Consider the following 70675-nt stretch of genomic DNA (forward strand, 5'->3'; position numbering starts at 1 on the left):
TATTTTGGTCATCAAGGTGCCCACTGTTTACTTGAAGATATAGGACCTTCGCATGTGGATAGATACGTAAATGTCAGCTTTGTGTACCGTGAGATAGGCACATAGAACCTGCACTATAGGAAAACCAGTGCAGTGAGAGTGATGCCATCAGGCAAGACTGTCTTAAAAAAGAACCCTCCTACTGGCCCTGTAGAGGGAACAGACCTGAGGTAGAGGGGGGATGGATCACCGCTGGAGAAGGCAGTGGTGTGATCTACACCTGTTCTGTATCTGGTTTGATGGTGAAGGTGTCCTGGAGCTTAAGGGTGGGGGGGTGGGTAGAAACTTTCCAGGTCCTACTCATCACATCTCTCCAAGGATGGTCCACTTGATCCTTCCACCAGTTGAGGCATCCCCTTAGCTGTGCCTTACACATTCCGTCATCTGGGACAAGCCCGGAATAGGATACAGGGATCCCGCAGAATGAGAGCTGCACTCAGCCCTGGTACTACCCAAGACACACACAGGAAGGCAAAGTCCCTCCCTTATCTGTTCTCCACCTTCTCTGGAGGCAGGACAGGGGCTTTGAGGGGTGATGAGAAGTGTGTTTGGTACATTCAGCAAGAAATCCAGTAATCCGTTACTTAGTGTCCACTCCAGGGCCCCGAGACTGGGATGGAAGAGGCTGGAAGGGGGAGAGGAGGGGCAGGCAGAGAGAGGGGAGCTAGAGCAGCTGCGACAGCATTCCCGATTTGGACGCTGACTCAGGCCCCAGGAATGCCCAGGAAGGGCGGGTGGGCAGCCACCAGAGCCAGGCTGGGATCCTTTGGCACAAGAAGATGTAGGGACAGCACGCACAGAGGCACGTTGGGACCGGGGCTCCCACACACTAGGACCCACCACCAAACCACTGGTAGAAACAGATGTCTCCCACCTGGGCCCTCATGGCCACCGCACAGCTTCATGACTTCTCCCAGTTCCCCACCTTCCCGGCCATCCCACCCCAACTCCTCCAGCAGGGGAAGGGACAGGCTCCTGGGACTCCAATGGGGACATCTGAATACACAATGGCCGCTCTCCTGGGACCTCCCACAAACCCCTTGGCCCCAGCCTCCCAGCCGACTCCAACTTGCCCTTTTTAACTCCAGCATCACCCACGACTGAAGTTTGTCGGAGGAACAACGGTTGAGCTCAACTTGCCTCCATTTTTCCCTCCTTTGCCACCTGACAAAGACGAGAAGGAACCCAGGACTCCCAGAGCCCACCTCCTCCTACCGGTGCCCCGACCCCTACTCCCCACCCAGGGCTCCAAGCACCCCCCCCCCCATAGCAACGTCCTTCAAGCTTGTCCTTGAAGACCCAGGAGGGAGCCTAGGACGAAGCCTCGAGATTCCAGGTGCGCCCCTGCCCTTCCGACCCCGCCACAGGCTCCAGGCAGGAGCCGGGGAGCCTGTGGGGCCCTCCCTTCCGCCGCCTGACACCCAATCAGAGCGAAACTGATCCGGGGAGGGCAAGGCGCCAACGGCGGGGCCCAGAATAGTGCTGTGCGCCCGGTGTTGCGCACTCGCTCCCCACTTGGTCGGGGTTGGCCGCATGGAGCACACACTGTGCCGGGTAGGGGTCCCGGGGGACGGGTGCTGGGGCAGCAGAGGCCAAGGGACGGCGAGCACACCGCTGTGTGTGTGTGTGCACGTGTGCGTGTGTGTGCATGTGGGCGTCTGTATGGGTATTCTTCGTGTTAAGGGACGTCTGTGGTTCTGTGTGCATCTGGGAATGGTTAAGTGTGTGGTTTTCTGGATGTGTAGAAGTGTTTGTGGGGGAGGCTGTGGGGGGTGTACATGTGTGTGCAGGCGTGCACACACACACACACACGTGTTGGGGGAAAAAGCTCTTTTGTTGTTTGGGAATGTGGGACATGTTCCCACCCCTTCAGACCTTCTTCTCCCCACAGAACCCATCCTGGAGCCGCCTTGGGAGACCAGAGCATCAAGGTAAGTGGAGCCTCTTCTCCTACTTCCTTTGTCTCCCACCTTTCTGGGCCCCCAATCTCCTCTGCTCTCATAGCCCGGCTTTTGTCTCGCTCTCCTTTTCCTGCTTTATCCTGTCTCTTTTCCCTTTGTGCCTCACCTCCTCCTTCATCTTTCAGAAGAAGAAGGGGGGCGGACCTAGAGTCTGAAGACTGACCCGGGTTCTGCCTTTATCACTTACTGCTGTGTGAACTGTGGCAAGTTGCCTAACCTCTCTGATCTCAGGTCCCTCTTTAGTAAAATAAGGATGATCATTAATACCTCCTTTATAAGATTGCTTTGAGGTTTGAGTGACAAGTATGTAGGAGAAAAACCCTAGGGGAGCTTGCAAATATTAAATATTATTATTGATAACATTTTAATTGATTTTGTTGTGTTACTCCCTATTAACCAAACAGGCCCCATACCCCTTCCAGAGATGAGCTTCCTAGAACAAGGAGAGAACACTTCATGGCCATCACCGGCCACGAGCACTGGCTCAGAGAGAAGCCATGGGAAACAGGCTGCCAAGGCCTCTCGATGGACAAGGCAGGAGGCTGTGGAGGAAGGGGAGCTGCTGTGTCCGGGGGAAGGTGAGGTCAAAGCCAGTTCTGGGGAGTCGGGAGTGGGAGGCAGTGGGCTGTGCCGGAGCCTGGGGCTGGAGCTCTGCTCTGGATCGTTCCATAGCACAGAGATGGACCGAAGCCTCATCTCGTAGCCTCAGTCTTTCCAAATGGGGAAGGTCAACTGCATTGCAGACCCAGGGGCCCAGCACAGCCTACTCAGGACAGACCCCCTGTCCTGTGGGACTCTGAGACTCAGCTTTCTCACCTGCAAAATGGGACCACAGCTGCCAGGCTTTCCAAGGCTGCTGTGAAGTTGACCTGAGCCAGCACATATGAAAGTGCTCCACAAGACGGACTTACTGTCCTCTGCCCCTCCAACAGATCCAACCGATTCCCAGGCCAGGCCACCTGCTGAGTACGCCGGGCTGGAGGCCACATTCCCCGAGGCGACGCATTTGTCCCAAGCTGCTCCCTTGGCCCGGTTGGGCTCCTCACCCACAGAGTGGGACATCTTCCCCTCCGACGACATAGCCTCAACCTCGGGCTCCAGCACAGATGGTCTGGAGCTGGACCTAGAGTTCCCGGCCACTGGGGCCTGGGGGTACGAGCTGGGCATGGTAGAAGAGAGGCCTGCCTTGTGCCCCTCCCCGCGGGCCCTGCTACCCAAGCCGGGCTGGGACGATGAGCTGCAGAAGCCGGGGGCCCAGGTCTACATGCGTTTCATGCAGGAACACACCTGCTACGATGCCATGGCGACCAGCTCCAAGTTGGTCATCTTCGACACCACACTGGAGGTGAGGCTGTGGCTCTGCCCCGCTGCCCTCCGCTGGGGCTGCAGCCCCCACTCACAACCTCCAGGACACCCTGCCAGGCACCTCCTGAGAGTCCCCTCCCAGGATGCCTTCAGAGCACCCCAGAGGCCAGGGCTGGGGAGGCCTTCCCTAACCTAACTGCCACCCACCATTTAGTATCCGTAGGGTCTTGGGTCAGTCAATTTACCTCTCTCGTCTCTAAAACAGGGATTGATCAGAAGGGCATGCCACTCTCGATCTTGGCATCATGAGTTCGAGCCCCACGTTGGGTGGAGAGAGTACTAAAAATAATAATAGTAAAAAATAAATAATAAAATAAGATGGGGACAGGAATGCCTGCTTTGCCCTACAAGCTTCAGAGGACTCCTGGGACAACCCAGGATAAACAGGAGCACTTGCAAACCCCAGAGTATATGGAAGATACAGCAGGGTGGTCTAGGACAAACAGCAGAGAAATCTTGGTAACAGAAAATTAAGATGCGCTCCAGTCCCTTCTCTTCCACTAGGCTAAGCTCCCGAATGCCTGACTCCATTCTCACCGTCACAGAGCACGGGCCTATGTCTCCAGAAGCATGGCATGAGAACCACTCACAGAACCCTGAGTCTAGTGGTAGACGAACAAATGTGTTTATTTTAGTAGCTTTGCATTTATTTTGATATGCGTTAGAAAAATACACCCAGAATAAATGCCACCAGTGTAGATGGTATTAGTTCAGATGAGGCCACATGAATCAAAATCAGATTTATTTAGAGAAGGGTATTCTGTAAGTATTATGTAATTAAGTATACCTCCAGTGCTTAGATTAGGAAAAACTAGACATATGGCTTCCCACGTATGGCTTCCGAGTGGAAACGCTGGCTTAGGTTACCACATCCAGGGGAGCCAGGGGAAGGGATAACGGCCTCTGGCCACCAGCAGCCTCATCTCTAAGCAAGTGTCTCTGCCCAGGACCACGTCTAGGGGGCGCCGTAGCGTAGGAAAGGCAGTAGAGCTCATGTACTGGACACCCCAGCAGAAGGCCCCCGGGAAGGCCTTGGTTGGGACAGGGGACCACTGAGGGGCAAGGAGAGCCTCACCCCTCACCGTTCTCTCTGGACCTCAGATCAAGAAGGCCTTCTTTGCCCTCGTGGCCAACGGCATCCGGGCGGCACCTCTGTGGGACAGCAAGAAGCAAAGCTTTGTGGGTGAGGAGGGGCAGGGAGGCAGAGGTGGTGGGGAAGGGAAAAAAGATCCTTTGTGGTGATTCTGGGGCTGAGCTCTGACGCGCCATGGGCTTGAGCAGACCCTCGGGTCGAGCCCAGCTGGGGGTTGGCACGGGGAACATCAGATCCCGGTCTTGTGGCCTCTAGGCGGGAGACCCTACATGTGGAGTAGGTGTGACTGGCTGGCCTGTCCAGCTCTACTCCCCCATGGTCCCACATTACAGGTGCTAGATGGGAAGAGAGGAGAGGAAGAGGGAGAAATTAGGAGCATAGAAGGTGAGGGGAGGAGAGAGATGACAGGGGAAGCGTAAAAGGGACAACCTCATTTCTCAGGCATGGGAGGGGGCTGGCCTGCTCCCCTCTTTCCACAGCTCCCACAGCTGTCTCAGTCCTTGGCCTCTGGCAGAGCAGGGAAGGGGGTCTGACCCTTCAGCCTGCCTCTCACCACAAGGCCCCAGGCTGACCCCCGTCCCCCCGCCCCCGCAGGGATGCTGACCATCACGGATTTCATCTTGGTGCTGCACCGCTATTATAGGTCCCCGCTGGTGAGGAGTGGGCTGGGGGTCCCGGGGGCTCCCATTTGGGCTGGGGCAGAGGGTGGCTCAGGGAGCCTGGTGTCCTGAGGGGCCCATGTTCTGACTTCTGGAGTCTGTCAATGTCTCTAGGTCCAGATCCATGAGATTGAAGAACACAAGATTGAGACCTGGAGAGGTGAGCTGGTGGGGGGCCTGGTGGGGGGGACCTGGAAGGGACTGAGGGTGTGTGGGTGAGGGTGGGGCCAAGCACCCGAGGTTGAGGCTGGGCAGTGGGGATTTCCTGGAAGGAGCAAGAAGGGGTGAGAGGGAGCCCAGGGGACCGGAGGGCAGAAGACCCTCTGGGAGTCACCTGGTGACGGGCAAGGCAGCCAGCTCCCAGGGCCTGACTCTGGCTTTGCCTACAGAAATCTACCTTCAAGGCTGTTTCAAGCCTCTGGTCTCCATATCTCCTAACAGCAGGTAAGGATTCTCAGCCACCCACCTGCACCTCCCCACAGTCCCCTTCCCCAGCTCCACGGTTCCGAACTCATGGGCTCATCCTGCCTGGGATGAGGCAGCCTGCACACCCTGTCTTCCTTTTGCACGGGCTGGGGTGGAGGATGTCTCTCCCCCAGACCCACTGCTCCCACCTCTGCAGCCTGTTTGAAGCTGTCTACATCCTCATTAAGAACCGGATCCACCGTCTGCCAGTCCTGGACCCAGTCTCGGGCGCAGTGCTTCACATCCTCACACACAAGCGGCTGCTCAAGTTCCTGCATATCTTTGTGAGCCAGAGCACAGCCTCAGGGGGGCCCTGAGGGGGCCACACAGTCCTTCACCCAACAGACTGGGGAGGGGGCTGCTGGGAGCCCTCAGGGACCTACCCCCCGCCGACACCCACCTGTCCCTGACCCACCTGTCCCTGACCCACCAGGGCGCCCTCCTGCCCCAGCCCTCCTTCCTCTCCCGCACCATCCAAGATCTGGGCATCGGGACATTCCGGGACTTGGCCGTGGTGCTGGACACAGCACCCATCCTGACGGCACTGGACATCTTTGTGGACCGGCCCGTGTCTGCGCTGCCCGTGATCAATGAAGCTGGTACCTGAACCCGGGAGTGGAGCTGGTTGGGCTGGGGTGGCGGCAGGCAGGGGTCTGGCATCGGCTCAGGACCCAGGGTGGAGCTGGGGCTATAGGTCTGCCTGCTTTGTCTTGGACCCATGACTTAGCCTCTCTGTGTCTCAGTTTCCTCGTTGGTGACGTGGGAATCTTAACAACAGCCAGCCTCTGACTTCAGGGGTTGGTTTGAGAGGAATATGTGCGATAAAATGAGCATGGTGAGAGGAAACAAGAGATGAGGCTCTTAGTGTTAATTCATCTCAAAATGGGCCACGGGATCCAGACAGAGCTCACCTTTCCTTGCTCTGAAGAGGGCTTAGAGGGACTACATTTCCGTGGCTAAACCATGGCTGTAAACCATTTCAAAGTTAGAATTGCCAGGAAGTGTTTTATTTTTGATTTTGAAAAATTTCAAATATATGAAAATGATAGGAAAAAAACGTATAATGAAATCCACATATCCATTACCAGGATTAATTTCTGGTAACATACTGCCATAACCAGGTTTTTTCCCCTTTTCTACCCAAAGTGATTTAAACTACAGAGATCATGTCGCTTACCCCCTACCCCTTCAGTCCGTGCCTCTTGAAAATCAGAATATTTCCCATATCACTTAACAAAACTCTAAATAATTTATTAATATTATCTAAGATCTGCTCCTAATTCTCATTTGCTCGCCTTCCCTGAGGGAAATATATATATATATATATATATATATATATATATATATATATATACATATATTTTACATTTGATTTGTCCAAACCAGGGTTTGGATTAAGGTCCATGCTTTGCATTTGCTTCTTTTGTCTTAAGTCTCTTAGTCTGGAATACTTCTTCACTTAATTTCCGTGACATTATCATGGGCCCATTGTCCTGCAGAATGTCCACCTCCAGATCCGTCTCTGCTTTCTACAGGGGGCCTCGGTATTGTTCCTCTATTTCCAGCTTTTCCATAAACTGGAAATTGGATCTAAAGGCTTGGTCAGTTTCAGGCTATCTGTTGGAGGCTAGGCTATTTCGGATGTGACACTATGTACTCGTGTCCAGTCACATCAGGAGGTGTGTCAAGCTGTCTCTCTGTCCGTGATGCTGTGTGATTTGTGGGTTCAGGTGGTGACAGCTCCAGGCGTCATTCTGAAGCCAGTAGCCTGGAGGGGGTGTCCAGTAATTCCTTCTGAAAGCCCGCCCCTGGCCTTTGCACGGTATCCTAGTCCTGAGGTGAAACTCTTCTCTTTCTCCCCCCACCCTCACCCCTGCAGGACAGGTTGTGGGCCTCTACTCCCGCTTTGATGTGATTGTAAGTGTGTGTGGGGATGGAGAACTGAGGGTGCCATGGGGAGAGGCTGTGGGTGTGAGGATTGGTGGAGGGATGTCTGTGGACCAGAAGGACCTTTGCGGGTGTAGAGAGGGCAGCGTCTGGGGGTCTGGGATCTGGCTGAGGGGCTGACTCCCATGGCACTTCCCTCCCTGCCCCAGCACTTGGCCGCCCAGCAAACCTACAACCACCTAGACATTAGTGTGAGAGAAGCATTGAAGCAGAGGACGCTGTGTCTGGAGGGGGTCCTTTCCTGCCAGCCCCACGAGAGCTTGGGGGAAGTCATCGACCGGATCGTCCGGGAGCAGGTACCCCACGCCTCTGCCTACACGCCCCCAAGACATACGGCCCAGTCCGCATGAGTGACTCCAGCTGTCCCTAGACACCGGGCACCTGCCCTGTCCTCCCATTTCATGGCCATTCCGAGCTCTCGGTGTCCACACTGGTCTGCCACTGCTCCTGCTCCTGGGGCCCCCATGAGAAACTTTGCATTGCCCAGAGTGGTCAGAGCCACTCCTAACTGATTTCTAGGAGACACGCTTTTCCTCCCCATTACATTGCATTCATGCCCCTGATTCTTGGTGCCAACCTTGCTGGCTGCTGTCGCTGCACGACAATGCCCGAGCTCTCACTGACCCTCTGTGCACCCACAGGTGCACCGGCTGGTGCTAGTGGACGAGAGCCAGCATCTCCTGGGCATCGTGTCACTCTCCGACATCCTTCAGGCGCTGGTGCTCAGTCCTGCTGGTATCGACGCCCTCGGGGCCTGAGAGTATCTGAGTCCTCCCTCCCAGGCCACCTCTCACACACTGAAGATGACGAAAGGAGCCAGGGGACCTGGCCTCCGTCTTCCCCCACCCCCGTTTGCTGGTTTGGCTCTGGTTCAGGTAGGCTCTACTCTGGGCCAACAGCCTCAGCACCTGTCCATCGATTTTTCGGGGCGCTCTCAGATCTCAAACCTGGGCACCTCAAGGATGGGAGTGGCTCAGCTCATAGCTGAGGAGCCCCGTGACAACTCCAAGGGTCCGGACACCCCATGGGGACCCCATTTTGTCCCATCTCAGCTGAAGTCACAGAGGTCCTCCTAAGAGGGATGGGCAAAGGCTGGGGTAAAGGCAAGGACAGTGCTGTGATTTCAGATGCTCTGGGGAGACTGACTCGCCCTCTCCCAACTCAATTTTCACCTGCTTGGAATTCCACTGGAAGGAAGCAAGTCAGTAAATCTTTGTTGAATGGAATTTCCGTGCTCAGTAGGAACTATGCTGATAGGAGGGAGCTTTTCTCTAAGTACTCATCTCAGTAAATCCTCTCAGACTCTTGGCTGGTAGCATGCTTGCTAGGGACTCACACAGACTCCACGTGCTTGGCCGTGGACGGCGACACGAGGTGCCCCTATTGGAAAGGCGACCTCCCCTCCCACCGTGTACTCACTGTCTTCCCTTCTCTTTTCCCCACAGGCTTCTCCAGCCTTACCGTAATTGCCCCTGCCCTGCCTGTACTCCCAGAAGCCCTCACGAATGCCCAGTGCACCGTGGGACGATGAAAGGAAGGAGAACGGCTGAGTCAAGCCTGGAGATCCATGAGCCAGAAGCACTGGGATTACCCCAGGGCCAGCTGCTCCGGGGCCATCCGTGTCACTTTCCCCCCACCTGGGGCGTGACCGGACCCAGCGGGGCAGCAAGCCCTCAGCTGGTGGGGTTCACTGCGGGGATCTGGCTTCCTCAGCTTCTGGACTGCCTGGGAATCCCAGCTGTTCTCCCACAACCACTAACGTGGTTCCCCATCTCTGTGCCCCTGCCCCCCAGATCCTCCCAGCATTGTCATTTCAGGGCTGTTGGTGGTCCCATGAAACAGCAGCCCGGGGTGGGGGCTCGTCCTCATCCTGAGCACCAGCAAGTGCTGTTCTCAGGCCCCTGCATTTGGATCACTGAGGATGAACCCTTGAGGAAGCATAAATGGAAAAAGAACAGCCCATGAACTTGATTGTAGAAGTTTCCCTCAGAGAATGCCAGTCATTTGACCTGAACCTATGGCCGGACTTCTGTGCTTTCTGAGTTTAAAGACACGAGGGAAGGTCTGTGATGGACAAACACCACAACTGGCATTTCTTTGGCGCATAGGGTGTTGGCCCACTGAAATTCCTTTTTTCATCTTTTATTTATAACAAAACCATGAAGAAGACACGCATTAGTTAATTATGCGGTAAATACAACTCAGTCTACGAACTCTCATCTGCCGGAAACGTAACTTTATTTTTCTAACGCTGAATGGAGTATCTGTGATGAACCCCACTTCACCAGGTGGGAGAAATGAGTCTCAGTCAGTTTGGGGCTCATCCCCCCACCTTTTCCTGGGGTGAATCTGGTGGGGAGGGGAGGGGAAGGCTTTAAGTAGTCTGAGACTTTGTTCCTCCATCATTATCATCCGCACATGGCCACACCAGCTAAAACAATCCTGTTCCCACCTGGTTGTCACTGGGTTGGTCATGGGTCGACCTGGCACCTGCTAGGTGCTCTCTCAGTCCCTGTCACAAAGCCTCCCTGGGCCTGCCTGCTCCTGGGGTGTGAGGACGTTCTAGCTCCCAGACCTGCACTCGTCTGGGCTTCGGGAAGCTCTACAGAGCAGTCCCAAGCCCATCGGCTCAGACCGACAGCAAGTGGTCTGCTTTATTCTACATTTTGCTTTACTTCAGCCTCTACCCTGGAAACATAGGGCACAGGGCTCTTCTACCCTTGTCATCTCCAGACCTCTCTGGGGGTATTTGTCACACTCCCCCCTTCCCTTCAGATACAGCTCCCTTCTCGGGGCCCTCTTCTCAGGGGCCCCTGAAATGTGGACCTCAGAGATCTCCAGTCTCTTCGCTTCCCCAACCCTCATCAACCTAGGGAATCCTTATGAGTGGGGCCTTTTCTCTAACCCACTATGCATTCTTCCAAATCCACTGTATGTGTCTTGCGTTTCTTGCCACCTATCTTGAGGGTCAAATTCCAAAACCAAGACCCGGTTTCTGTTGTTTCATCCCTCCCCTGTGGCAATGGACACTGTAGGTCTGCCTTCCAGTGGGGAGAGGATAGGCTTATATTCCTAAAATACGATCCCATCTCATTCCCCTCACAGAGCAAGAGTGGAGACATTTGTGCCTGATGAGCCGGACAGCAAATGAAGGCCTTTTTTCATAGACGCCCAGCCTCTGTTTCCAATTTTGCCATAACCCATGGGTCAGTGCCAGCTCTGCTCTGGCCCTCCCTGGGAAAGCCCCGGGCCTTGGGCTCAAGCGGGCTGATGGGATGGGGGTGCTTCTCTGGGCCTGTGTCAAGGGACAGTGTCCTCAGAGAGCCTGGGGCAGGCTGCCTCCAGCTGCAGCTGACTGGAGGGTAAGTATAGCGGGTCAGTCTCTGAGCGGTTGGCCCAGGATGGCACCCCATAAGCAGACCTTCAGGAGTCATGGTGCCAACAGAAAGGGCATCCTGAGGAAGTCACTCCTTCCCCTTCCTGCTGCTCCTGAGAGTAGATAGGTCTCCAGCCTCCACCGTGCTGAGGACCCAGCCGTTCCCCCCTGGGCCCTTCTGTGAGGGACCATGCCAGCCCCGCCAGGCCCCTGCTTTAGCCTTCCTTCTCGGATCACAGCCAGCCCTCAGTTCCTGATAGTCTCCAGCACCGTGGTTTCTAGAACAGAGTCTAAGGGTTGCCACAGGGACTAGTCCTGAATACAAGTGTGAAACCCACCCTGCTTGACCCGCTGTTCATACCTCTGAGCCTGGGGCTGGCCACACTCTTCAGGCATCATTGACTCCAACCCCCTGACTCCTGCCCCAACCTCCCAAGCGCCTCCAAGTTTCCGGGGCCTCCAGGCTGGACTCCCCTCGGGTTCTCAGCCCACTCCCTCTCTTCTCTCACATCATCTCCACTGCCATGTCAACCCTGGCAGTGTACCGGGATCCCCCCCCCCACCCCCGGAGCAGGGGGCAGGTGGGGGAGCTTTATAAGATGGAAATTCCAGGGGCACCTGGGTGGCTCAGAGGGTTAAGCTTCTGCCTTCGGCTCAGGTCATGATCTCAGGGTCCTGGGATCAAGCCCCGAATCGGGCTCTCTGCTCAGCGGGGAGCCTGCTTCCCCCTCTCTCCCTGCCTGCTACTCTGCCTACTTGTGATCTCTGTCGAATAAATAAACAAAATCTTAAAAAAAAAAATTAAAAAAAAAAAAGATGGAAATTCCAGGGCCCATGCCTATAGATGCTAATATCCTGACTTGGGGGTGGGACCTGGGCAACTGTATTTATTTTCTGTAGACAGTAGAGATTTATGATGCGTAACACGTGATGAGCACAATGGCTTGCTGAGAGATAAGGATGCCTCGTTTCCATAATTAGGAAAATCATTCATCACGTTATTGCATCTGTATTGTTTGTCAGGACTAAGATCCACAAGAAGAGCTGGCTAAGGGCAGGAACACAGCGTAGGAGAGACACGATTTGCTGGCAATCTTGCTGGTCTTCCAAACATCCACAAATACAGAAGAATTCAGTACGATGTCCTGTATACCCATCCCGTGATGGCAGTTGTCAGAATTTTTATTTGACATGCATCCTAAAACTGGAATCAGAAATAAGGAGCTGGAACCGAACTAATATTAACAAGTCAAACCACATCCAGAGCTAAAACATCTAAGATCAGGAGCAGGTAGACAGCCAGAAAACATCAAGTACTCGATTTATTTTTACTCCTGGGAGTGCTGCCTAAATGTTTTTCAAAAGGACAAGCTGATTTCTTTTCTTTCTTTCTTTTTTTTTTTTTTTAAAGATTTTACTTATTTCTTTGACACACACACAGAGGTGGAGGGCAAGTACAAGTAGAGGGAGCAGCAGGCAGGGGAGAAGCAGGCTCTCCGCTGAGCAGGGAGCCTGATGCAGGGCTCCATCCCAGGATCCTGGGATCATGACCTGAGTCTGTGACTTAGGTGGGCACTCCCTGAGACAGCAGACCCCTGGTGGTCTGGTGGTCGGAAAGAACAGCCCACCGGGAAGGCAGAAGTGGCTCTGGTTGGTAGAAATCCCTGCCCCCCTCTGAGCCAGGCCCCCACGCTCTGCATGTATAAGGCGCTCTCCCAGCTGAATCCTGGCACAGGTGTGGCGGGCGGGAGTGTCAAGAGCTATGCCCTTATCATCAGGAATTCCTCCCAATTCTCTCGTGATTTCTTCCCCATAGTCAGTAGGAAAAGCTCTGCGTCGTCCCCTCTTCTTCCTTCCCCTGCCTACTCCTCCAGCCTCTTCTCATCCGACAAACGTTGATTAACTGCCTCCCAGGTGCCAGACACAGAGTTGGCCACTGGGATCCAAACTTAAAGGAGCGTGGTTTGTGCCCTCCAGGGGGTACACAGGTGGCTGGGGAGACAGTTGGGTTGCCGACAAGGTGAACAGGCTGAGCGCTCAGTTCTGTCACATCTTGCGGGGGGGGGGGCGGGGAGCACAAAGGAAGTGCTTTTGCTCCCCCAGCGAGGTCAGGGGAGGCTTATTCAAAGGCAGTGACATTTGAGCCCTAAGGAAGAGCCCGTTCTCTGGGATGGCATCACCGGTGAAGAGAGTGTTCCAAGGAGAGGGGACATGAAGAACCAAGTATTGAGGCCAGAAAGAGCGGAATGTGCTCAGGGCAATACAAGGAATTGGGGTTAGACTGTGGAAGGGGCGTCTGGGCAGGGTGTTAGAGTTTTCTGAGCTGGAGTAAGGACTTTGCTTTAGGGATGAGAGAAGCCACTGAAGGATTTTAATAAGGACAATGACATATATATATAAAATATATATATTAAATATATATTAAAATAATAAAATATATATATTAAAAATTATATGTATATATAATTTTTAATCTCACCAACATAAGAAATTTGACTTTAGTTTTCTTAAATTTTTTTCTTTATGATAATTTCTTTCTCTTTAAAGCACATTCTCTTCTTTTTTTTTTTAAGATTTTATTTATTTATTTGACTGACAGAGATTACAAGTAGGCAGAGAGGCAGGCAGAGAGAGAGGGGGAAGCAGGCTCCCCGCTGAGGTAAGAGCCCAATGCGGGGCTCGATCCCAGGACCCTGAGATCATGACCCGAGCCGAAGGCAGAGGCTTAACCCTCTAAGCCACCCAGGTGCCCCTGACTTTAGTTTTCTACGACCCAGCAGAAATTTACCCCTGGGGCTGGGACTCTGTGACGCCGGGACTCCTTGCCCTCCTCAAACCTGGGGTACACTCTTCACCACTCCGCTTTCCTTCTGGTTGGCTTCCTGTATTGAAGAGGTTGGAGAGCTAAAAACTACAATCCCCAGACTGCCTTGCAGCTCAGGTTCCACAGCGGCCCCTGGCTTCCACCTTTGGGTTGCATGGGAAATGTGTGGAAGGTGGGCGCAGGACAGAGGCCATGCTTCTGCTGCTCCTGTTCCTCCCTCTGTCGCTGTCGCGATTGCCGTGGGGGAGGGGAGTCACAGGCCAGGAGTCGGGGCAGGGAGGACGTTTTCTCACCCACCGGCAGCACTGCCTAGAGACATGGAGACGCGCTGGGACCAGCAGCTGTGGCGAGAGAGTCCCCACACTCATGCTTCTGAGGGAGGCCAACGGGGTGCTTCCCAGGCTGATCGGCGCCCCCTGGGGAGCCACCCCTGGAGACCCGGCCCAGAATGCCTCCAACCATTTCTGCAGCACTTCGCTACCTCTGTCCGAGCACTTTCTGTTCGAAAGACGGTGCCCCTCTTGGGGCCCGGAGGACTGCTCTGCAAGTCCTGCTCAGGCTGGGCTTCAGCCAGCAACCAGGTGAAGCAAAGCCCTCTCCACGAGGTGCAGGAAAGCACCGATGTTCTCACTGTCTGTGGAGGGAGAGGGCTCTGCCTCCCACAAGATCCCTAAGTGGGGAGAGGCTGTTCCCCCAACACAGCAAGAGGCTCAGACACTGGGTCATCAAGAAGAATGACAAAGGTCTCCAATTACCAATAAAAGTCCCTTTATTCTATATTTTCTCCAGAGAGAGCAATGTGACACTGGGGTGGCTCTTTATCGGAGAGAGAGACATTGATAAAAGTGGCAAAAGCTCAGGGTCCTACAGAAAGTACACTGAGTTCCTTCGACCTCTGGTGCCTGGCAACCACCTTCTCCACCTTCTCCACCTTCTGGTCTGAGACACAGCCGTGGCTAGGAATAAGTGCGCCAGGGAGCGAGAAGGGGGCTGCTCCCAGCTCAGCACTGTCTCTGCCGGAAGCGCAGGCTCACCTTCTTATTGGGAACCAGAACAATGCGCGCCATGCTCCTCACCTCCCCCGTCTCGGGGGCCAGGACCACCTCGTACTGCTGGATCAGCTGGGAGGGAACATGCCTGGGCATTAGAATCTGCGATCTCTAGCCGCTCCCCTCCCTTCCCTGCTCCCTCCCTGTGCCAACCTTCCACTCCTCCCCCTGGTCTCCACCAGCCCTCCCTGGCCCCACATGGCCTTCCAGCCTCTCCCCACTCACCCTTGACAGCAGCAGCTGCATCTCCAGCTCTGCAATCCTGCGGCCCAGGCAGGCCCGGACCCCATAGCCAAAGGGCACAGAGCCAAACGGATGTTGGACTCCAAGGGCAGCAGGCTGGCTTTTCCTCAGCCAGCGGTAAGGCTGGAAGCTCTCCGGCTCAGGGAAGATGTCAGGGTCCCGGGACACCACGTAGTGACAGAACACAAACTGGGTCTGCAGGGCAAGAACGGGCAGCACGTCAGCTTAGGGCTCCAGGGTGGCCCTCGGAATCCCAGTTCTTCAGCTCCACTCACATTCTTGGGGAAGAGGAAGCCATTGACTTCAATTTCCTTTTCTGTGATGACCCGGGAGTTCATGGGGACCACAGGGTAGAGGCTGCAGGGAAAAGAAGGTGCACGTTTGCCTCTGGTCCCCCAAGTCCTTCTTTTCACCTTGCCCCTGGCCCTAGCTTCAGCCCCCAGCCCCCGCTCCCGACTCCTGTCCCTGAGTCCTCCTTCACGCAGACCCTGCACTCCCAGCAACCACCGCCTACCGCAGGGTCTCCTTAAGCACAGCTTTCAGAAGGGGCATGTGGGCGAAGTCCTTGGGCTGGGGCACCTGTCCAGCTGGCACCACGCCCACCACTTCCTTATGCAATGCGGCCTGGATCTCTGGGTTCTTTGAAAGATGGTACAGAGCCCACGTCATCGTGTTGGATGTCTGGAAAGCAGAGGGAGAGAGGAAGTGAGGAGGGATTTCTAGGCAAAAGGCTAGAGAGAAGGGTAGTAGGAGGCTGAGTGGGCATGCACCGTAAAATGAATTTGCCAGAAGCATGGTGGAAATAGACACAGGGGCTCATGAGGATGCTCCCTGCTGAGCGTGACTCCACAGCACGTGAGGACCCATGAGACAGAGAATCAAGATCTAACAAGGAGTTTGGAACAGACAGCGACCCCATGCGACAAAAGGAAAGCAGAGACCAAGGAGATGCTTGTGGTCGAGCTCTCCACTTAAGTTACACCTTAAATAGATGTGAGACGAAACTTCTAGGTGGCCAAGAGAGGCTCCAGGAGGGGATGGGGTCCCTCTTACAAAAGGACCGTTCCCTGCCCACCTCCGCCAGGTTGAATGACCTCCCCACTGTTTTCCATCTAGCTGTATATCTAGCATACAGAAAGAGAAGCAGGTACCTGGAGGGACGAAGGTCAGGCTCAGGTGAGGGTAATGGGGAATTGGTTCAGGATAGGAGCTGGGAGCCCCTGGTCTCCTCGCTGGCCCCCCTCACGCACCGTGTCTACGCCAGCCAGGAGCAGCTCAGGCAGGCTGCCCATGGCGTCATGAGTACTGAGCTGTCCTTTGGTCAGCAGGAAGTGCAGGTAGCCAGATATATGGACCTCATCTGGCCCCCTTGTCTGCAGCTGGGTCTCTATCTCCTTGAGTTTCTCATCAATCAGCTTCTTCCCTGCAGGGACAGTGGAGAACAAAGGCGGTCAAGGTCAACAGTCATGAGCTCCAGGGCCCAAGAGCCACTCTGACAGCTGGTAGCTGGAGGCAGAACGTCCTGGCACAGACCTTGGAACCCACTCCCCTCCCCCTCACCCTTACCCCTACACCTGCCACTTCCTTCCCAGGCCTCCTTACCAAAAGAGAAGATGGTGTTCCAGCCATCCAGATAGCGCTTCCAGAAAGGGAACAGGGAACGGGTCCACTTGGGGAGGAAGGTGACATAGACTGAGTTCCGGAACATGAGCCCGACAGATCTGACGAAAGCCACCGTGTCCTGGGGAATGGGGTGCTCCAGGCAGCCAATACGTTTCTCAAACAGGATGTAGCAAATAGCTGGCGGTGCACAAAGGATGTGAAGGGAGGCGGTGTCATGGCGCCCGGAAGCCGGCGGCCCCGCCCCTGATCCCTGTCTCCTCCTCCTCCCAGGACCCTCTCCCAACATGGGTACCTTCCAAAGCAAAGTAGTAGAAATGGTGAGCCATGTCAGACACCTGGTCACCCGAGGCACTCTCGGCCAACAGCCGGTTCAGGTGGGCCATGAAGTCGTCGATCACCTCATTCACGACACCAGCGTAGAGTGCAGCCTCACTGGGCTTCAGCATCCGCTGGTTCAGAGCGTGGCGCAGCTGGTACCAGTGATGCCCTTCCCTGTGGGGAATGGAAGAAGAGCACACTTGTGAGTAGCTGATGGAGGTTGGATTCAGGGGCGTCTCCCCCCTGCCCTGTGACCCCAACAGAGTCTAGGAAAACCTCTGGCTCCTCGATTTAGAATTATAGAATCACAGAACTTCAAAGACCAGAATCTTCAAATCACAAAACTTCGGAGTCTCACTACAGCATCGAGGAAGTAGTCAAGGTGGGCATCTGGAGTCAGACTACCCGGGGCCAAATGATGAATACAGGTCTGATGACTACTGGCTGAGTGACCTTAGGCAGGTGACTTCTGTGCCTCAGTTTCCCCTTCAGTAAAATGGAAATAATAAACGTGCCTATCTTAGTAGGGTTGTTCGGACAATTACAGGGCTTCGATCAGAGCCTGGCACATGGTGAGTGCTTAATGAATGTTGACTGTGATTATCTTAGGATGATATAATTCCAGAATCTTCTGTATGTGAAATTAAGGAAGAAGTACAATGGTTCCAATCCTTCTACGTGGAGGATGAGGAATAAAGCAGGAGCAAATTAGGGTTCCTGGGAAGCTCAGATTCTGGATCTTCACGCTCTGCTTGGCTCAGTGAGCCAAAGGGACAGAAAGACCCACCTGGGTGATGCCCCAGGTCTTCTTGCTACAGTCATCCAGTAGGGGGTTGGGTCCCCACCCTGATTAGACAGGGATGCTCATCAGGGTGGGAACCTGCCTCCCACAGGGGGGCTTCAGGTCTAGGGGCTGTCTCCACCCACAGCTGTCCCCCAAACCTACTACCTTTCCTAAGCAAGCTGGGCATGGGGCAATTTTTTAAAAGCTTGATGCAGAATGGTAAATACAATATGGCCCAATTTTAGGAGGAAGAAAAGAAACCCTATAGATCCATATGTATATTTGCATGTTTCCACATAAAGTAGGGGAGAATACCCACCAAACTGTCAGGACTACTTAGAAGGATGGGATGGGAGTGGGCGATAGGAAGACAATGTTTTATTATTGGCCTTTTTACAATAAGCACTACTTTTGAATTGTAAAAAACCAATAAGGTATTTCAAAAAGAGAGATATTAGGGGCGCCTGGGTGGCTCAGTGGGTTCAGCATCTGCCTTCAGCTCAGGTCATGATCCCAGGGTCCTGGGTTTGAGCCCCACACCGGGCTCTCTGCTCAGTGGGGAGCCTCCTTCTCTGCCTGCTGTTCCCCCTGCTTCTGCTCTCTCTCCCTCTTTCTTTCTGTTGAATAAATAAATAAAATCTTTTAAAAAAAGAAAAGAAAGATATTTAAAAAGGCTTACAGCAAGAATTGTGGTTTTTTCTAATTTGGAAAACTATTTATTTAAATGAACCTCAAACCCCAGGAGCTTTCTTTATTATGTTGGGAAAAGTTGCAGAAAGGTCAACTGAAATGCTGCTGAAAAAGAAATGAAAACCAGAATAGACTCATTTACTGGAACTTTAGGGTGTGGGTGCTTCTCCAAGAGTAAAATAATTCTCCCAATAGTAGCAATCAGATTTGCAGAATCTAAATGAGAAGATTTCAGTGGTTGTTAAAATATTTCCTGGGAGAACAATGTTTCATAAAATGAGATTTTTAAAAAATGTGTGTGTATACACACACACACACACACACACACACATATACATTTTAAAACAAAAAGAACTTCTCATTGGTTAGCAAAATAACTTTAAAATACATATAAATGGTATAATATAATTAGGAAACTGGCCGTAGAGTGAAAAACTATAAATAGATAAATAGGGGTATGCGTAACGTCCAGCTCCAATTCTAAATCCCGAGCCATCAACTCTAGTGAAGACTTGACCTGGTGAAAACCTAAGACCCAAGTCCTTCCCTCAAGGCCGGACATCAAGTTAAAGAGCTCTGGAAGGACAGACATTCGATTCTCTTTCCATAACTTTGAATAAAGGGCTCGTCAACTGTTGCAGTTCTGAAACTGTCCACTTGTGAAGGAACCGCAAAAAAGAAACAAACATGCGATGGGAGAATGAACATCCAGGCATCAAAGACAGATGAAATGCACCCACCAACTGGTTTGCTTCCTTTCCAAAAGTATCAAGGCATTAAGTTCTTAAATTCCAGAATCAGAGAGATCGATTCCACCCTCACTAGTGGCAAGTGATGCAAAAACCTCTCTAGGCTTCAGTTTCTCCATCTGTAAATGGAGATAATCACACTGTCTTGGGCTGGTGAGAATAAAATGAAATAATACATGTAAAGAGACTAGCCTGATACCAGGCATGTTCTAAACACCTGCTTAGCTATTATCACTGGTGCGGCTACTGCAACCACAGCCAGGACCGAATTTAATCCCTTAAGAAGTGAAAAAAGCACGAGATGTCAAGCAACTAGGGAAAATAAAAGTCTTTCATTATTTCTGAAGCTCTGTTTACATATTACAGCAAAAAGAAACCTGTACTAGGGTGAAAGAGGTGATGGGGATTAGAGAGTACACTTATGCTGATGAGCACTGAGTAGAATCAGAATTGTTCAATCACTATAGGGTACATCTGAAATGAATAGAACCCTGGATGTTAACTATATTGGAATTAAAATAAAAAACAATTTCTAAAAAGCCCTGTATATACCCAGTTACAACCTGTGGCACTGGGAATGGTTCATCACCAATGATTCTCAATGGTTTATCTCAACTGGCATATGCGTATATGGCATATTCAGCCCATCTTTGAATTTGTCACTGCCAAAATACCCTTAACTCTTCTGGGTGTAACTTCAAGGCTGAAACTTACATCTGTCTCTGTGTATGGAGAGCATCTGGGAAAGTTACATCCAACAACAAACCTACAATACATAATCTGGGAAATATTTTTATATTTTTTTTTTTAAGATTTTATTTATTAGTCAGAGAGAGAGAGAGAGAGAGAGAGAGAGAGCGCACAGGCAGAGTGGCAGGCAGAGGCAGAGGGCGAAGCAGGCTCCCTGCCTAGCAAGGAGCCCGATGTGGGACTCGATCCCAGGTCGCTGGGATCATGACCTGAGCCGAAGGCAGCCGCCCAACCAACTGAGCCACCCGGGCGTCCCTCTGGGAAATATTTTTAAAGTTAAATTCAGCCTTCCTAACTAGTATGGTGGTGGTGTTTTTTTCAACTATACACAGATATGTCCTATTATGATTGAAGTTGGTATATTTTCAACCATAATGTGGAATAATGGAGCTTGAAATGTCCTAGAGATAGCTTGGAGATATTCCACTCCAAACTTCCCATTTTACATAAGAGAAACATAAGGCCAAGGAAGGTGAAATTATTCCTTTGTCCAAAGTTATACAATATACTAGTGGAAAAGATAACGAATGGTCCCCGAGCTTCAGCCATCCCAACCACAACTTTTTAGACTGAGTATCAGGCTCAGAGGATGCAGGGAGAGCCCACTCTGCCCGTTATCCACTGGCTTCCCAATGCCACTGTCCTTGGGCCTGGCCCTCTGAGGCCTTGTACCAGTCCCTTCAGGCCCCAGCTCACGTGGTAAAGGGCCCATAGGCCAGGCCCTGCTGGTCCCGGTGCTCCTTCCATAGTTCCATGTCGTTCCGTACTGGGTACTTGCCCTCTTGCCGCATCACTTGCTCCAGGAGGGGGGCACTGGCCAGGTTCACATGGGTCTGAGGCCCTACGCGGGTTACCCACATTGGACCATACTCGGCCTTGTTCAGCACCTGTGGGGTTCAACCAAAGCTGAATGACCATGGCCTATCCAGGCAGGCATTTACTAGAGAGGAGATGGGATCAGGGAGTATCTGATAGTCACACCAGGGTAAGTGGGCTGGGCAAAAGCGCATTGTATAGGAGGTAGACACTAGGATGGCCTGTGGTTCTCAAAGAACACTGAAAAACATGGGTACACGGGAGTTAGAATACTGAGAGCAATGAGTAGCTGGCAGAACTGGGGCAGTTGAAGTCCTTGGAGAAAGGAAATTTTAGAAAAATGGGATATGTGGCAAATTGGGGTCTGTTTTGAGGTACAGATATTTGGGGTCCAAGGTTTTAGAAAAATTGAACCCTTTAGTGAGGTATAGTAGAATGCCTAAGCATTTAAATAGAATGCAGCTTGCTGTCAATGAGATAAAGATAAATATCTCATATAATCAATAAGAAAAAAAAAACAGAAACTCCAGGAAAAACAAGAAGCTGAATGAGAAAACCAAGATCCAAATAGAAAGTATACTATGTAGTGTGAATTTTAAAATTTATTTTAATTTATTTTTAAGGAAATTATTTATTTATTTAGAGAAAGACAGGGACAATACAAGTGGGAGGGGTCGATGGAGAGAGCGAGAGAGCGAGAGTGAGAGAGCAAGAGAGAGAGAGAATCTCAAGCAGACTCCATGCTGGGCTCAGAGCTCGATGAGGGGGCTTGATCCCTGGACCCTGAGATCATGACCTGAGCCAAAACCAAGAGTCAGATGCTTAACCGACTATGCCACCCAGGCACTCTGGTATGAATTGTTTTTATTTTTATTTCTTTTTTTTTTCTTTAGTTTTTAAAATTTTTTAAAGAGATTTTTATTTTTATTTATTTATTTGACAGAGAGAGACACAGTGAGAGGGGGAACACAAGTAAGGGGAGTGAGAGAGGGAGAAGCAGGCTTCCTGCCAAGCAAAGAGCCCAAAGCAGGGCTAGATAATAGGACCCTGGAATCATGACCTGAGCTGAAGGCAGACGCTCAGTGACTGAGCCACCCAGGTGCCCCATTAATTTTTTTTTAAATAAAAAAATGTATTAGCTGTGTTAAGTAACATAATTTTCAAATATTTTATCTTAGAATTTCTAAAGCACTTGACAATTGATACCCATAGCATCTATGAAATTGACATGAGTATAATGTTTTTACAGTCACTGAAAATGAGGGGGGAAATAAATATATTTTGGTTTTAGGGGGTAAGACTTAAGAAGAATCCACAAAAACTGAGGCTAAATTTACTGGCTAAGTTATACCTACAGACTTAAAGAATATGAAATATAGTGTTTTCCCAAGTACTTCATCTTTCATAATCTGTTACTGAAAAGATGTTAAGGGGATCAGAATCTTCCCAGTACAAAAATGAGACCAGAGCATTTCTGTAAAAGATGTGTTAAAATTATAGAGAAGTGATCTTTCATTCAAATTATAGAAGGAAACTTCACCCAACTCGTGGTCCAGAAAAACAGCCATCTTCCTGGATACTACTACTGACATTGAAAACCAGATTCTCCCAGGACCCACGTGACTCAACTGCCTTCAATATATTACTCAGTTACCCAGAATCCACCCTGAACTAACAGTTGATTCGGTCAGTTCCTAGGAAAACAACCTTGACAAACCCCCAACACCTTTTTAGTTTTGTTTCCCACTTCTACGTCCCAGTAATGACTGCTGGTCTGGTTTGGAACAGATGACTCTCTGGAAACTACAGTGATTCTTGGAGAAAAACAGGCATATCCATACATTGCTGGTGGGAGTCTAAAATGACACAAACCGACATTGAGAACATTACGCTAATACTTATAAAAATTACAAATACATTTATAAACAAAGTATGGGATGTCTACATAACAGAATACTATGTCACCTTAAAAGAGGATGAGCAGCTCCTTGTGCAGTAATATGGAAAGACAGACTATAATGTGGGAAGACTGACAGATAACCAAGGCAGGCTGTTAAATGGAAAAGTGTGGTATCTTCTGTCTAAGAAAGGCGGGCCAAATAAGAATACACAGCATTTACATTTGCTTTTATAAAGAAACTAATGAAAGTGATTAGCTATGGGCTGGTGGAGGGGACAGCAGTGGGAGGCAAGACTGCACAAAGTATATCTTGTCATATTGTTTTGGGTTTTGAACTACGAGAATGAATTCAAATTTTTTTTTAATCTAAAGGGAAAAAAAGAAAGTGTTTTGTGAAATGAGTCGCCTGCTGTCCATCAGGTAATTCCAGAAAGCAGGAAAGGCTTGCTAAACCTCTCAATTCATGTATATACTCCTTAGATTTATAAGTGGGCCCTAGCTTTGTTCACTTGGTTTATTTCTCATAAAGCTTCCTTTTTTTTTTTTTTTAAAGATTTTATTTATTTATTTGACAGATGGAGATCACAAGTAGGCAGAGAAGCAGGCAGAGAGTGAGGAAGGGAAGCAGACTCCCTGCAGAGCAGATAGTCCGATGCGGGGCTCGATCCCAGGACCCTGGGATCATGACCTGAGCCGAAGGCAGAGGCTTTAACCCACTGAGCCACCCAGGCGCCCCAAGGTTCCATTTTTTTAAGTGGTACTTTTATGGGGGCACCTGGGTGGCCCAGTTGGTTAAGTCCCAACTCTTGATTTCGGCTCAGGTCATAATCTCAGGGTTGTGGGATCAAGGTTGTGGGATCTACAATGGGCGTGGATCCTGCTCGGGATTCTTTCCTTTCTCCCTCTGCACACTCACCCCTCTCTCTGTCTCTAAAAATTAAAAGTTGTAAGTCCTTACATGTCTGTTTTTCTGTACTGAATTCCTTGGGAGAATTATCCTAAATGTAAATTTTAATTTATTTCCAGTTGGTTTATTTAAGATACTAATGACATAATAATATTGATAATCAAAATAAATATTTCCATGGAGCTTAGCATAAACCAGACACTGTTTCAAGCACTTGACTTATTTTAGAAATTCAGTCCTGGGTGCCTGCGTGGCTCAGTCGTTAAGCGTCTGCCTTAGACTCAGGTAATAATCCTGGGATGGAGCTCTGTATCGGGCTCCCTGCTCAGTGGGAAGACTGCCTCTTCCTCTCTCCCTCCCCCTGCTTGTGTTCCCTCTATCTCTGTGTCTCTTTCTGTCAAATAAATAAATAAAATCTTAAAAAAAAATTCTGTCTTCACTACAGCTGTAGGAAAGGGGTGTAACATTACCACAGTTTTGTAGATGAGGGAAATTAGGCCCAAGGAGGTTGCCCAAGGTCACAATACTGGGAAGTAAAAGAGTCAGAATTCAAACTCAGACCACCTAGATGGAGGTCATGCTCTCCACCACTTGAGGAAACCGACCCCTGAGAAAAGTGACTGTGACTTACTAACCAGAAACAAACTTAGAGCCTTTAAAAATAGGTACTATTTAAAACCAACATAACTACACAATAAATCAGGGGTCCTCACTGAATTACTGACATTTGGGGCTGGATGATTCTTGGTTGAGATAGGATTGTCCTGTGTATTGTACGATGTTTAGCAGTATCCTTGGCCTTTACCCATGAGTATCTCTCTGCCCTCCAAGTTGTGACAATCAAAAACATTTCCAGACATGGCCAAAATGTCCCCAGAGGGGCAAAATCATGCAGGTTGAGAACCTCCACAATAACCCCCAACTTTTTATCGTTGTTGTTGTTGGTTTGTTTATTTGTTGTTGTTTTATAACCCCAACCTTTTATTTTTATTTTTAATTCTTAAATTTAAAAATTTTTAAAACTTAAATTTTACATTTAAAATTTTAAATTTTTAAAATTTTTAATTTCTAATTCTTTAATTTTAGAGGACTCTTTTTTTTAAATTATTTAATTTTTTATTTGACAGAGAGAGAGAAATCACAAGTAGGCAGAGAGGCAGGCAGATAGGAAGGGAGAAGCAGGCTCCCTGCTGAGCAGAGAGCCCGATGTGGGGCTCGATCCCAGGACCCTGGGATCATGACCTGAGCGGAAGGCAGAGGCTTAACCCACTGAGCCACCCAGGTGCCCCTAGAGGACTCTTTTTAAGAAACAAAACCTCATTTGAAAAAAAAATACTTATCTGGAGTTTGGTTTCTTTTCCTTGTGATACGTTCAAATTCAATCACATGCAACAGTTGTATAAAAATGCAAATACTGGTTATCGCTGAGTCATGGTTTATAGATAGGTTACTTCCTTCTTTATACTGTAATTTGTTTTTCAGATTTTCTACCATGATCTTGGAATGTGGGGGTGGGGGGGGAGAGTCATGTTTTAAAAGATTAGAGCTATAACCATTACTTGGGGACCAGCTTCTTCTCTGGAATCCAAAGCCTCCAGCACCTCTTCCTGGCTTTGAGTTTGCAGATTTCTGAGACATCTCCCCTTTGCACAGGCTATGCTTTCTTCCCTCTTCCTTCGTATTCCTCTTCTCAGTTTACTCAGTGGAACTTAACTAGGATCTATTTCTGTAAGAACTTATTTTAGAAAGACACCAGAATACTTGCTGAAAGAGTGTGTGGTATCTGTGAACCTACCATTAGGCTGTAACCTGAGCCAGTTAGAAAGCCCCAAGGTTCTCAGATAGATCCTATCCAAGTGCCACTTTGCAGAACACAGTCCCCTAGGGATCATCTTCCAGGATGAATGGGAGGGGTAGCTTCCACCAAGTGAGATTCTGAAGGGGGAGAGCGATGAATTCACTCAACATTCATTTATTGAGCTCATATCCTGTTCCTCCTATACTGATCTCAGGGCTGAGGATACAACTGTGAGCACAGCAGGCCATCTCCCCTTAGAGAGTTTACATCTTAGTGCATGAGCCACACACTGGAGTTGCTTATAAATTGCTCCCTAGTTACGTCTTGTCTCCTCAACTAGATTGAAAATCTTCAAGGGTAGGAACCATGTCATACTTTGTTATTGCTTCCCGTACTGGCTGACATATCACTAGACCCATTTTAGACACTTAGTATTTAATAGTTGTCAGTGAATCAGGTGGAGAAAAGAAGTTGCAGACAATGCAGGCTGCAGACAGAAACAAAGACAGACAGAAAGGAGGTGGGGAAGGAGATTCACAGGAAACTGGTAAGAGTGGCTCCAAAGGAGTGGTCACTAGCTGTAAAAGCCTGGAAGAGTAATCTGAAAAGGAAATGAAGAAAATAATTCCCTTTAGAATTGAGTCTGTTCTGGACTGAACATTTATGTTTGGGGGGGTTTATATGGTGAAGACCTAGCTCCCACCCCCCAGTGTGGCTGAATTTAGAGATGGGGCCTCTAAGGAAGAAAGATTAAACAAGTAATTAAGATTAAATAAGAGTGAGCCCCTGATCCAATAGGATTAGTGACCTCATAAGAAGAGACATCAGAGAGCATTCTCTCTCTCTCTCTCTCTCTCTGCACGTAGACACCAAGAAAGGCCATGTGAGGACACAGGGAAAAGGTGGCTGTCTACAAGCCAGAAAGAGAGCTGTCACCAGAAACCAATCATGCTGGCACCCTGATCTCAGACTTCCAGCCTCCAGAACTGTGAGAAAATAAATTTATATTGTTTAAGACACTCATGTTTTGGTGTCTTATTATTATCTGTCTTTTTTTGTTATAGCAGCCAGAGAAGACTAATACAGAGCATCCAAAAGAATAAAATATGTAGGAATAAATTTAGCCAAGGAGATGAAACACTTATACACTGAAAACTACAAAACATTGCTGGAAGAAATTAAAGAACTAAATAAAATGGAAAGATAGCCCATGTTCATGGATAGGGAGACTTAATATTGTTAAGATGGCATACTCCCCAAAGTCTACAGATGCAATTCAATCTTCACCAAAATGCCAATGACCCTTTCTGTAGAAATGGAAAAATCAATCCTGGGTCACCTGAGTGGCTCAGTCAGTTAAGCATCTGCCTTCGGCTCAGGTCATGATCCCAGGGTCCTGGGATCCAGTCCCACATCTTGGTCAGCAGGGAGCCTGATTCTCCTTCCACTTGCCTCTCCCCCTGCCTTCTGCTCCCCCCCCTCCCAAGTTGTGCTCTCTCTCTCTCTCTCTCTCTGACAAATAAATAAATAAAATCTTTAAAAAAAAAAATCAATCCTAAAATTCACATGGAACTGCAAAAGGTCCTGACTAGCCAATAAAATATTGAAAAAGAAAAACAAAGTTGGAGGATTTACACTTCCTAATTTTAAAACTTACTACAAAGCTACAATAATCAAAACAGTGTGGTAGTAGCACAAGAATACACATATACACCAATGGACAAGAACTGACAGTACACATCTATGGTGAATGGATTTTTGTAAAGCTTGCCAAGACCATTCAGTAGAAAGAAAAAAACAGTTTCCTTAACAAATGATGCTGGAACAACCAGAAAACCAAGTCCTAAAAAATGAAGTGGGACTCCTACTTCACTTCCTATACAGAGATTAACTTAAAGTGGGTCAACAACCTAAATATAAGAGCTAAAATTATAAAAGTCTTAGAACAAAACATAGAGGCAAATCTTCATGACCTTGGATTTGGCTATGGATTATTTAATTTGACACTAAAAGTGTGAGCAATAAAAGGGGGAAAAAAAAGATGAACAGGACTTCATAAAAATTTAAAATATTTGCACATCGACAGATATTATCAAGAATGTGAAAAGACAATAAACAGAATGGGTGAAAATGTTTGTAGATCATATGATATGAGCGTTTGATATCCAGAATATACAAAGAAGTCTTAAAAAACTCAACAGTAAGAAGACAGTGATTTTAAAATGATCAAAGGACTTGACATTTCTCCAAAGAAGACATACAAAGGGCCAAAAAGCACATGAAAAGACATTCAGCACTATTGGTCATTAAGGAAATACCAATCAATGCCACAATAAGATACCATTTCACACTCACTAGGATGGCCTTAATCCAAAAAAACAAACAAACAAAAAAAAAACCAACAAACAAACAAAAAAAAAACAGAAAATAACGAGTTTTTGGTGAGGATGTGGAGCAAGTGAAACCCTTGTACACTGGAATTGTAAAAATGGTGCAGATGCTATGGAAAACCATTTGGCAGGTCTCCAAAAAGTTAAACATTGAATTACCATATGATCCAGCAATTCCACTCTTCAGTATATGCCCAAGAGAGATGAAAACATGCTACACAAAGACTTGGACATGAATGTTTATAGTGGCATTATTCATAATAGTTGAAAGGTGGAAACAACCCGAATGTCATCAATTGATGAGTGGATAAGCAAACTGTGGTCTGCACATACAATGGAATATTATGTTGCACAAAAAGGAATAAAGTAGGATACATGCCACAACTTGGGTGAATCTTAAAAACGTGTTAAATGTAAGAAGTTAGACACAATCGGCCATTTACTGTATGATCCTTTTTTTTTTTTTCAAGTAAGTGCCACACCAGCATGGAGCCCAGTGCAGGGCTTGAACTCATGATCCTGTGATCAACCAAGACCTGAGCTTAGATCAAGAGTCAGACACTTAACCAATGGAGCCACGCAGTCACCCCTGTATGGTCCTTTTTATATGACTTATCTGGATAAGCAAATCCATAGAGACAGAAAGCAGATTAATGATTATCAAGGGGGTAGTAGGAGAGAGGAATGAGGCGAGATCAACTGGGGACAGAGTGTTTTTCAGGGGAAACTGAAAAAGTTTTGACATTAGGGCGAGGTAGTGGTTTCATAACATTGAGAATACACTAAATGCCACTTAATAGAGCCTCTCAGAGGATTAATTGTATTATGTGAACGTCCCCTAAAACAAAACAAAACAAAAAGCCTAGAAGTTGGTGGTATTTAAAACCTCCAAAGGCACGTGGGTGGCTCAGCGGGTGAAGTGACTGCCTTGATTTCAGCTCGGGTCTTGAGCTCAGGGTCATGAACTCAGGCCCCAGGTTGCCCAAAGCTTCCAGAGCCTCAGCAAGAACTTGTTGTGAACAAAAAAACAGCCCCTAATGGGGCGCGTGGGTGGCTCAGTTGTTAAGCATCTGACTTCGGCTTTGGTCATGATCCCAGGGTCCTGGGATCGAGTCCCACATCGGGCTCTCTACTTGGTGCAGAGCCTGCTTCTCCCTCTCCTACACCCCCTGCTTGTGTTCCCTCTCTTGCTGTCTCTCTGTCAAATAAATTAAAAAAATTTTTTTTAAAAAGAGTAGCCCCTCGGAAAAGAGAGAACAGAAAAGAGGCTAAGGAATGTTCGCTTGAGTTGGTTCTTCTTTGGGTCCAAGGTTTTCTCTCTTGTAGATCAAGGAGGAAAGAGAACCAGACCAACCTTTCCTTTCTGCTGTCAGCTCCTAACCCAGGACAAAGGATTAAGCTTTGACGGGTATTTGTTGGTTGGTTTGTTCCAGAAAGAACACAGAAGCAGAGTCTCTGAGAGGGCCCTCTGTTGTGCAAAACTCCTGTGTTTGCAACTTTCCTAAGTGATAATTTGGCAGTCCATACATATCAAACCTCTGAACAAAATCTTTTACACAACCATTCCATTTTAGGGCTTTATTCTGCGGAACGAAATCAGGCCAGGCATGATATTTAGTGATAGATATATTTGTGAAAGCTTTGCACATTAAAAAAAATCTAAATATATAATGGTAAGGTTCGGCAAATTCTGGTGAAGCCATACAACAGAACACCATTCAGCCATTAAAAATTGTTGTAGAAGTGTTTGTTGATATAGAAAGTATGCATATTTATTTATTTTTAGATTAAAAAAAAACTTATTTGAGAGAGAAAGACAGCATGAGCATGGAGGAGGAGCAGAGGGAGAGAGAGAAGCAGACCCCTCACTGAGCTGGAAGCCCGACCACACGGGGCTCGATCCCAAGATCCTGAGATCATGACCTGAGCCGAAGGCAGTCGCTTAACCAACTGAGCCACCCAGGAGCCCCCATATTTATTTTTAATAAAGGGCAGGTTGCAAAAGACAATATATGGTATGCTTTCATTTAAAAAAAATATATATATATATAGGGGCACCTGGGTGGCTCAGTGGGTTAAGCCTCTGCCTTCGGCTTAGGTCATGATCTCAGGGTCCTGGGATCCAGCCCCACATCGGGCTCTCTGCTCAGCAGGAAGCCTGCTTCCCCCCTCTCTCTCTGCCTGCCTCTCTGTCTACTTGTGAACTCTCTCTGTCAAATAAATAAATAAAATCTTTGTGTGTATACACACACACACACACACATATGTATATATATTTAATGACACATCGGGGAAGGTGTGGAAATCTATTCACCAAGGATAAGCAAACGGGGATAATGCTTACTTATCACTAAGATCAGGTGTGTATTTATGTATTCATTTCACAAATGTTTATCCAGCACCTACATGTACAAGGCACTGTGACCTGTGCAGGGTTTGGGGATCATGGACGCTTTGGATTTTCTTCTTTCTGTGTCTTTGTATCTTCTGATTTCTCTACAACAAACACATATGTATGTGTGCAGATATTGCTGAATAGCCTGCAAATTACATCAGCCACATCGAAATGACATTTTCTCCTACAGGTGGTATGCACTCATAAATAATTAGCACACAACTCACATTCATGTGATTTTTCCCCAAAAAAACAAGAGTAATTTTTACAGCAAAAAAGTGCCTGTTGCTGTCATGTGTTTTTCCCTCATCCACAGCTGGCAAGATCAGTGCCAGGATCAGGGACCGCCTGGTGGGAGACTTTGTTCCAGTTCCAGCCCCAACACTAACAGGCTTTGTCACTTTGTTGGATGACAGCTTCACTGTGGCACCCTCCTGACCTTGCCATACACACAAAGGCTGGAAGTCAGCCTTCTCTAGGTCTTCGGGGCTGAACAAGCTGTGACCCTCCCGGGACGCCAGAGGACAGGCGGCCAACCAGGAGCCACCACGAGGCCACCCAGCACCTGCCCCTCCATGTCCCCTGGAAGGCTGTCAGGAGACCAACAGCTTCTCCTCTGGGCTCTGCTGACCTGTGTGCTTTCTGCCCCGCCCCCCCTCAGGAAAGAGCCACAGAGTATAAATCCCCCAAGCTGCAATGGAGAAGGACCCCCCCACCCCACCATGGAGTATGCTGCAATTCACACTACGTTATCCATCCCTTTTGTTTCTGGGCCGTCCTTTTGCGTGCGTGGCACAACGACGTTGGGGAGCTGCCACCTTTGGCTTATTCTTTTCACTCCCACTGTAAGTAATGAACTGTCGAAATCTTTACCAGAAAAATTGGTTACATCTTGGCCTTGCCTAATCTAATGTGTGAACTGGCCACAGCTGGTGCCCAACATAGGGCTGGTAAAGTTACAATACCCTTTTAGAGAATGGGGACCACGTGGTCAGGTTTGGAGATAAAGCAGAACCCAAGATCTAGGAACGTAAGTGCATTTGAGGGGCGGGTGGGGAAGTGTCCTCCCACCGGCGGATGGCATGGGCCAGAACAGGAGAGAGAAGGCAGAGGAGCATGGGTCTTCCCACCATCCTCTCCATCCTGTTAATAAAAGGCCACTGAAAAGGTGTTGTGGTGGCTCAGTCAGCTGACCTCGCGGCTCAGGTCACATGACCTCACGGGTCATGAGATGGAGCCCCAGGGCGGGGTCCCGGCTCAACAGGGAGTCTGCTTGAGTTCTCTACCTGTCTCCCTTCGCACCCCGCTCCCGCTCATTCTCGCTCATTCTCGCGCTCTCTCAAATAAATAAATAAATAAAAAGGCCACTGAAAATTGAAATTAACTGCAAAGCTGTCCTTCCGTTGGAGCTGTCCCCTTGCACTGCTCCTTTTCCCCTGACCTTCCAGCCACTGCCCACTTCCTGAAGCGCCTGAGTTAAACCCTTTGGTCTGAGTCTCTGTAAAAAGTGACTGATGCGGGGGGGCCTGGGTGGCTCAGTGGGTTAAGCCTCTGCCTTCGGCTCAGGTCATGATCCCAGGGTCCTGGGATCTAGCCCCGCGTTGGGCTCTCTGCTCGGCAGGGAGCCTGCTCCCTGCCCCCGCTCTCTGCCTGCCTCTCTGCCTACTTATGATCTCTGTCTGTCAAATAAATAAATAAATAAATAATCTTAAAAACAAAACAAAACAAAAAACAAAAAAAGCGACTGATGGTTTGGAACACGAATGGCGGCCAAGCAAGAACAAAAGGGAAAGTGATTCCGGGAGAGGTCCATGAGTCGACTCCTCCTATAAACTGTTGCAAAATGAGCCGCCGGTATTGAGACGTCTCCCTGACAGTGTTCCTAAAGTGTCAGGAACATTCCTCTGATGTCTCAACTTTTCATTGTATAATGACATCTTGTTGGTCGGCAAGCTGAAGGTCTCAGAAGGAATGACCGGCTGCCAAGTACTTTTGGAAACAATGTTGGTAGGGTAACAGCATGGAATCTCTCTGGCAGCCAGAGAAAAACGGCCATCTTTTGCCAACTAAAAAGCAGTATATTCCTGATAGAAAAGTTGCACCTGCATGACGCCTAGGTGGCTCAGTTGGTTAAGCATCTGCCTTAGGCTCAGGCCATGAACCTGGGAATCCCTGCTCAGCAGGGAGCCTGCTTCTCTCTCTCCCTCCGCCTGCTGCTCCCCCTGCTTGTGCTTTCTCTCTCTCTCTGTCAAATAAATAAATAAAAATCTAAAAAAAAAAAAAAGTTGCCCCTGTAAAAAAGAACCACATAGCATCGGGGTGGGTGTCAGCCCATTGCTTCTGACAGGTTGACTTACGTGGGGTTTTTCAACCCTGCTCATCAAAGCTGATGAGGTCAGCATCCTTTTAGGAAAAAGACAGTGAGACCCCACAGGCCAGCTAGCGAAGTCTGTGATAGGATCCTGGTAGACAGTCACAGACCCGGTGGACTTGTTTAGTGACAAAGTGACAAGGGTCTTTGACCATGGTCTCTGAGAGCCCTGGTCTGTTGTGTTGGTTTTTAGAGCAAAAGGGGAGAGGGCCTCACAAAATGGTTAAAAAGCACTCCACAGTTGTTCCTTACTCTTCTGGATCACCAAGGAAAGCAACACTGTTTCCATCGGACAGCTGGCTGTGGCTACAGGTAAAATATGCCTTGTTATCAAGGGCACTCAGTTGCTCAGAGATACACTGAAGTCCCCTCTTACAATGAGCAGGAAAGGAAAATTCTGGAAAGATTTGGGAAAAAGCCTAATGAGACTCTGGAATTTTGGTCACTCCAGGCAGCAGACGAGAAAACCACACCAGGGACACCTGGGTGGCTCAGTCAGTTAAGCATCTGCCTTTGGCTCAGGTCATAATCATGATCCCAGAATCCTGGAATAGAGTCCCACATCGGGCTCCTTGCTCAGCAGGGATCCTGCTTCTCCCTCTGCCTGCTGCTCCTGCTGCTTGTGCTCTCTCTCTCTCTGACAAATAAATAAAATCTTAAAAAAAAAAAAAAAAAAGAAAAGAAAACCACACCAGTTCCACCAGATGAGAAGGAATGGAAATCAACATGTCACTTAATGACGGACCCCATGCTCCTTAGACACTCCCGCCATGAGCATGAACACCTCAGTTGATGAAGGAAAGACAGACGAAGATGGATCACGGCTTGTTGCACTGGGTCCTTCCATCCATGACGAAACCATCATCTGATAAGCACCCAGGGATGACAAGGGAGGAAGCCATAACTTCCCGTAGGGACATTGTAACCACAGCTGGATTTATAGTGGAAAACATGAGTGCCCAGATGATCAGAACTAGTCACTTATGCTGAGATCAAACTGTTTGTTCAATGGGCACCATCAGGCTTTAGGGGACAGATAAATCTGCTCCTGCACCCCAAAGACAGATGCTGGAAAACTATTCGTCTCTGGGCAACGAACTTCCCAGAATGGAAGCCTAGACAGAAAGTAAGGTCAAAGCCCCTCAGCTAAGCAGGGGAGAGGGGCGTGTTATGAATTGAAATGTGCCCTCCCTGCAAATTCATATGTTGAAGTCCCAATACCCAGTACCGCAGAATGTGACCTTATTTTAAAATAGAATAAAGAAGTAATCCAGCGAACAATAGGGTGGGCCCAAATCGAATATGAGTGATGTCCTAAGAAAAGGATATTTGGATGCAGACACATATGCATACAGGGAGACTGGCAAGCGAACATGAAGACAGGCATTCTACCAGGCAAGAAAAAAGATCTGGAAAAGATCCTCCCTGCACAGCCCTCAGAAGGAACCTAACCTGCCAATACCTTGGTTCGGGGCTTCTGGCCTCCAGAACCATGAGACAGCACATCTCCATTGGTTAAGCTGCTCGTCTTGTTATCCTTTGTTATGGCGACCCCCACACAATGAACACATGGGGACAACATAGGAACACGGGCATCCAGGATGTAGGACCATCTGGACCTGGTTCACTACGTCACAAACTGACAGTTTGCCCTGGAAGGAAATTCTCTCTCGCTACCAGAACTGAAAGACCCAGGTTTTAGGAGGGGAGAATCACCAGTCACCATCGGCACTGACTGTGGACCAACAGAAGGAGGGCCGAGAGGATCTGGGCACCTTTGCTGAGGTCTGGGTGGTTTGGAGCGGTACAGACTGGGGCCTCCACTCTGCCCCTCTCCCCAGACCTTAGCCCCTTCAAGAACAAACACAACTAGGGCAGAGGCCCAAGTCCCTCCTTCCCTGAGGAAGAACAGGGTCCTTATGCACTCATTGGCTAAAATGTGTTCGGGACTTGACGGCAACCAAGGTTGTCAGAATTTTTCAGCCTTTTTGGCCTCTGGGCACAAGTCATTAGGATGCTGAGAAATACCCAGGGGCATGGCTGAAAAATGACTTCAGCTGGATTTGGAAGTGACTCTCAGATGGGACGACAGACTGATATAATTTTGTGGGTACGTTAATCAGGCCTTTTTAGAGAAACAGAACCATGGGGGTATATGTATATCTAGAGAGAGATTTATTTTAAGTAATTGGCTCATGCAGTTGTGCAGGGTAGCAAGTCTCAAATTTATAGGGCAGAGCAGAAGGCTGGAAATTCCAGCAGGAGTTGATGTTGTAGTCTTGAGTCTGAAGGCAGCCTGGAGGCAGATTTCCTTCTTCTAGGGACATTAAACCTTTCACTTAAGGCCATCCACTGATTTGATGAGGCCCACCAACCCACATTATAGAGGGTAACTGCTCTACTCAAGGGGTACTGATTTAAATGGTAATCACACCTATAAAATACCTTCATGGAAATACCTAGACTAGTCTCACCAAATATCATAACCTAGCCAAGATGACACAGAAAATCAACAATCATCGTGGGTGAGCCTTTTTTGAGCCAATACACACTCCAGTGGTTGTCATGGATACTACTGAATGTGTTGTGGGAATAGATGTGTTCAGGACATTTCACGCTTCTCTGCACTGAAATGGATGTTCCCAATGGGGAAGCACCATGATCAGAACAGTGTTAGTGGGTTGAGTGGACCACCAGGGGTCTACCTTGTTCTCTCAGCTCAGTTGTGTGTTATCAATAAAGCAGTACAGGATTCCAGGGAAAGGGAAGGGGTAGAAGGAAAGATCACTGTCTCGATCAAAGAACTGGTACAGACAAACATGATGCTTAAGAAAACAATCTGGGGGTGCCTGGCTGGCTCAGTGGGAAGAGCCTGTGATGCTTGATCTCAGGGTCATGGGTTTGAGCCCTGCATTGGATATAGAGATCATTAAAATAAATGAATGAGTGAATGAATGAATGAATGAATGAATGAATTTTTTTAAAACACAAAGAATGCAACAGTACAGACTACCATTCTACTTGGTCAACCCTCACACATCATTCAAGTCACACAGGTCAGTGACTACCATGCTGAGCTCTGCAGCAAAATGATGTGGCCACAGGAAGATGGTTTTCTAGGGTTTAGAACATGGCCCTTGCCCGACATCAGCTCCAGGAATACCCCACGTGAGAGACTGTCACTGGCTTGTTGCCAAGAGCTAGTGCACACAGAGTTCCACACAGTGGCTCAATCTGGCGTCCCTCTCGTGAGATGGGTCGGAAATGAGAAGCCCAACAAGGTGGGCATGGCCTAACAAGCATCCCATAATAGATGGCAGTAGTTCGTGTGGGGAAGTCATCCACCAGCCATTCAGTGGTCAGTTGTCCTCCAGATGTGTTGATTCACATGCAGGGTCTAGGCCAGCCCCTCAGACTTCCTGGGGGCCTCTCCACACTGAGGTCCTTGACAAAGACTGGGCCTGGTTCACGGACAGATGAGCTATGTTGAGAGCCATGAGGGATACTGGGCTGCTGCTGCTATGTGGCCCCAAAGAAAACTGCTTACAACCATGCATGGAAAAGAGAACCCTCACTGTTCAACACGCAGAGCTGTGAGCTGTGCTACTTATTCTAGAAAAGCCTTCCCCAAATGCACCTTGCTACATTTTCCCTTGATTCCTGACAGTGCGGGCTGATGCTTAGCAGCGGAATGCCTAAATGGACACGTCTCAGGCTCTCTGGGAAGGAACAATATAGTGGAAGATCACACAAGACCCATAGCCTCTGTCCGAGACCCAAGAGGATGCCCGTGGCAAAGGTTTCCTTGGATGAACATCAGTGGAACCAGCAAGCAGAGGGGACCTGTGATGCCCCTGAAGGGACCCTATAGATACCTGGGTACACCATTGCACCAGGGCACAGTAATCCATCTACCATTCAAGACTGGGCCCCCAAACAAGGGCTAGTGACTCTGGCACACAAAGCCAAAGAAGCCTGGCAAATACGTCCGGACTATCCGCTAGACAGTCCAGCAGTAAAGGAAATGTGGGGGCACAGAGCAAGGGGTACCAGTGCTGGCCTGGCCTGGCACACAGCCTGTACAGGTCCCCTTCCATCCTCTCGAGAAGCCTGGATAAGCTGTGGGGGACCCCAGCCACATCATTAACTCTTCTCATTCTACCATTTTTCTTCCCACACCTGCCTCTTGGAAAACCAAGCCTACTGGAATACGGACACAGCAAGGAGAGTCGGGGTGAACGACTCTAACCTGGTGCTTCCCTTGCCTTCAGCTATGTTTGCCACTCTTGGGCATTAACAGATGTTGCCGATAACGGTTATGACTGTGAGGTGACGACTCCTCAGGGTCCTGCTGTCAGGGATCGGGAAGGTTCTAGAATGGTAATTGGTAAATAAGGGAGAAATTTGGGATGAGCTCCTATCAGTAGAACTGGACTGTTTATCTGGTAGGGTGTTCCCATCCCCGAGAATTCTCTCTTATATCTGGATATGTAAAGGTCAGGGGAGAATCACGGAGCAGCCCCGTACACATCCACACCCTCGATGACTCGAGCCATAGCTTAGGAGTTTTGGCAGAACACTCTGCCATCTTCCTGGAATATGAGAGAATGTTCCATAAGGAGCTGCTATAAGGGATCTTCCACTCGCCTTCCTAATCTCCCTTGGGAGGCTGTCATGAAACAGTTTCTCTTCACCTCCCAGGTTCTGATGAAGTGCTGGCTTTCGGTTCACCCCTACCCCGACAAGAGCCACAGAGTAGAAATGCCCCTGGCTGCCATCTAGAAGGAACGCGTCAGCAATGGGGTACCCTGTAACTCACACTGCTCTCATCTGGTGGGCAAAGTTTCAGTGTCGTCCTTTTGAATGTGTGGGACAGGGTTCACGGGGAGCTGGGACCTTTGCCTCTTTTTCCTTGCACTATGTAAGCCATCAAATGTCTAAACCCGAAAGTGGCTTGTTGTATCTTTATTGATTACATCAGTCGGGCTTTAGCTTTGCTTTTTCTTCTTGACATTTCATCAGTTAAATAAGTAAGAGAACTATACTATTAGTTGATCCCCAAGGTACACTGTGGCTAGCCATATGGTAAGGTCAATAACTCAAGGCAGGTCATAATGGCCATTGCTCACATTTTAGGCATGGTGCCTAGAATGTACTAATCCGCCTCTAGGCAGGGGATGGTTACCTGGGGTGTGCAAACAGGCTGGGGGTGGGGAGGGAAAGCTGAAATTGTATGTAATATGTTGTATACAGACTCATTTTTTGCTGCTGTAAAGGGCCATAGCTTTCAGATTTTTAATCTTGTTAGGTCGGGGACCCAAAAAGAGTTAGGAAACCCAGCTTTGGGTTGTGATAGAGATTTGCTCCTTAACCGGATTCTGGTCAGGCTCTCCCAGCCCTCTTCTCAGCTAGGCCTCAGCTGTGGCTGAGAAAGACTCGAGCACTTTCTAACAGCTCAGAGTAGCATCCCTCGGATGACCTTCATCCCTCGGAGAAAGACCTGGCTAAGAAAACCCAAGGCTGCCAAAAGAATTTCCTGTTTGTTCCAGCCCACACCTAAAAATAAGGCCCCTGTGTCCAGTCCCTGAGGAAATGTAGAAGTCGAACTCTGATAAGCCCGGCTAACAAACCAGATGAGTCTCACATGGACCAAACACCCCGTTTCCTGCTTGTGATTTTTCATTTCCCTGACTCTGCTCAGGCCCCCACCGTCCCGCTCTCCCCTCCCTCACTCTCCTCTTAAAACGCCCAGTCATACCCCCCACCGCCTCACAAAGCAGAGGGAATTTATCTCTTTCCCCTCCTGTCACGCATTACTGAGGAAAATCTGTTTTTACCACTTTCACGAATGTCTCCTGCACTTCTCTTTGACAGTTATGTGTACCTTGAAAACTCAAAAAATAATACCAGGGGCACCTGGGTGGCTCAGTGGGTTAAGGCCTCTGCTTTCGCCTCAGGTCGTGATCCCGGGGTCCTGGGATCGAGCCCCACATCAGGCTCTCTGCTCCGCAGGGAGCCTGCTTCCTCCTCTCTCTGCCTGCCTCTCTGCCTACTTGTGATCTTTGTCTGTCGAATAAATAAATAAAATCTTTAAAAAAAAAAACCAAACCCCAAAGTGGAAACCCCACAAACCTCCATCAACAGACGGGTAAAAGAACACATTGGGGCATAGCCTGTGAGGGAATATTATTCAGCCGTAAAAAGGAACAAAGGACTGATAGAGGCCCCAGCGAGGATAAACCTGGAAAACAGCTCACTAAGTCAAAGGCGCCTTTCACAATCGACCACATAGCCAGTGAGCCTGTTTATATGAAATTCCCAGAATAGGCAAATCCACAGAGAGGGAAAATGGATTAGTGGTTGCCAGGGAATGATGAGGGAATGGAGGCCGGGTGACGCTAGAAAGCCCCGGGTTTCTTTCCAGGGCAATGAAAATATTCTAAAATTAATGTGGTGATGGTCGCACAAGTCTGGGAATCCCCAAAAAGTCTTGTAATTGTTCAGTGGGATAGATGATAGGGCGCGTGATTCTACCTCCATAAAGCTGTCCCAAGAGGAAAAAAAAATAACATTAAAATCACCTAAAATCTCCACTAGGAAAAATTGATACCACATGGCAATGTTCTGTTTTCCTACTTAAGGGCCTGTTCCGTGTACTGACTAGTGGACTCCTCAGGGAGGCTCTCGGTACAGCAAAAAAAGAAAACATGAAAACAGCAAGGAAATAGCTTTTACTTTGCAAAAGTAAACTCACAAACTCCACGTACTATTTTGCCGGTAGCAACAAGCTTGCCCCTAAAAGTTGGCAGCCATCAGCTGGATAGACAGAAGGAGGGAGGGAACGGTCAGCACGGGCCACTCTGCTTCCACTGACAGGTGTGGCCGAAAGAAGGCCCACTCGGGGTCAGAGGTGAAGAGGAGCCCCACTGGGATAGTCCTGTCTCAGGACGGTCAAAGTGTTGTCAGGAATTTAGCCCCAACCCCCTCCCACAAGTGGAATTCACATTTCCAAGAGACAGAAGGTGCTAAATAATTAACAGCATTCCCGAGTCCTCCTTGCTCTCAACCTGGCCTTGAATGGTCTCTGAGATCAGACCAAGCCAGTGGCTCCATGTGGACTTAGGATGAGTGGGACTGCTTCTATTTTTTATTATGAATATTTACTGGATATTTTACTGGATAGTTAAAGAAAATAATATTATAAATACACGCGCATCCACCCACCAAAATTAAGAACCGTTACTATGTGTCATATTTGTTTCAAATCTTTTTTTTTTTTAAAGATTTTATTTATTTATTTGACAGACAGAGATCACAAGCAGGCAGAGAGGCAGGCAGAGAGAGAGGGGGAAGCAGGCTCCCCGCTGAGCAGAGAGCCCGATGCGGGGCTCGATCCCAGGACCCTGAGATCATGACCTGAGCTGAAGGCAGAGGCTTAACCCACTGAGCCACCCAGGCGCCCCCTCAAATCTTTTTAAAAAATGAAAACATTTAAAAAAGAAAAAGAAAAGAAAACATTTCCAAGTCTCCTTCTTACCATTCCCTTTGCTCTCCCTTCCCAGAACAATCACTATTCTGAATTTGAAATGTATTCTTTCCGTCAATGTTTAAATAATTTTACTACATATATATGTGTCCAGCGACAGCCTATGGTACTTTTATGTGGTTTTTAATTTACAGAAATAGTATTCTATTGTACCGATCATTCTACAGTCAACCTGTTTTGAGTTATATATGGGTACATTAAAAGCTTGTGCATTCGTTATGACTGTCCTATATTGTTCCATTGTAGGACTATAACACAATTTCTTTATCCTGCTCATGGGCATTTAACATGGTTCTGATTTTTTTTATTTTACAAACAAGGTTGCAAAAAAAAAATGTGGTGCATGTGTGCATCCATTACTTCAATAATCATAAAAATGTCTGTTTTTATGCAAGAAGGCAGAAGTGTTGTAAGTTACAAAGACACGCACTGTAGGCCAGTAAGAATTTCCCTGGGACTGTCCTGTTGATTTTGGCTGTTCTAACTGGTGTAAGGTGGTATCTCAATGTGGTTCTGATTTGAATTTCCCTGACGGCTAGTGATGATGAATTGGGGGAAATTGAAGAGGGAGACGATCCATGAGAGACTGCGACTCCTAGAAACTGAGGGTTTTGGACGGGAGGGGGGATGGGGGGTTGGGTGAGCCTGGTGGTGGGTATTAAGGAGGGCACGTATTGCATGGAGCACTGGGTATGGTGCATAAACAATGAATCTTGGAACACTGAAAAAATAAAATTAAGATGTTAAAAAAAAAGAAAAGAAAAAAATACATTAAAAAAAAAAAAAAGAATTTCCCTAGGACTTAGCACTCTAGACAAACAACAGGCTGAGGGGAGTGGGTGATTCAAGACAAGGCACCTGGGGCTCCCTCAGAGGGGCTGTGGGGTAGAGACAAAAGCACCGCTCAACCCCTCCCTCCACCCCAAAGCAAACCCACGGTGTGCTGAGCTGAGCGCACTTTGCCTACACGCAGAGCTGGTATTGAGTGGAACAGTGAGAGTATCCCAAGAACAAGGAATGTGCCATCAGCAGCGGACGCAGAAGTGGAAAGAGGGTGTAGCACAGAGGTGGAAATCAAAAGGACCCAGAGCCAAACAAGGGTGCGAGGGGAAGGGCCATCAGAGGACCTCAAAATACTATGTTACACTAGGAAGCACGCAGTCAGCCATGCACTTATCTCCTGCTTTCTGTTCTTCGGCTGTTGTTGTTTTAATGGTAATAGGTCCTCTCGTTGTAACAGAGAAAACCTGGTGGAGGTCCAGAGCAGTCCCGCAGTAAAAGATAAGACTTCCTCCTAACTCCTCTCTCCAATGCCAAGACCCCCACATAGAGGCAACCACTCATTACCAAGTTCTTGCGCGTCCTCCTGGAGAGATTTCATGCACCTACTAAACATATACATGCATATATTTAGTTTTGTGCCTTACTTTCTTCCCATCTCTTAGCAGGCAATTCATATTAATATACAGAGCTGCGATCTGTTTTAACGGTTGCATAAAATTCCATCATATGAAGATACTATAATTAATTAGTCCCTTACCAGGACACGTATGTCATTCTACGCTTTCCCAATCGGAAGTATCGCTACCTTGACTATTCAGTATTCTTTTGACCAGAGAACTTTATCTGTAAGATAAAAATTCTAACAGCCGGGGCGCCTGGGTGGCTCAGTGGGTTAAAGCCGCTGCCTTTGGCTCAGGTCATGATCCCAGCGTCCTGGGATCGAGCCCCGCATTGGGCTCTCTGCTCAGGGGGAGCCTGCTTCCTCCCTTCTCTCTCTGCCTGCCTCTATGCCTACTTGTGATCTGTCTGTCAAATAAATAAACAAAATCTTAAAAAAAAAAAATTCTAACAACTATTGCTAAGTTGGTATGATTCATACCTTTGACCTTAATACCTGGTTTCAAATTTCCCATCCCTGTGGCTTAAAAGCCATCCACCCAATTTGACCATAGTCTCAAGGACAACCTCTCTGTCTGCCAGATGCATCTGAGAGCCAACTCAAGGTAACTAGAGGATAATCTCTGAAAGGCTGGATGGTAACAGGAGTCCTGGAGCAGAAAATCCATCTAATCAATGGTATTAGCCAAACCGAAGAAAGAATGTGTTAACAGAATGAGAGTGGCCATTACGGAACCCAGAAGAGAGGAGCCAAGAAGGAAGAATTTGGCAGCATTCATCTCTCAAGAGAAAGAGACTTAATCTAACGGACAGGCACCAGAGAGGCCCATTCAACCAGGTTTCTCCAAAGCCTAGATGAAATTGCCTTCCGTGCAGTTCTGCTCCTTTCATTCTGGAGCCTCTGGACACCAAGCACCACTAACGTAATGACTCTTTTCTCTCCCCTAGGTACTTGGATCCTAGAAGAGGATGTGGTGGATTAAAGACGACCACGGATTCGTTGACATCCTTCCCATCGAGAGGTGAGGTCTACGTCTTCTTCTCTGGAAACTGGGGGGCTCTGTAACTGCTTTGATGGGTAGAATACAGTCGAAATGACACTGTGTTGGTTTTCAGGCCCAGGTCTTAAGAAACTGGCCATGTCCACCTTCCAGCTCTTGGAAACTCACTTTGGGGGAAGCCAGTACCTTGCAAGAACTCTGACTATTCAGAGACCACCATGATGTGTGGAAGCCCAGGCTGACCACACGGAAAGAGAGAGAGAGAGAGAAAGATATTCAGCTGATGTGGCCAAACTAGCCCAGGCACCAAACATGCAACTGAAGAAACTATCTTGGAAATTCCAGGCCCAGGAGTCGTGACATGGGGAAAGACTGAGGAAGCCAGCCAAAAGCCAGGCGCAAGGCCCAGAAATACGGCCCCGCTTGAGCCATCCCAGCCATCGCCAACCATTCAAACGGAAGCCCTACTACAATGTGAAGCTGAGGCAAGTCAGTTCTGATGTGCGCTGCTCAAATTCCTGACCCACAAAATCAGGAATGTAACAATACGTTGGTTTAAGCCATTATGTTGTTATACAGCAATAGATAACTGGGATACAGGGTTTCTATGTGATTCAGTATTAGGATCCCCCAGAGGACCGGCGTCCTTAGTAAATAAATACACGGCCACTCCGACTCACAATTTGTTTCTGTGGGTTTGGCCAATGTTGGTCAGTCCCTAATAGTCTGCCCATGCTGAATTTGCCAATTTAGCTTCTGAACTTGAAAAGCTGAGACTTGAAGGGTCAGGCTTACTCGCTCTGCCCACCGCCATCGCTTTCTCTTCTTCACTCCAACTAATGTCACACAAGCCAGACCATAGAGCTGACGAGTCTCACGAAGTCTGCCACCAGAGGGAGCCACTGCTCAGTATCGGTCACAGTCCTGTGGCTGCTACATGAAATTTATTGGTTTTCATATTTTTAAATATTTTTTCTCTTTTTAGAGAGAGCAGGGAGGGACAGAGGGAGAGAAAGAATCTCAAGCAGGCTCCACGACCAGCACAGAGCCCAAGGAGGGTCTCCATCTCACCACCCTGTGATCATGACCTCAGCCAAGGTCGAGAATTAACGCTTAACTGACTGAGCCACCCAGGCGCCCCTGAAATTTTTTTTTTTTTTAAAGATTTTATTCATTCATTCGACAGACAGAAATCACAAGCAGGCAGAGAGGCAGGCAGAGAGAGGGGGAGAAGCAGGCTCCCCGCTAAGCGGAGAGCCCGATTCGGGTTTGATCCCAAGACCCTGGGATTATGACCTGAGCCAAAGTCAGAGGCTTTAACCCACTGAGCCACCCAGGCACCCCTTGAAATTTGTTTTTTATTAAACATTACTGAAAACCTTCCCTCTACCTGGGACTGTGTCTGGCACTGGGGGATACAGAGGTGGGAAGGACACAGGCCCAGCCCTCAGAACTTATCAGCCCTAAGCCATAAACAGGCGATGGTATAAAACATGGGCACCTGAGTATGTAAAACAAATACTAATAGACTTACAGGGAGAAATAGCAGCGATACAATAATAGTAGGGGAATTTGATATCCCCCTGGACAGATCATCGAGACAGAAAATCAATAAGGAAACACTGGCCTCAAATGACACAGGGACTTAGCAGACTCACACCGAACATTCCAGAACATTCCATCCAAACACGACAGAAGACGCATTCTTCTCCGAGAGCACATGGAACATTCTCCAGGAGAGATCACATGATGGGCCACAACACAAGTCTTAACAAATTTAAGAAGATTAAAATCTTACCAAGCATCTTTTGTGCCCACAAGGGTATGAAACTAGAAATTGATTACCAAAAAAAAAAACCTAGAAAATTCATAAAAATGTGGAGATTAAACAACAGACTACTGAATAACTGAGAAGAAACCAAAAGAGAAAAATCAAAAAACACCTAAAGACAAATGAAAATGGAAATAGAGCATCCTAAACCTTAAAAGAGGAAGGGGGCACCTGGGAAAAGGAGGCCAGGGCCTCAAATGTCCCTGTGAAGAGTTAAAAGCTGATTCCCCAGGCCCTGTGAAGATTCCTGAGCTGGGGAATCAAACATGCTTTTAGGGACACAGACACAGCCGTGGTGCTTACGTAAATTACAGGGGCAGAGTACACAGCGCGGGAGACAGAGCAGGAGGGGGCACCCAGGCCCCGTTCCTTCCCACAGTCCCCAGGAGGTTGCTCATGTTGCTGGCCAGGCAAGGAGGCTGACCTGGCACTGGGGCTGCCGGAGCGGGACATGACACCCTCTGCATTGGGCAGAATGAAGCCTGTTAGGTTCAGAAGGTCCTGGATCATCTGGCCTTTGATGCTCATGTCTGGTGGAGAATGGGAATGCAGGCTTAAGGAAAGGATGCAAAGAGTGGTGAAAGCCAGAATATATGGGATACACCAAAAGCAATCCTAAGAGAGAAGTTCATGGTGATAGATGCCACATCAAGAAACAAGAACTATCTCACAGGCATCTGGGTGGTTCAGTTGGTCGAGAGACTGCCTTTGGCTCAGGTCACGATCCTGGAGTCCTGGGATCAAGTCCCACATGGGTCTCCCTGCTCAGTGGGGAGTCTGCTTCCCCCTCTGACCTTCCCCCTCTCATGCTCTCTCTCTTATTCTCAAATAAATAAATAAAATCTTTAAAAAAAGAAAAGAAAGAAATAAGAAAGATCTCAAATAAACAACCTAACTTTACACTTTGAAGAACTAGAAAAAGAACAGCAACTAATCTCAAAGTTAGTTTATGGAAGAAAACAACAAAGATCAGGATGAAAAGAAATAAAATAGAGACTAAAAAGATAATAGAAAATATCAATGAAAACAATCAGCCTCACAAATGAGCAGAAGATCCAAGTAAACATTTTTCCCAAGAAGACATACAGATGGCCAACGGGGACAGCAAAAGACGCTCAACATCATTCATCATCAGGGAAATGCAAATCAAAACCACAGTGAGATAGCATTTCACACCTGTTAGAATGAACCTTAAAAAGGGGCACTTGGAGGAGTCAGTTGGTTAAGCATCTGCCTACAGCTCGGGTCATGATCCCAGGGGCCTGGTATCAAGCCCCACGTTGGGCTCCCTGCTCGGTGGGGATTTTGCTTCTCCCTCTCCCTCTGCATTTCCTCTCTCCACCCCTGCTCAAGCTCTCACTCACTCTCTCTTAAATAGATAAATAAAATCTTTTTTAAAAATTTATTTAAAAAAAAAAAAGAAGCATGAACCTCCAAAGGACGAAAGATTATAAGTGTCAGTGAGGACGTGGAGAAAAGAGAACCCTCGCGTCCTCTCAGTGGGGATGCAAACTGGTAGAGTCCCTAGGGAGGTTCTTCAAAAAATCAAAAATAGAACTACCCTGTAATCCAGCAATTCCACTCTGGGTATTTATCTAAAGAAAACAAAAATACTTACCAAAAAGATCTAGGCACCCCGTGCTCATGGCTCATGGCATTATTTACAAGAGCCAAGACCTGGAAGCAATCTAAGTGTCCGTTAAGGGATGAATTGGTAGAGAAGTTACGGTAGATATCCAATGAAATATTATTCGGCCACACAAGAGAAGATCATCTCGACATTTATGACAAATGGATGGACTTTGAGGGCATCATGCTAAGTGAAATAAGTCAGAGAAAGACAAATATTGACTGATCTCTCTTCCATGCGGGATCTAAAAACAAAGCAAACAAAACCAAATTCATAGATACACAGAACAGACTGGTGGCTGCCAGAAGCCGCAGGTGGGAGGGGGCGGAATGGGTGAAGGGGGTCAAAAGATACAGATTTCCAGATACAAAATAAATACAAAATAAATTTCATCCTGGGGATGTAATGCTCAGCCTGGTGACTCTAATGATTAATACTTAAGACACATTTGAATGTTTCTAAGAGAGTAGATCTTAAGAGTTCGCACCATAAGAAAAAAAAATGTGTAAATGTTAAAAAAGAGAGAGAGAGAGAAACATGCACATGAAATGACAATTATGCGCACAGGACACTGTGGGGCACACGAGGGGTCCCCAGTCGAGACAGTCCCTAATTAGAGCAATGGAATATATAACCAGTCTCGTCATTCTCTTGGCTGACATCTTTGAAAGAAATTAATTTAAATCTACATATAAATTTAACGTACATTCACATTTCATTTTTCCAGCACTTGGTATTATTTTAGTTAAGCTAGAGAAGGGAACGGCATTTATGGACTAGCACGATTTTCACGTGTTCCAATCCCTATCCCTTGAGTCCTACAATGCTTCCCTGAGCTGATTTTATGATTTTTGCATGTGATACATGGTTTTTGACAACTGAGGGTACAGGGGATATTACGGTCAGCTGCCCTTAGAGCAACTCCACTCGTATGCCTTGTGCAGTACTCACCTGGTTTAGGTGGGAGGGACCCCAATCCCAGCTTTAGGGGTGAGCCTGCACATGTCTAAGCTAATTAGAGTATGTCTCTGGCCACTGTGATGGGTTCAGAGATGGGTAGTTAGCCCAGGTCAGTCATCTAACTTCTGCAAGACAGCGGAGCCAAGGCACATGCCAAAAAACAAAACTATAGCTTTGATCATCTCATGAATGTCCAGAGCAAACTACATAGCTAAGGGGACCCAACTATTACACTTTTTGGTTATAGGAGCCAATAAGCCTACTTGAGGCCAGTGGGAGTGGCAACCAAATAAATTTGAACTGATACAGTGTGGGTCCCTGAAATGTATCCTCCTTCTCAGTAGGGGTACTAACTGGGTTTCATAGATGTGCAGCCCTCCACTCTTTATGAACTCACACCAGCCACAGGTCATGAGAAGGGCTAATGTATTTTCCATCGATGCCCTGGGAAGGTTCATGTGACTCCAGATCTCTGGGATCTAGGGGCTGGAGGCCAGGGGGTTCTCCTGGATCCTAGCCCTGGCCGCTCCTTTAAAAGGCTACACATGCCTGGGGCTCTTGGGTGGCACAGTCGGTTAAACAGACGACTCTTGATTTCAGTTGACATCATGATCTCAGGGCTCCACGCTCCAAGTGGAGTCTGCTTGAGATTCTCTCTCTCTCTCTGCCTCTCCCTTGGCACTCTCTCTCTCTCTCTCAAATAAATAAATAAATTTTAAATAAAGTAAAATAAAATAAAATAAAAGGCTACGCATTCCCGGCTTTCTCCTGCTTCCTCCGTGTATACACCTCCTCGGATGGTCTAGAATTTCTTTGGTAGTTACTGCTCCAGAGAAAATCCTAAGCAAAACCCTGCAGTAAACTCTCCCTAAGAAGTGGTGAGAAATCCTTAGTCCCCACCCCTGGGGCATTCACTGGGCCTCTCACATTTCCAGAGGTTAAATCACATAGGAAAAGTTTACAGGATTGTGGTTTCTTGGCTTACTTGGTTTCTTGACGCTGAGCCTGGAAGGAATGCTTTTTTAACCATCTCTGAGTACCTTGGGAGCTGCCCACCCAGTTTCAGGAACAGGAGCTAACAGAGAAGGCCCCAGGAGAGGACAGCAGCCCAGCGGGAGCAGAGGCTCTGAAATTAGTCCGGTTAGTGCTTCAACACCCCAGAGTCATTTTTGCCTTCATCCACAATCCTGGTCCACCTTTGTCTGGAGGTCGGCTCAGGCCACTCCCCAGCCTTCATCCCCTGAGGCCCTCTCTACCTCTCCAGTCTAGTCCATTCCACCGCACTCAAGTTCCCTTTCTGAAATTAGCAGTTTATTGACTTGTTCAGACCCTTGTCCTCCTTCTTCCCACAAGGGGGCATATAAACCATGAGGACATTGGCCGCCTCCCAGTGAATCCCAGCCCTTGGAAAAAATGCCTGGGGCAGAGTCGGTGCGTTTGTACTTTGTAATAGTCATTCGGAAGACAGATCCCAGCTGAATCTCTTCAGTTCATTTCCTAAAACCTCTCTACCTTAACCCACATTGGGTTTTCTAGTCTCTGTCCATTCGCAGTGGGATATCCATCCATCCCTGCCTCAGCATTCCCCTGAATAAACTCTCCTTACTGGACATTGATTCCTTAATAATAACAACAGCAACAAAATGCACCTTTTCCTGAACGTCTACGATTTTGCTTTCAATCCCCAGAAGTGACATTTTTCTCCCTATGGAAAAACCTATCTTGCAAATTGCTAGATGTCCATAATCCTCCCCAAAACCATTTCCTTTGGAAGAAGTCTGTGGTAGCCAACACCACCCCAGAATTAAATAGTGCTTCTACCACATCTGACAGGGTAGACACTGGGACCTGCCATTCTGTTGCCAAGACAGTTCCCGCCTCTCTCAACCTCTGTGCATTTTGAACTTGGCTTCCCAAGTCGCCTCCTCCCTGGTGCCCCCTTCCTGGTGCCTACCACTCTGGATTTATTCATTTCAGCTCAAAGAGTTCTGTCTACCCTTTACACGTGATCCCTACCGATGTCCAGCCTAGGACCACAGCTCCAGTCGGTCCTGAGCTAAATTTTCGTGTCCTTCACTTTTTTGTCCAACATCTCTCCTTCTCCTGCTCCTCCATCCTGGTGCTCACTCCCCCCCACTCCCCCTTTCCCCTGTCGCGAGGCCGGCTCGGTTACCTGGAGCTTGTGTAACCGCAGAACGTAGCCTTGCACTAACAGCTGGAAGAGGAAGCGCAGCGGTCCGGGCCCGGGAAGCTCCTCCAGGGTCCGCAGTCTCTGGTCGCCAGGCCCGTTTCCAGGAGTCTCGGCGGTAACCGGGACCGCGGCGGGGATGGCGGCCTTGGCTCTGGCCCCGTATGGGCAGAGGCCCGGGAGGGCCACCCGCGGCCCCAGCAGCGCCCACCGCAGTCTCGCGCTCCGCAGCGCAGCCACGCGATCCATGGCCCGCGCCGCCGCGCCTTTGGACCGCGAGTGAAGAGCACCTGGAGCCCGCTCAGAGATCTACCCGGAGGGGCGGGTTCAAGGGCGCCAGAGGCCGGGAGTGGGCCGGGCGAAAGCCGGCCAGGCCCCTTACTGCTCACTTTCCCTTGCGGTCGTCGGTCTCTCCAACGGGACCTAACGAACACACAGACGCCACCTCCTCCAGCGGTAGGCCTGCGGCCCGGGGGAGGCGCCGGCCAACGCCACTGCAGAGGATGCGCCCCGGGATTAACCGAGACCCCCCCCCCCGGCCCAGAGCGCCGACGGCGCCCGCCGCTGCCGCGACTCCCCACCTTGCATTTACGCGGACTCGCAGCGAGAACGTGAAGTTCTTTGGTCTGTTTTGATTCGCAGTCCAGCAAAGTTCTGGAAGCCCGGAACGCTTCCAAGGCCGGGAGGCCCCAGCCAGCGAGCCCGGTCCTTGCCTGACCTACAGGTTCGCCACCGCACAGCGCCCTCGCCCCGGTGCTCCTCACTTGCCTGAGAGCAGGAACCAGCTGCTGAGATTGAACTAGCCGCTGGCTTTTCCTAATGCGCACCACCACCCCCACAACTCCGCCCCAAACCCCCGGAGTTGATCCAGGAGTCTGAGCTCCCAGCAAGGAGAGAAAAGAAAAGGGGGGGGGGGGAAGGAAACAAAGCAGAGCACAGCAAAGAAAAGCCGCCCCTTGTTCAAGGTCATCTGATTCCTGGCCGGTGAAAGACAAGCAAACAAATTTAAATATTAAATGTCTATTAATGCAATTCTGTTCCCTCCACATTCCTAAATCAGCTAAGGCAGGGTTTTGCCAGCTGTAGGTTGAGCCCGGATTTAGGGACTGTGACCAGAATTATTTTTTAATAAGATGGAAAAGAGTAAAATGGTCCAGAAAATCCTGCCAAGAAGAAAGAGTAGCGTTTCATGAATCCTTTGTCTCCTATATATTCAAAATATATTGAAACGTTATTTCTATTTCAGAAAGCTAAAAGCAGGATGGTGTGGAGGCTGAGAAAAATTAAGGCCATCCCACCTTCAGGTTTAGCCTTAGCATAAGTACAGCCATCTCAGACCCCTGTGCCCAAGGGCTGAACTCTCCCCTACTTCACTTTAGTTTCAGAAAGCCCCACCCTACTTTAGTTCTAAAGACCCCCACCCTGCTTTAGTAACAGGAACCCATAAATACCCCTGCCTTAACTAAGCTCGGGGTCCAAGTCCCTACTCTGCTGCGTCAGGTATACTTGGGCCCAAGCTTAAGCTTGTCGAATAAACCCTCGTGTGATTGCATCGGCGTTGGCTCCTTGGTGGTCTCTCGGACGCGAAAACTCGGGTACAACATTTGGAGGTTCCACCAAGATCTGAGAGACCCCAGGACTCCGACCCGGAGGGTCCTGCGCTGGCTGGTGAGTGCACTTGTTTTTGGTTTTTTTTGTTTTTTGTTTTTTTTTTTAAATCTATTTGCGCGCATACTTTCAGGGAGCTCCAATCTGCATTTTTACCTGTAGGAATTCCAATCTGGAGGCTCGGCTGCTGTTATGGTCGGGCCAAGTCTGAGTATCTGAGTATCTGGAGTCAACATTGGCTCAAGTGGCGGATGCGTGGGGCGGGCCGTTGACTGGGGGGGTCTTGTGGAGACGTCCCTTGCCCCTGCCTGGAGGACGAGGTCCTCATCTGGAGGCTTGGATGCTGTTGCGGTCGTCCCGGAGGACGAGGTTCTCATCTGTGAAGAGAGCCGACTGCTGTTACAGCCGGATTCTCCCTTAACTTCCTTCCAGTTTTGTCTTCGCAGCCGCCCCGGATCCTTTGTCTTTGTGAATGTGTTCTTGTTAATTGTCGTAAGTGTATTTGTCTTGTTGTGGACTGAGGACGTGATGGGACAGACTCAGACAACTCCTCTGTCTCTGATGATTGACCACTTCTCGGACTTTAGGGAAAGAGCTCATAACCTGAGCACGGACGTACGAAAGGGAAAGTTTCGGACTTTCTGCATGTCCGAATGGCCATCCTTTAATGTTGTATGACCCCGGGAGGGCCGCTGGATGCGGTTGTCTTTGTCCTGTCTTTTTGTTGTCTGTTGCGTTGTTGTGTTTGGAGAAATGAGGCAAGCAGAGAGTAAGGGGACTCTGAATTTCGTCTCTCCGTTCCTCCTAATAGATGTGTGCCTTCTCCCTCAGTCATTTTGTGTGTTAAGGGCTATAACTGGAGCCAACTGGGGTTAGTCTAACTCGAGACAGAGACTTTAAGGACTATTCCTAAGCAGCTGCTGAAACTACCTTTGTTTTGGGGACATTTCTTGCCCTCTCTGGGTGGATGGGGACTGCCTAGCGCAACACCCACCCCCCCCCGCCTTGCTGGTGGAAAGCATGGCGTCTGCTCCTCTCTTGGAGCTGATGAGCTCTAGAACTGGGAACCCTTTCTCTGACCTCTGGTGGCACTTTGTTCTGTTCTTCACTGTCAAGGAGCAAGAAGAGCACCCCCTGGACCTAACACCCCCAATCCAGATCTTCCCACCCGTGTCTCAGGTAAACATTCAAAGTGGAGTGGGCCCAGGTGGAACGTAAATCAGTATTTGAACTAAGTTAAGTTTGTTGGTTTAATTAAGACATACACGTCTTTTAAGTTATTAGCAGTAAACATGAAACTTCAAAGTTTACTGAAGGTCAAATAAGCTTGTGTTATTTGTTAAAATCTGTTAGCAAAGAAATGACCAAACTGATGGTTAATTGTCTGTCTCAAAGTTTTAATGGGTAATTGCTGAGATAGCTTTCAAAGTCTCTGGTAACCTGAAAGTTTAAAGTTTTGCTTGGATGACAAATGGAATTAAATTTGTTGGACATTTATGTCTTTTCCAAAGAGGATAAAATGCTAAGTCATTGATTACTGGACATGGGTTTGTGCTTTTGACTTCTTACAGCAAAGAAAATAAGAATATTTAAATCTGTTAGTAAACATGCTTTGTGCTTAACCAATTCACAAATTGGCATCTAAAGAATTCTGTTATAACCGTTCACAACTGATTAATAACTAGAGGTTTTTAAGGTGTTTCTAAAAGTACAAAATGCTAAGTGTAACTAAGACTGATGGAAATAAAGGAAGCAACTCTGTATGTAGGAAAGTAGGAGATATGTAAGAAAGATTTAAGGAGTGGGAGTACATTTTGTTGAAAGTAAAAGAAGGTAATTTTGTCCTAAATGAGATGGTTGTTTGGAAGGAAATGACTTGGGACAAAACCTGAATGCAAAGGAAAGTTGTAGAAGGTTTGTGAAGGGAAATCTTTGGAATGAAATTTAGGATGGTCAGGACGGACTCAGATTGAAGTGAATGGGTTATTTAAAGGTACATTGGTATAAGACTGAAATTCTCTGTTTAAAAGGACAAAGTTTTCTCAGATTAATTGATCTGCTGTTAAGAAAATGTAAATGGTTTTCTCTTTGCCAGCCCAAAATTGTAAATGAGATCTCTTTGACTCATAAGGCTTTTCCTTGATATGCTAAGTTACTCAGGGAGTACTGCTAAACCAATAATGAACCTTGGGTTACATTTGGGTAAATGCTGTAACTACTCTAGAGGTTCTATACATTTCCTAAAGTTTCAATGTTTTGATAAGGGTCATCGCTTGATATTTAACCATATCTATTCTGAGTTTTTGTCATTTGTAATTGTTTTAATTCTCTTGTAAGATGACCTCCGCCTTAAAGGAAATTCATATGGGAAGACTTTCAGGACAAATACAGGTCTTTGATATGTTAAAATCCTGGAACTGAAATGGGTAAGAATTTACAGAAGTAAAAGCTGCATTCAGACTAAACTAGAATTAGTAACATGGGACTAGATGAACTGAAAGGTTGTAATGTTGTGTCTCTTAACGTTTTGTCTTATTTTAAACATGACTGGTTCTGTAATGTTTGCCCCTCCAGACTAGGGAAACTTTTTCTTAAGTTATCTGTAACTTACAGAGATGTAAACGTATTCATTTGTAAACCAGTCAAGGCATTCAACTTTTCTCTGTATCTGAACCCTCTGAAACCAAAAGATCTCAGCAAGTATTCTTCCATGGCAATCAATCATTTGCATAAGTTCAATAAGAATCTGTTCTCCTTGTAACAGGACACCATTGGAAACACTGGTTATTTTACCAAGGCTTTGACTGGAATGTCATATTTGAAAAGACCCAGGTATGACCATACAGCTTAAAGGAACTAAGGTTGACTTTATAAAACCTGGAGCTGTAAAGCCCTTTGGAACTGTTGGCCTGATACCTTGCTTACAGAGTTCCCAGCAGCCTCACCAGATGAGTAAAGAATATCACTTCCTGGTAAGGGCAGGATCTCAGGAAGAGGAATTCACCCAAATCGACAGGTATTACAGGCATGTCTGATGGGAACTACGTGGCTTGGCTTCTGGCCTGGAGAGGCTACTGAAAGTTCAACCTAGAGATTCCTTATAAGAAGTTCCAGCAGAGCAGATTCTAAAAGATCTATATGATCACACTTACTGTTCTTGCTGAGCTTATGTAAATAATTAGGCCAAGTTTGTTAAAACTGGACTTGTTTTTCAAATAAATTAGTCTTGATTTGACTCTCTCTGGAAATGAGGGTTATTCTAGAGAGAAAAATCATGTTTCAATAACACATCTTTATGGATGTTAAATTCTAGATTTAATTGTTTTTAAATGCTTGTTTACCTAAACGAGACAACTTGAGGTAAACTTCAGAGAAGTTGCACAATAACTCGTTTAGACGATCTTGCCTTTGCCAGTCAGTCAGCCACACATATAAGGAGCATTTCGGGAATTACAAACAGCCTTACTGAGTGCCCCAGCATTGGCCATCCCAGATGTTACCAAGCCCTCCCACTTGTATGTGGATAAAGAGGCAGAGGTGGCCAAAGGAGTTGTGACTCAGACTCTGGGGCCTCGGCAAAGGCCAATAGCCTATCTTAATAAGAAACTAGATCCAGTAGCGGCTGGGTCCCCCCTCCCCACCCCTTGCCTCCACATAATTGCTGCCACGGCCCTCCTGGTCAAGGATGCAAATAGATTGACTTTGGGTCAAAATCTCATCTTGACCACCACCCACGCTATCGAGGGCCTTCTCTGGACTCCACCAGATCGGTGGATGACAAACACCCGAGTGACAGGGTATCAGACCCTCCTCCTCAATGAACCAAAAGTGACTTTCCGGTCCCCAGCGGTGCTAAATCCAGCCATGTTGCTACCAGAGGAGCTGACTGACCACCCACATGACTGCGGAGAGGTCCTAACCCAGGTCACAGGAATAAGGTCGGATCTTAGAGACACTCCCCTCCTGGATGCGGAGATGACTCTGTTCACAGACGGGGAGTAGCTACATGGTCGATGGAAAGAGGTATGCGGGGGCTGTGGTGGTTTCTCCTGAGCAGGAACTCGGGACGACAGCCCTGCCACACGGAACCTCCGCGGAAAAAGTGGAGCTGATTGCACTCACTGCTGGGGTCCATTATCAAAGGAGCGAGACTGATACAAATTGAAAGTAAGACAAAGCCTTATTTTTATGCCAGGCATCAGAAGTCAGACTGACCGGCCAGGGCCGCCTCTGAAGAGGGTGACCCCGTCCCGATCTCACAGGCTGGTTTTATAGGGCATAACAGCAGACCCAAGTTACGTGGCTTCTATTGTTAAGGCGTTTACTCCCGGAGTCGACACCTGGAACCAACACCAGGAACTACTGGGGCGTTTATTCCCGGAATGAAGTCTTTAGATGTAAACAACAATATGGCTACCCAGGTAATATGGAGTTGCTCTGGCTAAGCAGGCCCTAATAGTTAAACAGGTTTTAACATTAAATTGGCCCTAACACTCACCAAGGCACTGCAGATGGCCAAGGGTAAGACCGCCAACATCTATATGGATGGTAGGCTGGGTAGAGGCTTTTTTTCTGCCAAACATGAGATGGCAGGAGTGGTAGCCAAAAAGCTACTAGAGGTTTAGGTTACCTCTCATGCGTGATTGGGTCAGACAACAGCCCTGCATTTGTGAGTTCAGTCTCGCAGGCATTGGCCAAAGCCATGGACACTAGTTGGGGGCTACGTTGTGCCTACCGGGCCCAGAGCTCTGGGCAAGGAGAGAGAATGAACCAGACTCTCAAAGAGACCTTGGCAGAGCTAATTCTGGAGACTGGTGGTGGATGGGTGGATCTCCTTCCTTTTGCCCTCCTAAAGGGTGTGATGTACACCCTGCTTAAACAAGGTGACCCCCTTTGAAATAATGTTCAAGAGACACCCCCCTGCTCTGCCCTCGGCTACACGAGGTTGTCCTAGCAGAAATGACTGATCAGTCTGTACTCCCGTCACTGCAGACATTGCGGTTTGTCTTAAAAAGAGCCCAGGCAGGGATCCAGACTGCCCACACTGAGACAGAGGTGGAGCTGGAACCACATCCTTACCAACCCGGGGACTTGGTTTGGATGCGCTACCCCCAAGTGGAAAACTTGGAGCCTCGCTGGAAGGGACCCTACCTCGTGATCCTGACCACTCCCACCGCTCTCAAGGTCGATGGGATTACTCCCTGGGTCCACTACACCCACATCCGGCCAGCTGACCCACACACCGTTCTCAAAGACTTCGTCCCAGAATGGAAAAGTCAGCCCGACAAGGACGATCCCCTAAAGCTAAGACCGCGCCGTTCTCACTTACCCCACTAATGTTGCTTACTTTTGTCAAAGACAGAGTCAGTACAGTTAAGCTCATGGTACTCAGACAGCAATACCAGCCACCAGACCTTGTTCCTGAGACCAGCCTGGATGCATGATTGGGTCCTTCCTTAGGTTCTTCTGAGAGGGGGAGATGTGGAGGCCGAGAAAAATGAAGGCCATCCCACTTCAGGTTCAGCCTTAGCATAAGTACAGCCATCTCAGACCCCTGTGCCCAAGGGCTGAACTTTCCCGTACTTTACTTTAGTTTCAGGAAGCCCCACCCTACTTTAGTTCTAAAGACCCCCACCCTGCTTTAGTAAGCCCCACCCTACTTTAGTTCCAGAGACCCCCCCACCCTGCTTTAGTAACAGGAAGCCCCACCCTGCTTTGGTTCCAGAAACCCCCACCCTGCTTTAGTAACAGGAACCCATAAATACCCCTGCCTTAACCTTGCTCGGGGTCCAAGTCCCTACTCCACTGCGTCAGTTATACTTGGGCCCAAGCTTAAGCTTGTCGAATAAACCCTCGTGTGATTGTATTGGTGTTGGCTCCTTGGTGGTCTCTCGGACGTGAAAACTTGGGTACAACAGATGGTAAAGCTTGTTCTAAGAACATTGGAAGAATTGGTTAATTATAAGAAGCCAGAGGGTGCCACCTGGGTGGCTCAGTGGGTTAAGCCTCTGCCTTCGGCTCAGGTCATGATCTCAGGGTCCTGGGATCGAGTCCCGTATCAGGCTCTCTGTGTGGCAGGGAGCCTGCTTCCTCCTCTCTCTGCCTGCCTCTCTGCCTACTTGGGATCTCTGTCAAATAAATGAATAAAATCTTTCAAAAAAAAAAAAAAAAGGAGCCAGAGGGAGACAAGAGGTATTACGTTCAAAGGGGCAACAATGAGAGGGTCAGTTAACAAGGATAGGTGTGAATTTATGTTTTTATTTATCCCATTTTGGGCCGTGGGGTTTCTTAAATCTGTGACTGGAAATCTCATCAGTTTGGGAGTTCTTCAGGCATTACCTGTTCAAACATTTCTCCTATACCATTCTTCTTTCTCCACCTCCCTTCTAAGACTTCAGATTATACATGTGTTAGACCTTCTGAGAGATCTTTCCTGTCTCTTACCCTCTCTTCTGCATTTTTAAAAATCCTCTTGTCTTTTCTAGCTTATTAATTCTCTATTCAGTTGTGTCTAACTCTGTTAAATCTGTCCACTGAATTCTTAATTTTAGCAATTGTATTTTTCAGTTTTTAATTTTGATTTAGTTTTTTTTTTCAGATCTATGTCCTTTTTTATATTTCTTATTTTATGTCAGAACTCTTAGTGTCATCTTTAATTATCCCCTTATATTTTGTAAACATAGTTGTTTTAAGAATTACAGCTAATAATGCCAATATCTGGGTCCTACATGAAATGATTCCTATTGTCTATTATTTCTAGTGGGTTTTGGCCGTGTTGCTGGTTTTTTTCCCCCCGGGACTGGTTGCTTTTGATTGTGTGCCAGAAAAACTCATTCTTTAAGTTTCTGCTGGAGCTCATTTAAGGTGTAGGATGATTTAATTTTCCTCAGGCAAGATTTACTTTTGTTTCTGATAGTTGCCTGAAGGCACAAGCAACCTGGATCAGCCTAATTCAATTTCGGGAGTGGGAGTCTTTGAAGTCAAGCTGCAATCCTTTAGAATGCAAGTCTAGGGGCACCTGGGTGGCTGAGTGGGTTAAAGCCTCTGCCTTAAGCTTAGCTCATGGTCTCGGGGTCCTGGAATTGAGCCCCTGCATCAGGCTCCCTGCTCACTGGGGAGCCTGTTTCCCTTCCTCTCTCTCTGCCTACTTGTGATCTCTCTGTCTCCGTCAAAAAATAAAAAATAATTAAAGAAAAAAAAAGAAAGAAAGAAAGCACGTCTAGTCCAGTTCTGAAGCCTTTGGGATCCCAACCCAGAGTTGGGTTAAGAGATGATGGATGCCAGCGTTTCTTCACTCAGCTCTGTGAGGCTAAATCACTCAGCTTCTTCTAGCAAAACCAGGAGGGCGCCTGGGTGGCTCAGGTCATTAAGAGTCTGCCTTTGGCTCAGGTCGTGATCCCAGGGTGTTGGGATCGAGTCCCGCATCAAACTCCCTGCTTCTCTGCCCCCTGCCCTCCTGATTTCTTTCTCTCTCTCTCTCTCTCTTTCATTGTAAGTAAATAGAATCTTTAAAAGAAAAACCAAAAACCTCACAAAAGTAAAAAAAAAAAAAAAAGAAAAGAAGAAGAAAAGAAAATGGGAAATACCGCTAATAGGAACGCGGTACCTAATGCCTAACTTGCCTCTGGGTCTTCTGGTTCTATTGTCTGTTACCTTGTGTGTTCGTGGATGCTTATGCTTCAAGTAGATGCTCGATGTATTTGTAGTCATACAGCTTTTCTGGCTCTCCTTAGAAGGAGAGTCCAGTATTAACAGAAGTAGAGGGCGCCTGGGTGGCTCAGTGGGTTAAGCCTCTGCCTTCGGCTCAGGTCATGACCTCAGGGTCCTGGGATCCAGCCCCGCATCAGGCTCTCTGCTCAGAGGGGAGCCTGCTTCCCCCTCTCTCTGCCTGCCTCTCTGCCTACTTGTGATCTCTCTGTCAAATAAATAAATAAAATCTTAGGGGCACCTGGGTGGCTCAGTAGGTTAAAGCCTCTGCCTTCGGCTCAGGTCATGATCCTACGGTCCTAGGATGGAGCCCCGCATTGGGCTCTCTGCTCAGCCAGGAGCCTGCTTCCTCCACTCTCTCTCTCTGCCTGCCTCTCTGCCTACTTGTGATCTGTCTGTCAAATAAATAAATAAAATCTTTAAAAAATAAATTAATAAATAGAATCTTTAAAAAAAAAAGAAGTAGAAATCTGACGTATACTTTTATCTTTATTCTTTCCCCCTGAATTAATTTTCTTGATATTTTCTATTTTTTAAACCATTTTAAAAAACTGACTAGTTAGTAAAGTTTTCTGATTTTCCGACAAATACTTTTAATGCTGTACATTTTCACGTTACTGTGTAGGCCATTCCATTAAGATTCAGTACACATTCTCTCTTATTCATGTTTGTAATTTCCATTTAGATTTTCTTTTTAATTGAAGAGTCAGACAGAAAGGTGATTTTATTTTCTTGTAAATAGTTGCAGTTCTGTTTTCTGTTTTGAAAGTTCCCTTTCTTTTATTATTGATTTATAGTTATTACATTGTGGTCAGAGTGTATATGTTCTGCTTTTTTGAATTATCTAAATGCTTTTATAGTCTCATAATTGTTTCTTTTCCTGAACATTTCATGTTTTTTTTAAAGATATATTCTGTTTATTAACATAATTTTATTATTTAGATCTTCTATAACCTTATTTACTTTTGTCTACTTGATTTGTTAACTTCTGAGAGAGGTACATTTAAGTATCCCCAAAATAGTATGTATTTGTGAGTTCATCAAATTTTCTTATATATCTGACCGTTTTTGTTTTATATTTTGAAATCTGTTGTTAGATTCATGAACTATTCATGATTATTATATATTCTTGATACATAGCACCTCTCATAAATCTGAAATATTAAATTGCTTTGGATTTAGTTTGTTTGTTTGTTTGTTTGTTTCTTAAAGATTTTATTTATTTATTTGACAAAGATCACAAGTAGGCAGAGAAGCAGGCAGAGAGAGAGAGGAAGCAGGCTCCCCGCGGAGCAGAGAACTGGATGCGGGGCTCAATCCCAGGACCCTGGGATCATGACCTGAGCTGAAGGCAGAGGCTTTAACCCACTGAGCCACCCAGGCGCCCCCAGTTTGTTTGGTTTTAATATTGTTACTCCTACTTCATTTTTTTATCCAGGTGTTCGATATATCTTTATTCATCCCTCTATTTTCAGTTATTCTAAGTTATTTTGATTTAGAAGTATCTCTCATAAATACCATGTAGCTGGGTTTTTTTCCTTACCCAGCAAGAGAGTCTTTAAATAGCAAAAATCATTTTTATAAAAATGAAATAAATGAAATTGAATAAAATTAAGACATAATAAATGGACAGTTCAGGGACGCCTGGGTGGCTCATTTGGTTAAGCGGCTGCCTTCAGCTCAGGTCATGATCCCAGTGTCCTGGGATCGAGTCCTACATCGGGCTCCTTGCTCGGCGGGGAGCCTGCTTCTCCCTCTGCCTCTGCCTTCCACTCTGTCTGCCTGTGCTTGCTCGCTCTCTCTCTCTAACAAATAAATAAATTTTAAAAAAATTTAAAAAAAATAAATGGACAGTTCAGAAGAGAGGAATTATAAATGGCCTTAAACATATACAAAAATGTTCAGCTTCACTTGCAATGAAAGAAAGACAAATCAAAACTACCTAAGAGACTACTTTTCACCTATAAGCTTGGCAAAGGTCAAAAGCTTTCTATCACTATGTAGCTGAAGATACAGGGAAACAGACTCTTAATCCTGACTCAAAGGAATAGAAATTACTACAGAGCAGTCAAAATTTAAAACACACCTACCTTATGAAGCAGTAATCCTACTGGCAGGGATTTCTTCTACAAATATACATGCACATTTGCAAAATTACAAATACAGAAAGATATTTATTACAACATTGCTTGAACCGATCAAACATTGAAAGCAACATAAACACCTATCAGTAGGGGAATGATGAGCTAAATTACGGTTAATCCACAGACTGAAATCATTTGCATTTACATATCACTGAAAACAATGATACAGCTTTATAGATACTGATATACAACAATTTCTAAGATATATTTTTTCAAGTAAAAAGAGCAAGAGGCAAACCCGTGTTATGGTAGGCTACCCTATAATTATGCCAATGTTTGCCCATGGGTAGACCATCTCTGGAAGGATATACAAGATATCACCATTTGTAATAGTACATGCCTCAGGAGCAAAGGTGTCTGGGACACAACTTTCCAGCATGCTCTTCTGGATTCTTTAAGTTATGTAATACTGACTTCTTTTCAAGTGGCTTATTCAAAAGTCACATAGCAAGGACATTTCTTTTGGACCTTTCTGAAAACTTGTTTCCCAAAGTGATGTCTGGTTATCTATTATCTTGGTGACTTTGGTCCTCACCAGTGCTAAAACTTTAGTGAAAGCAATGATATTGTATTAAAATAATTAAATCCGTATGTACATGGTGCCATCTTTTTTCTTTCTTTCCTTCTTCCTTTTTTTTTTTTTCTATTTTCAGTTGTGGGGGGGATATCTAGAAAGAAGTATGTTGGGGAAAATGTATAATTAAAGATATCCATGAATTAAGTACAAGGACAAAGAGTGTGAATAAAAATTGGCCTGAGGGGCGGAGCGCCTGGGTGGCTCAGTGGGTTAAAGCCTCTGGCTTTGGCTCAGGTCATGATCTCAGGGTCCTGGGATCAGGCCCCACATCGGGCTCTCTGCTTAGCAGGGAGCCTGCTTCCCCCTCTCTCTCTCTCTCTGCCTGCCTCTCTGCCCACTTGTGATCTCTGTCTGTCAAATAAATAAATAAAATCTTGAAAAAAAAAAATGGTCTGAGGGATACCTGGGAAGCTCAGTTCCAACTCCTCGTTTCGGCTCAGGTCATGAACTCAAGGTCTTGGAGTCTGCTTAAGATTCTCTCTCCCTCTCCTCCTGCCCCTCCCCCGCTAAAAAAAAACTTGAGATGTGAGAGTAGGTAAAAACTGGCCTGATTCTTCTAATTCACTCATACTTTATTGTGTGTGATTTTGAAAACTAAAATAAACAGAAACTTTCCAAAAACCTGAAAGTAGTATATTTATGTTTGCACAGCTTGCAAAGGAATTAAATTGTACAGCAAAACATCCCCATGGTAAAAATCACCCATAATCTCACCACATGAACAGTGAATAGAAAGTAACAAAATAAAAGATCCCTGCTCTGCTTGGTCAATTATATTCCCTCAGAATGAAGCACTGCTCAGGGTTTAGCACATATTCTTCTAGACCTTATTCTGGATTTACAAATCTTTTTCACCTATAGGTGAAAAGAGTCATACTGATTCTTTAATGTGAATTCCTTTAAATATTATAAAGGCTCAGGGTTTCTAAAATATATATTCTTATTGACCATTTCTATTTTTCTATAAAGTCCTTAATTATATCCTTTAATCTTTTTCCTGTTGGGTTTTTTGTTTTCTTTTGATTTGGGGTTTGTTTTGTTGTTTGTTTGTTTGTTTGTTTGTTTTGTCTTTCTTATTAGTGTCTTGGTGTTCTTTTCTTATTTAGGGAAATTAACCTTTATCTGTTATATATTGCAAGTGTTTTCTCCTGGTGATCTGTTCCTTCTATCTTGGTTGCATGTAAGGTATCTTTTGTTCATTTCTGTGTGGTCCAGCCTGGCATTTTTTTCCTTTTATGACCTCTTGGTTTCATATCTTGCTTGGGACTACCCCAAGAGTGTTAGCAGAAAAAAAGTTCATATATTTTACCTTATATTTGATAGTTTTGTTTTTTATATGCCATTTTTTTTTCTCACAATGAACAATCCGATCCATCTGGAATTAGTTTTCATTTGTGGTATGAACTAAGGTGTTAATATATCTAATTATTCCAGCATCATTAAATTAAATAACATCTAATTATTCCAATATCTTCTTTTATACAATAGCTCGGGAGTCTGCCGAGTGCCCCCATCTTGCATCTGGTGGCAGGAGCCTTTAACTTATAAGACTCAGCAGATTTGATCTTCCATTTCACAGCAGAACATCACTTTGGTGTCTTGTAGCTTTCAAGAGCTGTCCCCGGGTCATCCTCTGAGATTGCAGTGACCACCTGCAGCTCAGGGTTACAGTTCGCCCAGGGGTGACCCTTCATCTTCCCTGGAGGCCGGGAGGAGGTGGGAAGGGACACACCCTTCCACGTTGTGCCGCTCTGTCTCTTCAGCGTTCACAAGGCCAACAGAGCGGACAGTCTGTGTTCCTTGAACAAAAGGACATTTCCAGAAGGGAACTGCTACATAGGAGAATCAAACGTTCTCCCTCAAGTTGCCCAAGGGTGGGCAGCTGGTAGCCTAGACATTCAGGACCCTGTGATTCAGATGCTTCTCGAACAGCTTTCTTTCTTTCTTTCTTTTTTAGATTATTTATTTATTTATTTGACAGACAGACAGAGATCACAAGTAGGTAGAGAGGCAGGCAGAGAGAGAGGGGGAAGCAGGCTCCCTGCTGAGCAGAGAGCCTGATGCTGGGCTCGATCCCAGGAGCCTGCGGTCATGACCTGAGCCAAAGGCAGAGGCTTAAACCACTGAGCCACCCAGGCGCCCTCGAACAGCTTTCTAACAGGCTTCTCCAGAACTGGGTTTGTTCCTTGTCCTGCTTGCGTTCTCTTTTTCAAGTCTCAAAGTAGGGAAACTCTACTTCCCTCCCTTGGGAAAACCCCACTTCTTTCCCAGGGAGCCTGGATTCTTTTCTTCGGTTAAAGTTCTGAGTCCTGGTTTGGTGGTTTCATTTAACTCTGAGTTGCAGCCAGTGGCCGCACAGGCGCAGGGTGGTGGGCACCCAGCTCCTGGGGGAGGGTGAAGGAGGAACCTCCAGTTCCTGTCTTATTCACAATATTCCTGCCCGTGAGCATGGCACAGGGCTGCTGGGATGGTTTCTGTACTGGCTGACCTCTTAAGAGGGAGCATCTCGGGACACCTGGGTGGCTCAGTGGGTTAAGCCTCTGCCTTCGGCTCAGGTCATAGTCTCAGGGTCCTGGGATCGATTCCCGCATCGGGCTCTCTGCTCAGCAGGGAGCCTGCTTCCCCCCTCTCTCTGCCTGCCTCTCTGTCTACTTGTGATCTCTGTCTGTCAAATAAATAAATAAAATCTTGGAAAAAAAAAAAAAAGAGGGAGCATCTCACCTGAGACAAATTACTTTTCTTCCCCTTAGAGATGGTGCAGTCTAAACCGCATTTTTTTAAAAGATTATATTTATTTATTTGACACAGAGAGAGAGAGAGTGGAAGAGGGAATACATGCAGGGGGAGTGGGAGAGGAAGAAGCAGGCTTCCTACTGAGCAGGGTGCCGGATGCAGGACTCGATCCCAGGACCCTGGGATAATGACCTGAGTCGAAGGCAACCGTGCACTCAACCATCTGAGCCAGCCAGATGCCCCACTGCCTCTTTTTTAAAAGACTTCCTACTCACAACAATGGATGTGAATACCACAGCCTCCTGGAATAGTTAGAGGTCATTACACTTGAAGTTCAGAGAGGTAACTACAGACTTGGAACAAACCCCGGAACTCAGGCACGGAGCTTCATGTTCTTTCCGCCAGGTTTGCAGTAAGAGGAGAAGGACTAAGTTGTACGAACATTTCTACTGCAGAAATGGGAAGTAGAGAGGGGCCCACTATTACACTGATAATCAGAGGCTGGGTAATGGTCAGTAAGAAGGTAGGACCCCTGGGGAGAGAGTTGTTGTTACGGCGGGGAGGGACAGAAGGAGAGGGAAAGAGAGAATCCTCAAGCAGGTTCCCTGTTGAGCGTGGAGCCCAACCCGGTGCTCGATTCCAGGACCCTGAGATCGTGACTTGAACCAAAATCAAGAGTATGCCACCTAGGTCCCCCAGTAAAACTCTAATTTTATGTATAGATCTTTCCCAAGTTCTGTGAATCATCCTGGTGAATTATCAAACCTCATAAAGTTGTGGGAGCCCCTGAATGGTAGCCCATTGGTCAGAAGCATAGGTGGCCTGGGGACCCCCAAACTAACAGGGGGCGTCAGAAGTGAGGACTGTCTCACTGGGGATGAGTACCTTAACCTGTACAGTCTGGGTTAATGTCAGGAGTTCGTGTCAGAATTGCAGTATGTACCCTGCGGCTGGGTCTAATTTTAAGGAATGACATTGTGCCCAGTGCCTGTGAGGATCCTGACTTGGTCTTCAGCTGCTCTTGGCTCCTGCTGCCATTCCCTAAAATACCTTCATTTCTCCCTGGCCACAAACCTGGCCCCTATTCCTGACCGAAGGGCTCCTAGATGTGGCTCCCACTCGCTCTTTCCCCACCCAATACACACACACACACACACACACACACACACACACACACACCCCTCTCCTACTTCCACATCCTTCATGGTCTCCTGGGAGCATCTGACTCTTCCTGAACTCAGGGTAAGGAGAACCTTGAGGTCATCTCATGCCCCCTGCCTACATATCTCAGGGGGCCTCGAATGGGGCATGAGGGAATCTCCAGGACTTCTCTTCCAGGAAGCTGGTACAGGTCTTTTCTGTTCTCTGATTCTCAAAATCACTGGTAGACGAAGAATACAGGACACGGGCCCTGATTTCAAGATACACATCAGCCTAAAAGGAGGAGGAAGAAAGAGGAGGGAGAAGGAGGAAGAATTAACATTCAAGGGCTTGCTATGTGCCAGGCACTGTTCTGATACTTTCCTATACAGTCTGGGCTGTATTCTAAATTCATTTGATTCCCCCATCAACACTACAGTTTGTATTCTTATCCTAATATTTCAGAAAGCAGAGGGGTAGAGATTAAAAAGAATCTGCCCGAGCCATATAGCTAATAAAATCAGAGCCCAGAATTCCAAAAGCGGGAGTTGCAGTGATTGTGAACTCTTGTCATGAGCATGCTGTGTAGACCTGCACATGAGCTGTGTCTTTCCACTATGTCAGTTTCATTCAGTCACAAAGGAAGGTTAACATGATTAGCAGGTTCAGGATTCCAAACTCAATGACATCTCACCACGTGCTTAATTTGATTTCTAGGAAGTTACACAAAGAGGGGCACCTGGGTGGCTCAGTTGGTTAAGTGCCTTTTTTTTTTTTTTAAGGATTTTACTTATTCATTTATTCACCTGAGAGAGAGAGAAAGGAAGATCTCAAGCCTGGGGGTGGGGGGCAGAGGAAGAGGGAGAAGCAGACTCTGTGCTGAGCAGAGAGCCAGATCCCGGGCTTGATACCAGGACTAATCCCCTCCCCCGCCCGAGATCATGACCTGAGCCCAAAGCAGATGCTCAACTTCCTGAGCCACCCATGCGCCCCAAGTGCTTGACTCTTGATCTTAGCTCAGTTCTTGATCTCAGGATCATGAGTTCAAGCCCCGCATGGGTGTGGAGCCTCCTTTAAAAAAAAAAAAAGAAGTTGTGCAAGGTACCGAGCAACTCACACAACAAACAAGATAGATCAGGTGTAGGGAGTTAATGAATCAGAAGTGCAGCCGGTCTGAGCCGCCCCTGAGATAAGGCCTGAGATAAGGCGAAGGTCCAGCCGGGTCCGCTCTCATCGCTTGCTGCTTATTGTGTCCAAGCCGTGGAGGATCTCGGTTCTGTTCAGAGATCAGTGGGGCACAGCCTTTGGCTGCAGATGCCTTCCTGACGTGGTCAGACATAGATTTAGTCAGCGTCTGGCCTTTGCAGACCTGCTCTGTTTTGGTTCCTTCTCAGTTGTGGGTGTGTCGTCAGCAGGGACGGCTCTCCACCAGACCTGGTCTGAACCCCAGTGCCCTCAGCTGCCGCGCCACTGCTCGACTCAGGCCTCTGCTTGATGCGAGCGACTCCATCTTGCTTTCTACAATGCTGGGTACTGACTTCCTTCCACCAGACCTCCTTGCCAGTGCCTCCCTTTCTGCCACCTCAGGGAACTCGTCGGTTCTTCAGAGCAGGACATTCTGGCTCTCAGGAGCCAAATATGTGTTTTTTTCTAAATATTTCATCACACATTTAAACTTGAAATTTTTTGCAAACAAATTAAATGACTCTTTTCTTCTCTGCTGGTAGGTCTTTCCCAAAAAGGAGATGAAACACTCCAGCCTCTGCTCCCTTCCTGGGGGAGGGCCCCTCACGCAAAGGGGGGCCACAGGGAGAGTTGTTATATTCTGACACTTGAATGGGGCTCCCGACCCTGACACAAAAGAGTTTATTGAAACAAGAGGCAGCATGATATGGCGAAAAGAGCAAGGGTTGTATTAAAATGCTCACAATGTTTCATTAAGAAGAAACAAAAACAAGTTACAAAACCATTTCAACAATTCTACTCTCCCTCCCTCCCTCTCTCTCTCTCTCACACACACACAATTGGAAATATACACGCCAAATTTAATAATGGTGGTAAATTTTATGTGACTTTTATTCTTTTTACCTTTCTGTGTGCTGTCTTAATTTTTTAAACGAATTTTTTGTCATAAGATAAAAATATTCAGGGCAGTAAAGCCTGTGGGTTGTAATGGACACACAGTCCTGGCTTTGTTACTGACAAGCTAGGAGACTCTGGGCAAGTTACATAACCCCTTGAATGAGCCTCAGTTCTCAAGAATTAAACAAGAATAATGCATACCAAATTTACAGAGCTGTTGTGAGGATGAAAGATAATATAAGTAAAGTTCATCACTCGAGTAATGATTACCATTATTGTAATTTACCAGGGTGTCATGTTTAATCTACAGCCAGGGCTCTGTTCACAATGGATAGGAAGTATTGATTCAGGAGGCCTGGAGGAGGGCCGGAATTCTCCATCTCTAACAAGCTCCCAGGTCACCACAAGACCTCTGGCCCTCAGACCACATTTCCAGTAGCAGGTCCAGAGGGATGAAGCCACTGAGGGGAAAGAATGTCTAGCTGATCCCTACAGGTATTTTCATGCTGGGAGCATTTGAAAATTCTGGAAACAGGCTTGAGGTTGAAAGTCCAGGCTTTAATTTCAAGGAGAGCCATTTAGGCGGGACAGAGAAACTAGAAAGAATGTTGGCAGAGCTTAGAGGGGACTCCCAGTGCACAGCTAGTTTCTCCCCAGGATATCTGCCAGATTCTAAGGTGCCAAAGTGCAAGATTGAAAAACAAAGAAGAAAAGCCTCCAAAAAGCAGAGTATTGCTTTCAGCAGTCTTATGATATATATAGAATTAAAATGTAGTTTTATTTTATTTTTAAATTGTTATTTATATGATAGAAAGTGAGAGAGCACAAGCTCTGAGCAGGGAGCATGAAGTGGGGCTCGATCCCAGGACCCTGGGATCACTGGGATCATGACCTGAGCCAAAGGCAGATGCTTAACCGTCTGAGCCAGCAGGCGCCCCTAAAATGTAATTTTAAACAAGAAGTTCTGCTCACCTAATTCCAATGAGTCGGGGGGGGTGGGGAGTTGGGAGGGGACACCACCACGTGGTGCTTGGACACCAGCTGGGTGTCCTACAGCTCAGCTCAATTCTGACACTATCTATGGCCCCGGGCGGACAGCATCAGATTCTGCATGTGAGGGGCTCAGTCCCACAAGACTGCCGCCCACCCCTGCAGATGCTGAACTCGAGCCCCCGTGATCTGGGCTTCTGACCGCCCAGCAGCAGTTTGGAGGTTCCTGTGACCCGTCCTTAGACTTCAGATGCCCATCCCAAGTGCAGGTTGTTATCTCTGCTCTAAATCAGAGGGTCGCAGGTTTTGGGCTTTGATTAATTTGCTAGAGCAGTTCCCAGAACTCAAGAAACCCAATTACTCACTAGGATGCTAGTTTATTACAAAGAATTTTAAAGGAGATAAACCAACTGCCAGATGAAGAGAAGCATAGGACAATGTCCAGAACAAAGGAGCTTCTGTCCCCATGGACTTTGGGCCCAGGATGGTGGCATGTGGAAGTCTTCTGGTTCCCCAAACTGGAAGCTCTCTGAGCCCCATCCTTTGGGTTTTTTCTGGAGGCTTCATTACAGAGGCATGTTGATTAAGTCATTGGCCGCTGACGATTGAGTCAACCTCCCTGGAAATCAGGGGTGGGAACTGAAAATTCCAATCCTCTATTCATGGTTGGTTTCCCTAGCAACTAGCCTCCATTCTTAGGTGTTTCCAAAGTTACTTTATGAATGTAAACCCAGCTGGGGTGGAAAGGGGCTCATTAGAAACATAAGACGTGGCACTTGTGTGGCTCAGTCGTTAAGTGGCTGCGCTCGGCTCAGGTCATGATCCCAGTGTCCTGGAATCAAGCTTCATGCTCCTGGCTCAGTGGAGAGCCTGCCTCTCCCTCTCCCTCTGCCTGCTGCTTCCCCTACTTGTGCTCTCTCCCTCTCTGTCAAATAAATAAATAAAATCTTTTAAAAAAAGAAAGAAAGAGGGCGCCTGGGTGGCTCAGTGGCTTAAAGCCTCTGCCTTCGGCTCGGGTCATGATCCCAGGGTCCTGGGATCGAGCCTCACATCGGGCTCTCTGCTCAGCAGGGAGCCTGCTTCCTCCTCTCTCTCTGCCTACCTCTCTGCCTACTTGTGATCTCTGTCTGTCAAATAAATAAATAAAATCTTTAAAAAAAAAAAAAAAAGAAAGAAAGAAAGCAACCACACAATGCACATTGCGCCTTTATGGCTCTGGAGTGGTTTCAGGAACTGAGGACCAGAGAGCAAATATTATAGCAAAAGATTCTCCCATTGTTCTTATTGCTCAGGAAATTCCTAGAGCCTTGAGAGCTGTGGGCCAGGAACCATGGATAAAGACCAAATGTACATGAGAAATATATTTTGGTCATCTGCAAGACTATGTATAGCTCGTAAGTCACAGTATTGCAATAATAATGCGAGAGGCAGGAAAGGGTAAATGGAGCTCACGTGTTCTAGCACAGCTAGCATTAGGCATTAAAACCAATTTGTATTAGACTTCCACTACTGTTGCATAACAAGCTGTCCAAATACTCGGCGACTTAAACCGACAACGGCTGTGTTATGGGCACGGACCCTGTGAGACAGGGGACTCCGGAGAGGGCACAGCGGGAATGGCTTGTTTCTCTTCTATGGTGTCTGAGACCTCAGTCTGAGAGATTCAAAGGCCGAGGGCTGGAAGAATCTGGAAGTGCCTGATGACTCAGGGGCAAGGATTATCTTGCAGACTGTCCTCACGTGGCTTTTCTGCGTGGCTTGGCTTCCCTGCAGCAGAGCAGCTTCAGGGTATTAGGATTTACCCCATGGCCGCTCAGGGCTGCAACCCGGAAGGTTCCAAAGAATAAGGTAGAAGCCGCCTGATCTTTTATTACCCTGCTTCGTATGTTTGCCTTGCTTGTTAGTCAGAGGGGTGACATGCTCTCCCAGATTCCAGGCAGGGGAAATCAGACTCTAATTCCTAATGGAAGAATGGCAAGGCCAGTTGTGGAATTACATGTGTTCCCAAAGAAATTGCGGCAAGTCCCCTCTGGAAAAAACAACCTCCCACATTAGCCATCTGTTGGGGGTGATGAAATATTTGGCAGGAGGTAGTGATCAAAATTATGTAACAAAATTAATAACAAAGTCATTAATGCTACGGAGTTGCACATTTCAAATGGTGAAAACGGCCAATGTGATGTTACATAAATTTTCCCACCATAAAATAATTATGGAGGGAGGAAGGGTGGGGAGAAAGAAGGGAAAGAAGGAAAGGAAAGAGAGAGAGACCCAGCCTAGCCCGGTACTGAAGTCAGATAGGAGCTAAGTGGGACATTAGGCGTGACACTCCACAGAGAAGCCAGATTCTATGCCCGTGCCCCTACCTGTGCATATAATCTGTACCCCCAAGACTCCTCAATCTAGAAGCTTGTTAGAGCATTTGCAGATGATTGGAAGGATGGTAGAGGGTTTGGCTGGACCTTTGACAGAGGGTACTCACTAGAGTAAATGAGAGGTTAAGAATAAAACCAAAGGACCAGCTTCCATTTCCAAACCCACAATTTCAACAGAAGTTTTATGAGACCAACCTTGGAGGACTAACTTATAATTCCAACAACATTACGGAGTTTTTCAAATTCATGG

At 47.2% G+C, this 70675-nt stretch overlaps 2 protein-coding genes across 2 annotated transcripts; one reads left to right on the top strand and one right to left on the bottom strand.

Moving 5' to 3' along the window:
• Positions 1-1557: 1557 nt before the first annotated feature.
• PRKAG3 (protein kinase AMP-activated non-catalytic subunit gamma 3) lies at positions 1558-9756 on the top strand. Its single transcript, XM_080798644.1, has 14 exons — positions 1558-1593; positions 1931-1970; positions 2405-2578; positions 2933-3345; positions 4467-4548; positions 5053-5111; positions 5232-5277; positions 5507-5561; positions 5740-5866; positions 6016-6181; positions 7462-7499; positions 7679-7825; positions 8171-8404; positions 8975-9756. The coding sequence occupies exons 1-13, from the start codon at positions 1573-1575 to the stop codon at positions 8285-8287; spliced, it is 1485 nt and encodes a 494-aa protein (XP_080654770.1). The 5' UTR covers positions 1558-1572; the 3' UTR covers positions 8288-8404; positions 8975-9756.
• A 4719-nt stretch (positions 9757-14475) lies between these two features.
• On the bottom strand, positions 14476-49887 carry CYP27A1 (cytochrome P450 family 27 subfamily A member 1). Its single transcript, XM_080798645.1, has 9 exons — positions 49055-49887; positions 20632-20822; positions 16937-17136; positions 16624-16821; positions 16272-16444; positions 15536-15702; positions 15297-15378; positions 15004-15216; positions 14476-14850 (listed from the first exon to the last, which is right to left on the bottom strand). The coding sequence occupies exons 1-9, from the start codon at positions 49316-49318 to the stop codon at positions 14731-14733; spliced, it is 1608 nt and encodes a 535-aa protein (XP_080654771.1). The 5' UTR covers positions 49319-49887; the 3' UTR covers positions 14476-14730.
• Positions 49888-70675: the final 20788 nt, after the last annotated feature.

Source organism: Martes martes (genome assembly GCF_963455335.1).
Source record: "Martes martes genome assembly, chromosome: 3".
NCBI lineage: Eukaryota > Metazoa > Chordata > Mammalia > Carnivora > Mustelidae > Martes > Martes martes.

What these genes read in the sequence shown, in the direction of transcription:
- PRKAG3 (XM_080798644.1), top strand. Translation starts at nt 1,573, where the DNA reads ATGGAGCACACACTGTGCCGG. An exon ending in TGGGAGACCAGAGCATCAAG is followed by an intron (nt 1,971 to 2,404) that starts GTAAGTGGAGCC and finishes TTAACCAAACAG; the next exon opens with GCCCCATACCCCTTCCAGAG. An exon ending in CAAGAAGCAAAGCTTTGTGG is followed by an intron (nt 4,549 to 5,052) that starts GTGAGGAGGGGC and finishes CCGCCCCCGCAG; the next exon opens with GGATGCTGACCATCACGGAT.
- CYP27A1 (XM_080798645.1), bottom strand. Translation starts at nt 49,318, where the DNA reads ATGGATCGCGTGGCTGCGCTGCGGAGCGCGAGACTGCGGTGGGCGCTG. An exon ending in TGCGGTTACACAAGCTCCAG is followed by an intron (nt 20,823 to 49,054) that starts GTAACCGAGCCG and finishes TGAACCCCACAG; the next exon opens with GTGCTGAACAAGGCCGAGTA. An exon ending in GCTTCCTCTTCCCCAAGAAT is followed by an intron (nt 15,217 to 15,296) that starts GTGAGTGGAGCT and finishes CTTGCCCTGCAG; the next exon opens with ACCCAGTTTGTGTTCTGTCA.